This window comes from Pinus tabuliformis, chromosome 4_2 (assembly GCF_031772625.1).
Source record: "Pinus tabuliformis cultivar Carrire ecotype Pingquan chromosome 4_2, CPIR1, whole genome shotgun sequence".
Taxonomy (NCBI): Eukaryota; Viridiplantae; Streptophyta; class Pinopsida; order Pinales; family Pinaceae; genus Pinus; species Pinus tabuliformis.
The window spans coordinates 740,107,435-740,179,523 of NC_142304.1; the positions used below are offsets into that span (position 1 = coordinate 740,107,435).

General features: G+C 35.7%; 1 pseudogene; it reads left to right on the forward strand.

Moving 5' to 3' along the window:
- The first annotated feature begins 36,557 nt into the window (after positions 1-36,557).
- On the forward strand, positions 36,558-36,950 carry LOC149171723 (small ribosomal subunit protein uS8z/uS8w pseudogene; annotated as a pseudogene).
- Positions 36,951-72,089: the final 35,139 nt, after the last annotated feature.

A 72,089-nucleotide genomic window follows, 5' to 3' on the forward strand; every position in this document is an offset into this window, starting at 1 on the left:
GACTCTATGCTCCCATGATTACATCAACACCCATAATATTAGGTTTACATGTTGGACCAAAATTTTAGATCAATGTCAAAATGGCATTACATACATGACATGATCTAATCTCAATAACCCATACAATACAAAATTTTACAATGATTTGCAACATGGGTTTTCTCATGACCTTTACATTAAGAGACACTTATAGCCAAAATTAGGAACCTCAATAATGAGGTAGTGAGACCATGATAGTCATCAATAACCACCATGCACCATATAAGGCTCTGAAACATAAACATCTAATAGTAGCAACTTATAAGCATGAACATCCTCATCATCAAGAAATTATGTAAGATAAGGCAATGCAACATCAAATTCTCCAATGTCATCAATACGTGACCAAATGTGCAATGCTTCCAAGCATCATCAAGAAAATATGATAGAAGAATGAGATAGTTCAATAAATCTATATCAGCAAGTCATCCCCTTAACCTCATTTCCTCAAGGTCAACACTCTATCTCTATAATGAAGGACATTAGTCTCTTCATCCACAACACCATAGCTAGAAACCATATGTGAGAAAGAGTAGCTTCCGCATCACAAACCATTGGGTTGAATAGAATTGATCGAAAACATCAATAACCAACATAACATACATAAAAAACAAGATATGTATCTTCAGTAGTAACCATAGAAACAATCACACATCAACAGTGATATGTACTCATCATAAACATCATCATACAATAAGGGGTGCTAAATAAAGCATAATGCGGACAATGAACTATTAGAAGCATAGAAGATGCTCCCCAGGAACATGTGCCAACTTTTCGCTATCAATTTTGATCATATTATATCCATCTCATCAACCAACAAATGCACCAAACGACTATTTCAACAACAACAATAGCATTTTGCAACAACTCATGAACCAATACTATTCTTAGCAACATATGGGCATCACCAATAGTTTGTGACAAATCAACATCATAACCAGAATGAAAATAATGACTCATGGAAGAAAAATACAAGCTCCCCCTGAATCTATGCCACTTTTGTTTATCTCATAGAAACATATGTGATTGTATAGATCAAAGTTACTGTATACACACACATGTCTTTCATAAGATCTACATACATAAAGTAAAATGTAGATTCTTTATATCCATAGCTCCCCCTAAACTTGTCCTATCTATTCTTATTCACTGTTACTTCATCAGATGCAATGTCAGTAATAAACTCATCAAAAAAACATGGGGAATCATCACTACGATACATATGAATAAGTCCATCTCTGATCATATACCAGTGATCCTATGGACCTGATAATAATCACTTGTTCTCCTTGAGGTTATGTACCTCACATTCACTTTTGCAGTCATTGTTATAAGCATACCTATTAAGAACAATGGACTGCAGTAGAGACAATCTTCCTTATGTCTTTGACTAAGGTTCCTTATTCCTCCAAATCTTCTTGAAATTTCTAATCATGTGCTAAAACTTGTGGAACTTATCCCATCTTCTACTTGACCTACAATTAGCGACCTTATGCTCAAATGATTTACAAGAAAAAGGGTATCCATGAAACTATCCTTTATTCCTAGGGACTGATCTTGACTTTGAATTGGGATATTTCCTTTCATACGTGTGACTTGAATAAGTTTTCTTTTGAAGTACCTTATGTTGGTTATTTTCATTACTTTGTGAATATGAAGCCATGTAGTTGTACTGAATGTATGTCTTTATCAGAAGAGAGCGTTTTTCATTGATAGTATTTTCTAGTGATTCAAACGCCTTTACCCATTTGTTGATTTTCTCATAATCTTTCCTTAATGTTACAACTTCTAAATCTAATTTTTCACAATGATTTTCCTTTTCTTGAACTTGTTTTTATAAGACCTATGCTCTTCTATTGGTTTCTCCCAAATTCATCCTTAACGTGCTTATTTACTTGACCATACTACTTCCTTTTATTTTAGTTCTTTGTTTTCATTCTTGAGTCTATCAATTTCATTCAATGTTTCCATTAAGTCATTTTCTTTACAACTATCTGATTCACTAGTTGATTGATATTCAAGAGCCATGAGTATCTAGTAACAATTGTTAGAATCTAAATTTGAATCTTCTTGATCATCATATGTTATTTGACTATCTTCTTTAGAATAAAAACTTTTCTTCGCGGAGAACTTATTTTTGGCATTTTTCTTGTCAACATCCTTCTGTATTTGATGATTTTCTTTATATGGACATTTGGATGCATAGTCATCCACTCTTACACAAGAAAAACATTTAAAGGGAAGCTTACCTTTCAATTTACCAGTTCCCACTTGCAACTTTCTCATGAAATTTGCTTCTTCGTCATATGAAATGTAGCTTGTATCTTTGGGCTTTTCCTTTTCTTCCCATTATGTGTATCTTTGAATGTTGCTTCTCTGACACTTGATGTATCCCTGTTTCTCATCTAAAAATATGTCAAGATTCCATGGAGTTGTTTTGTACTGAGTTTCTTCAAATCCTACATATTTCATTGGCAGAGACCTTGGAATCAAACTTTGGGGTTATTGATTTTAAAATATTTTCAACAATAGTAGCATCCTTTATTTCTTCACTACTGCTTCAACAACTGTAGCATCCTTATATAACTCTTTCCTTAGCCAATACCTTGGGTAAATCCTTTGGTAATGTCATTAGTATTTGTTGATAGGATCAAATAAATGTTTATGCTCCAATTACTATGGGAAAATACAATCGTAATGACCCCTTGTATCATGATTTCCATGGTTCAGATTCTGTACGTGACTTTTACTCACAAGACATGTGTGTGTACGTGACCCTTCCTCATAGGAGATGCTTATACTCTCTCAAACTTCAATAAACTATCATTTCTCTATCCATATCATTTCTAGCATTTGTACCAATTTTCATGAGTTCCACAGTCATCAATGTTGACATCTAGTACATTTTTATCAAGTATGTTAACATTGTGATATGTTGAAAATAAGAAGAGCAGTGGCCATCAATATGGAAAAGTGTTATTTTTCCATCAATGTCGAAGGGGGAGATTGTTGGATAGTTGGAATTTCTAGGTTTCTTGGTGGCATCAAATGTGTTGGAATTGATGTCAACTAGGCTACTATTGATGGCAACTAGACTAGCATTGATGTGCATAATGTGTCAAACTCATGGGGAGTCACAGGTTTTGAAGGATTTTTTGCCCTAAGATATCAATTTAGATTCTTCTAGAAATAACATAATTGGACAACGATCGACAAGAGCTTTCCAATGGTACGTTGAAATCCAAAAAAGGCCTTCTTAATCACAATTTATTGCGAATCAAATTTAGGTGCCCCAAAAAATCAAATTGCATGGTTAATGTTGGAAAAAGGGTTGATATTAGTGATATTTTGATTTCAAGTAGAGTTGGTAGAGATTTTCTTTGGAGCCAATAAACCAAAGGTTTGGGAAGATGTCACTTGATATTAGCACAGTCACAAAAGAATTCATTGGCCAAGCATGGAGCCCATTACAACTCTTCCTGATGGAGTTTCCTGAGAAGATTCATAGGGTACACAATAGTTAAGTCCTGGAATGATGCAAGCCTAGGAGGAAGTGGTATGAAGTATAGAAATGAAGCATGTGACAAAGGATTTTCATTAGTTTAGCAAGACAATGAAGGTCCCACCCGGGACACGTAATCCTAGGACTTCTTCCACAGATGGTTCCAAAATTGCGCACAAATGGAGTGCCTGAGATGAGGCAATCCCAAAAGGATGTCAGAGGTGGCAAAGGCTTTTAATTGGCAGAAATTTTGCAGGAGGTGGTCCCCAGAGCCATATCATCCTAGAGGTCCTTCCATGGTAAACCCAAGGTTCACACAAAGGTGAGCACTCTGGATGACACAAGACCATGATGACATAGGGTTGGGGAATGTCGTGCGAGGAGAAGCATTGCAAAAGTAAAAAATGCATGGGACCCTTAATTCTTTAATGAAGAAATTAACGTAAAAACAAGGCTCGAGAACCCTTTTCTCTGTCCTCACTAAAAAATGCACGGTAGTATTCTATTGGTACAAGATGACATCAACATGACATCGATATATGGGATACTTGGTATACATTTTCGACATTTTTAGGGTGTCAAGTGGGCCAAATGCGGGTGACATGTGTCACCACTCAGAAAGCACCGCATAGGAATGTTGACATAAGCATGATGTTATCATTGAGCCTTTACCCTGGAAGGTTGAGAAAGGGCATAAGTAAAGGAGCTATGGGCTGACTAAGCACCAAGATGTGGTGGCAGTTGTGGTAGAGCCAAGAACCAATAAGGTTGAGCCTATGAAATGTCATCTGAAAGGCTCCACCTCGAAAGGAATTAAAATGGAACAAGGGAGGTCTCGTGGGGTTGACTAGACTCTTTGACATAGTGGTAACCATGGAGACATCAGAGGACCACTAAGAATGGTGCATGAAGAAAGTGGCAGTCCCACAAGTCATGTAATAATGGAGGGAAGGCCAAAGGCTAAGGTTATGCAAAAGACTTGGTCTTATGCACATTCTGTAACATTGAATACAAGAGGTTTAATGCATTATACTTAAGCCCTTATGGCTATAGCTCAAAGGGGCCTAGCAGATGATGTAGTGATGGTTTAGCGGTGGTTTCGCATGTTAGGTTACTAAGGTCCTTCAAGCTATTTTCAATGAAAAAATGTTGTGGTATAAGGGTTGTATGTTTAGCATTGGTGAACATAAACAGGTTAGCTGCAAAGCTTAAAGTGCTTTGGGGATAAATGTAAAGTGATTGTGGGCTAGCTATAAAGGCTTAACATGAAAATGGTCCAAGAACATAAAATTGGCTAAGGGTCTGCTATGTATTGGAGGAGAAAGTTTGAACATGTCGATACTAATTTCGGCCTATACCCTATAATTGGAATCTATTCCATATATGGAGCTCTCCACATGTGCTTTATATAGGTAATGAATGGGCTAGAAAGTAAATTTGAGGGTTGGAGTCAATTGAAATTGTCAACAAGGACTAGGAATTACAGAATGAATATATGAGCTCAGTCCATGCAAAACAAGTTTCCTCTGATCTTCCTTGCATGCTATGAAAAAATAAAAGAAAAGATGGTTGGATGTAGAAGATCTGATGCCATACCAATGGAGCCATGCTTGAAGTACAATCTAACCACTACAGTCAATTAATAAGCATGGAGAGCCTTGCTAAAGCACATAGTTTGATTTGGAATAAAGTCTCAGTATGGAAAAAACATTTAGACGTCTATTCTCTAAGTTAATGTTATTGCAGTGGCCAATTAATGAGGTACAATAGACGGATGGAGAGTCATGCTAAGAGTACACCATCAGGTAGAATGAAGAGTTGATAGAGTCAACATCGTTCCTTATGCAGTAGAGCAACAAAACAACGGATTGTTGTTGTGCATAGTGGGAGAATATAGCATTGTTTGTTGTTGTGTGAGCAGAGAGTTTTGTGTGTGTATTAGTTGTTGAGAAAGGTCGAGCGTTCCTGTGCAGAAGAGATCGTTGAAAGCTAATAAGTGCTAATTATATGAGGGATGAGAGGTAATGTGTGCTACTACAGGGTGTGTAGAGTGAGAAGGAGACAAAGTACTACATGGGTTGTGCATGAGTGAATAAATCTAATGAGAACAAAGAGAAGAGTATTGAGCATATGCTATTGAGCAAAAGAGATGGCCAACAGATGCAAAATGTTAAGCTAAAGCAAGCTAAGTGGGTACCATTTATAATGAGTATTAATTTTCTTATTGAGTGTGGGTTAGAGCCTACAAAATAGGGAGTTGGAGATTTCATCTTAGTGGATATTGGAAGAGAGCTTGGGGGTTGGTGCCTCTTGCAAGTTGGTGCTTGCAGAAATCCAAAATGTTGCAAGTAGGTGCTTGTAACAAATCCAAGAAGTCATTGTTTCAATTGGTGCTTTTGGTAAGCTAGTTAGGTGTCTACAAAAGATGGGAGTTGGTTCTTCCTACTAGTGGGTGCAAGAAAACAATCTAAAGGAGTTGGTGCTTCCTCTGAGTGGTGGCTCACAAATAATGATGTAAATCGAGTAGGAGAACATATTTTACATCATAATACAAACAAGCTTTGGTGGTTTTTGGTAGTAGAATGGTTCCCACATTAAATATTTATGTCTGATGTGTATGTTGTTGATGGGGGATGTATTCATATGTTGATTTTTATTGTTGGTATATGATATGATGATTGTTGATCACATGAATGAATGCCAATCTTGAATGAAAACTATAAATCGGCGTAAGAGTTAAATATTAGTCTTAATATTGATTCAAAATATTGATGCTCTAATTCTGGGAGCGATGAGGACCTGTCCTTAGGACTTAGTGTTGAGGTACATGTCCTTAGGACTTAGTGTTGAGGTTGAATTTGCAGCAAAGGGAGTGAGTACAAAAAAACTGTCGAATCATCGGGGATTCAGGAAGGCGTAAAAGGAGTTAGGTCAACCTCAAGCCCGATTACTCGAGCTTAAATTGAAGCGAGTATACAAACGAAGGGATGAACCACCAACTAGTTCCAAACCTTGACTCACATGGGCCCACTCAAATAAGCCAAGGAAGGACAAGCGACCTGACCTTAGTCAATATAGTCTAGTCGATTGGGTTATTTCAGCAAGGGGATTGGAGCTCCCAAAATCCCAACATCGGTGGGGTCCATGTAGTTGAGCCTTGAGGCCAAATCCCTATTCACAAAAAGGTGGAGGGGGCTAACCCCTAACTAGTGATTCACCTCTGACTCTGAATTGGGCGGGACCCACAAACAAAAGGAAAATGAAAGGCATGGTTCATGGTGGTCCATAGTCAGGCTTAATATTCTTTGGCACACAATGAAAGAGGCTTTTTCCAAATGTAAAGGACCTCCTTACACTATTTAAAAGAAAGGCGCCCCACTACAGGATAAAAGGAATTAGAGCATAGGTTTAAAAGCACAAAACAGGGGGACCTCAAATCTAGATGAACTATTTGGTTGCAATGCCACCTCTTACTGCATCAATATGACACAATGCTCGAGTCTTTTTGCGAGAGGCTTCTATAGGTACCATACTTTGTTGGCTCTCACGACAATTGTTGAATCTAAAAAAATGTAACATATACACATGCAAACATATATAAAGAAATAGGAAAAAGAACACAAGGACCAAGCAAATTCTATGGTGGTAAATCTATAAATTTGTCCCCTTTGTTGCATTTCAATTACAAATAGTCCCACACATAACTATAGGTGACCATCCCATAATAGTCATGTGTGACTTGGTTATTATGTTCCAACTAAACTCGTAAAAGTTCATCCCCAACTTCTTTGATTTCTCTTACTCCAACAACTCCACTTTCTCTAACCCAAACTTAATTTGATAGTAGACTTTTGAAATAATTTATGATTTCACTAATAAAAAAAGAAGTCAATTATTTGATATAGCTATTCTTTATCTAATTTGAAAATATTCCTAAAATGTGCCATCCAAATAAGACGAAGCATCAACGTTAAATTTTAAAAATATTCCTCAATTCTACAATCCCAATAAAACAAAACATCAACAATAAATTTGAACTCATAAGAAGACATATATTTTGTGAAGACATATATTTTGTTCTTAGTGAACTATGCAGAAGCTTTGATATCTATTTTTGTGAGAGGCAGTATGCGCTGTAATTAGGAACAACAAATAACCGTAGCATATTTTGTGATAGAATCTCGATTGGGTGCTCATCATAGGGATCGAGGATTCACGGATGATGCTAATGCTAAATTCTAACGGCAAAGTTATAATATGACGATAACCGCCATTTCAAAATTGATTACTGGGTAATTAGTTCGATGCACGACCGGATAAAGATATGTTATAGAGCAGTAGTTTAATTTGATTGACTTTTTTAAATTATGACAATTTTGGTAATATTTTAATAAAATTTGCTAAGGATTTTTAAAAATTTAGGTTACAATTGTTTAACTTCAAAATTTTAGATGTTTTAAAAGTTTTTGATGGTATGAATCTATTTCCACCCTAAAAAATATGATTCAAATACTATTACTTTACAATTTCTTAAATATTTTTTCCCCAAAATCCAATTATTAACCATGTAAACAATTCCTCCAACTCCATAAACAATCCAACTCCATATTTCCACCCTAAAAAATATGATTCAAATACTATTACTTTACAATTTCTTAAATATTTTTTCCCCAAAATCCAATTATTAACCATGTAAACAATTCCTCCAACTCCATAAACAATCCAACTCCATAAACAACAGCTTTTCCAGAAACATCAGCCAACAGCAATAATAATACAAATTTCGCTATAATATTTCAATCTTGACAAGGTTGCTTTTATGGTATTATGACAAAGTAATCAGACTCCTAAGAAAAAGCCCCAATATTTTACAGCACATCTACGAACTGATGGGAAGTCGGAAATGATCGAAATCGGCAGCGTTTTCACAGCATATTGCGGAAATAGAATCAAGTCAAACTTTGTCAATTACCAATCCGTTCCATTATAGGTTTTGGAGTTTTTGAATGTAATATGTTGAATATTTTTTCTTATCCAATTTTGATGTCTGTTATTTAAAATTGGTTTTTGGATTTAACAATTTAAAAAATCTGTTATTTAAAATTGGTTTTTGGATTTAGCAATTTAGAAAATCTAAAGTATTTTAGTTGTAGAACATTTATAATCTCAAATTTGAGATTCAACAAATTCTTATCATTTCAAGCGAGAAAAATATACAAATATATTGGGATTCAATAAATTCTTATCAATTCAAGAGAGAAAAATATACAAATATATTGGGATTCAACAAATTCTTATCAATTCAAGAGAGAAAAATATATAGGGAAAGACTCCAAAAACTTATAACAAATATGCGACAACATTGGAAAAACGATTTTGAGAGAGGAGTTAAAAATTTTATCCACACCAATCGTCAAAATGTATACAATATCGCCAGAATATTTTGTGAAAATATATACCATTAGACAACGCGAAACTATAGATTCAAGGAAAGCCAAGGTTTTGCCCATACCTTCGTCTTTTAATCCACAACTTTTTATTGCCAAGTTACAGACTGCTCCAAAGCTACGATAGTTCACAACAAATAGCTTGGGAATTAAGTTATATTCTTGGCTCTGAGGATGTTTTTCGTGCAAGCCCAATCAAAGATTCTCTTCAATATATACATTACAATGCTTTGCCATTATTATTCACAAGTTGGAAGGCAGGTTCCAATCGTTATGAAAATCGGCTCCACTACTTCGAAATTCTTCTTGTTGTGGTGATTCAGAATCATTTTGAATGACCGGCTGTTCATTCAACTGCCAAATATCATCCTCCCACAGAGATCCATACGAAGCATCCACGGTCTCACAATAGCCATGCGTACTGAGGTCTGAATATATAATATCGAGCGCTGACTCTGTATCGAGGTAGTTCTGCATGGTGAATCCAGTTTCATAGGGTGTAATATGTTCTGCGAAGAAACCAAGGTCTCCACAAACATTGTCGTAATAAGTAAAGTCTCCTAGAGCAGACGTCACGGAGGTCGCTTCAAAATTTCCATCTGCTGCTAATTCTCCTTGCTGATTTAAACCCATCTGATCAGTACTGGCCTTTTCATCGGTGGACTTGATTTCATAATCTGTTTGGGCTTTCAAACCATTTTCTTCTTCAAAACCCTTTATAACACCGTTGAGCCTCATCTGGCTCTCTGGCTGAATCACTGACTGGGCTGCTTCCGGACTGCTGTTATTAGCATCCCCATTATCGATCTTCGCAAGAAAATCTATGAGATCACCATCATGCACCAGCCTTCCGCTATTGCTTCTCTTCGTACCTGGCAGAATGAGTTCACCTTTCGTATACTCTTCTCTCTCTCGCTTATTCTGATAAACTTTTGAGGAGGCGGCCATCTCTGCAACGAGTGATCTGATTAAAACACGACAATGCATACAACAACAAAGCCTTGTTTATATCAGCTATCCTTGTGCCTTCGAACTTTGGGGCTCCCGAGTCAATGCACAGAGTTAGGTACTAAAATTCCCAAATATACATAACGTCATGGTATTCCTAAACTTGTCCACAATATCTAGATGGTTGGCAGTGGACGGCTCGGTAGAGATCCCGCATGATGCGCAAGATTTCCATCAAATGCAACAAATGTGTTGTTTGTTAATAGGTATAAAACGATTTGGGCCGTATATATTTAGTTGTATATATTTATTATTGGATAATCAGCTTGTCAAAATTTAAGGTAGGCATAGGCATATATAAGTTTATTGTATATATTCACTATGAGATAATTTGCTTATCAAAATCTAAGAGTAATCACAGGAATATATAGGTTCAGTTCATTAAATACCTATTAACAAATTACTTATTTTCAACACATCAAATGCAATTCAACTTGTTATTTTCAAAAACTTTATTTTAATACAATCCAAAATAAGGAAATAAGCTTAAAAATAGAGTAGCTAGACTTTCGTAATCTTTTTCTATTGAAATTAAAATATTTTTTGAAATTTTATAATAAATTTTAAAAAAATTCAAAATATTAAATTTATTTATACATCTAAAGCCACATATTAAATAAAAACAAAACTTCACAATTTCGATAAAAAAATTATCACTAGATTCCCATAAACAAAAATATAAAATAAAATTACACTATTACACCACTTATTTTAAAACTATCATTTCCTTTTGCACACTTCAAACATTGAAACGGGATTCGTGGGATCCACGTAAACCTCTCAGTTGAAGTAAGGTTTATTGGAAAATATCATATAAAACTCCTCGATATTTTTAGGGTAACCACATCTCCATCTTTCCGATCAGATGGATTATGCAAATCTCTGGATAAAGGTAGAAAATACTTTTTGTTTTGATTCAGGCTGACCACATATCCATTCTTCCTATCCGACCCAGCACAGAAGTTATTAGAAAAATTTATAAACACTTTTAGATTTTATTGAATTGAGGCTTCTGTGACCTTTGCCGACGCGTTTCGAACTAATTAGTGTGGTTCTCGTCATGCCAACTTGTCCTGACGATGAACCACACTAGTTGGTTCGAAACGTGTTGACAAAGGTCTTTCCTCATGTGATTTTCACAGAAGTTCTGCTTACAACTTCTAGATTTTGTTGAAACTAAATATATTTCTCATTTCATGGGATTTTGGCACTTACTCATTAATATTTTTTATCGTATCTGATTTGGATTTACATTGTAAAGTCTAATTGGTACTTTTTAACCAATATAGCACCAATGATTTTGTTTCTCAGATGTACATCAATATAATTTGATAATTGTGTGATGTAGATTAATTATTTTGTTTTAATTTTTATAAATGTTGTTTTTTTTTTTTTTTTTACTATAAAAGTGTGTGAAAAAAATAGTTTTTATTTTTAAACCACTTAAAAAATATAATAATTTATTTTTTTTGTAAGTTTGGTAGGATTATATTTTCATTATGTTCAATTTTTCATCTTGCTCTAACCAGAAATAGCACAAGATTGGAACCTATAACTTCCGATTGGGTAAGACTTAATTTCCAAAACTATTACCAATTAAACTACCCTAAACAAACATTATAAGTTAATTATTAACTAATATTTGATAAGAACTATTTTTTGTTATATATGTGAATGGATCTGTTATTAGAGTTGAATTTTATTTTTATAAAATATTTTTAGATTTTACAGTACTAATCTTTCTTTTCAGATTTGATGGAGATAAATTCAAACTCTTAACTAAATAAAATTAGTTTTAAAACTATTTTATATTATTTATTTTTTAAAATCAATATTCAGTGTAATTTTTTTTAATAAAATTATATATTGTTTAATAATATTTAATCTTAGTTATATATATATATATATATATTTTTTAATATTTTTTAATAACATTATATATCATTTAATAGTATTTAATCTTAATTTCATATAAAAATAAAAAATTACTTTCATTTAGCTGACATTTTATTAAAATATAATTTTTTAAAATAAAATCATATAAATAAAAAGGACATTTATATTCTTTTAATTAAAGTAACATTAAGTTTTTAATTATTAAATTTTGTTAAGCAATTAATTGTTTTTCATACCAATGAACTTAGAAAAACTAACAATAAGAAAATGGTAGTGTTTATAATCCACAAATTCGTTCTAGAGGGTAGTTTTCTCCGAAATCGAGTAAAAAAATATAAAAAAAATCAAAATATTGAAATATTTGAATGTTTTTTATGGTAAAAAGGAATTACATTATAAAAACCCTTGACACTAAAAATCCTGCAATTTAATTTTCGAATTCCATTATTTTGATTTTTTTTAAACTACCTCTAAGAAAATTTGTACAATCTTATATTATTTTGAAAAAAGAAAATTGATTAAGTAAACGTTCAAGAAATATTCCCAACCATACATGCACTGGTTATGAGAAATATAAGTACGTATTATTAGAATTCCATGGTAATTTCTTTGTCCGATATGATCGAATACAATCTGTGACGTTTGTCTTGACCCGCTCCATAGATTCCATACGTGAGTGTTTTTACTGACTCCAACTTCTCGGATACACACATTACATTCAAGATTGAGAATGTGTGGCAGCTAGCACAACTGCCACTCACCAACCCTGATACCTTATCTTGTATATAATATTGAAATTTGAAATATAAATATCAAATTTTCTTTCCAACTTTGCCACATGGTCAATGTTCACTAAGTTCAGAATAGCTAGGGCTGTTGCAACTTTCACTATTTTTGGCACGCATTTGTTTAAGAATCATTGCCAACTTTACTTGCGGCGAGCAAATCTAATATCCGTTCTTAACCTAAAAATAGGAGATTCGTATGCCTGCTGAGTGACGATAATTGATGAGAGTGACAGTTCGATAATCTCACTGTTGTCATCATCCCATCGATTGATATTTATATTCATAACGATAATAAATTAATGAATTGATAATATGGTGGTTCGATAATCTCATTGTTATTATCATCCCATCCATTCATATTTATATTCATAACAATAATAAATTAAATGAAGTGATAATATGGTGGAGTAAATAGGCTGAAATGAAATCTTCCTACTGCTATTGTAACACTGAACAATAATATCGAATATCTTATGCAACGGACATTAGAAAAAATAAACAACTGCAAAGTTTACGTTAAGTAATCCAGCGGCAGACCCAACCAAGTGAAGTAACGCAGACTTTATACTGTTGGTTAAGTATATCGCAGGCCAGAATTAACAATTTACAAGGGATATAGAGCGGTTAGGTTCACCAACAAATTCTAGAATGTATCGTGGTGCAGATGACTACGCGAACTATGTTATCTTGAATCCGAAAATTTTGTGGTATACCGAATTGTCATTAAAATCTCTGATGACTGAATTATATTTTTTCTCGTTCCTTATGGCCATTTTAAGAAGAAGGCTAGCTCATATAGATAGACGGAGAAAAAGGAGATTAAAAGTAGCGGTCGCTCAGCAACGGACTTCCGTTGTGGTTGAAAGCAAACAGACTAGCCCCTATTAAATTAGGTGGTCAACTCTCATTTATTTATAGCTGCTCAACTCTTAGTTATTTTTGAAATGAAGTTGTTTTTAGTGTGATGTTTTGGAATTTTTTTTGTGTTGGAATTTTTTCCAAAAATTTGAGGTGAAATTTTGATTTTTGTTATTTAAACTAGTTTTTTGAGTGTAAATATAGATTCAGCACTTTGAAAAACTCTTAACGCAACCAAAAAAATCTCATTAAAAACAATTCATTTAGAAATTTCCATTAAAATAAACATAAAATAAATAATAATTAAATCAAAATAATTTTAAAAATGAGATTTTTTTTTTTTTTTTTTTTTTTGCAGTATTTAAACATTGAATCACATCATATAAATATCATATTTATAATCTATTTAAATCATTAAAAAAAAAGAGAGATTCAACTTCCTCTTATTAGTCCCTGCCTGGGACTATTAGCGATCGCTCGCTCGTTGACCGAGCATTAGTTTATAGTTTGACCGATTTTTTTCAGTGTTTTTGCATTTTAACCTAAGTTTACAGGACCCAATTTCATTCAACAAAATTTTAAGCAAAGTTTTTGTTTCGGAAAACAATTGACCTCTTATTACAGCCTTCACGTTGTTCGATGCAAAAACACCTCGATGCAGGAAGGTTCGCCCAACGTTGTTTTAACCAAAGTCCTATGTTATTTTATTTTAACCAAAGTCTGGTTGTGGCAAAGTCTTTTATCATGCAAATCTTTTTCCATATCCAAACAGTTTTATCGTGCAAAGTTTTTTCTATATCCAAAACGTTTTTAGAAGGGCATACATCCAAAGTTATTGCAGCGAATGTCCTTCCACATGTCCTTTTCCACATGTCTTCCAAGGACCTTTCCACATGTCCTTTTGCATGCATGCAACATTAGTATTGTTAAATGACACCATCCTTAGTCGGTGCATACCCGAGAGAGCACGCTGATTTTCACCTTTCAAGACATTATTGCTCGAACTTTGGCTTTGACAACCAGCAAAGGAGACATTGTTGCTACAACTTGAGGCTTTGAGAGCCAGCAAAGGAGAGGTGCAACGATTGGCCTCGAGTTTCTCCATCAATTTCATGAAGTTTACTGTAAACTTATTAAATCTTGCTTCCTTATTTCCTACAGTCTGTGTAGCTTTCTCGTTTTTAGGTCTAGTTTCCCTTCTTGCATGCCGGTCTTTCTCACTGGGCTTGCATTATGTGTTGCTTTCTCATTTTCAGGTCTGGCTTCCCTTTTTGCATGCAAGCCTTTCTCACTCTACTTGCAGTTGGTATTTTTAATTAACTTGAACATCAAGTGCCTCGATCTTGAGATGCTTACTCCACGCATATTTAACTGCAACCAAAGCTTTCAACTAACTGGGTAAGACCTTAAATCAGCTTCTAAGGGGAAGTTGTTATGTCTAAAATGTTGCACCTGCTGCAAAATCACTAATTTATTATTTGTAAAGAATAAATAGCAGACCACAAAGAAGCCAAACAGTCGATGGCCATTGTCACATTCTGTTTACTGAGGGGATGGTACAAGTGGCGTAATTGAGAGGCATGTTCTCTAGCCTCAACGATATTTCTTTATTTATTTTTATGTTTTTTAGTTTTCAGAAACAAGGTGGATTCTGTATTTCTGCATGTTATATTTTTATACTTTATGGGCCTAAAGGAAAAAGTTTTCAATTATTCAATGAAGGTCTAGTAAATTAACAGTCATGCTCTGTATTATTTATTTATTTTTCTAAGTTGATTTCCTACCAATTGAGTAGACCCAGTATATAATCGTTGGGTTAAAGCTTTTAATTAGCCATACCATCTATTGGTTTTCATTCCAAAGCCACAGTTATGTAGTCATTTTGGATAAACTGATAAAACAAAATGAGTGAAATACCATTTCTCATAGAATGAATGGCACCGACTCCCTCGCTATGGCAATGCTCCTTTCCAAACCATTTCTGTATCAGTAGAAAGAACTACATTTTTAATATGCATGATTAATCTCACTAAATAATCATATTGAGAATAAACAGACATAGGTAAAGTAATTCTATAGGGAGTATAAGAAAAATAATTTACTAATGGAGAAATTGAATTTGGTCACTGGCAGTGAAAACTGAAGAGCGTCGAGAGGTGAGTATCGAGAGAGAGATGGATTTCACCACCGAATACATTGGTAACTCTATTTCACTGTTATCACAAATGAAGAAAAGTAAATTAAGCGCGAATTTCCTTCCAAGATCCTTTCCACATGTCCTTTTCCACATGTCTTCCAAGGACCTTTCCACATGTCCTTTTGGGTGTCGATATGTCTGATCTTTTTTACGGCCATGGGACAGTCACCTTTGAGTTTCCCGACATAGATCATTCCAAACGTGCCATTTCCCAATCTTTCTTCTTCGGAGAAGCCCTTTGTGGCCTTCTCTAGCTCCTTGTATGTGAAATTTGGGATTCTGAAGGATCCACCGTTGGCCAAGAGGAGTTTCTTTCGGCTTCTCCTCCTTTCATTTTCCAGAGCCTTCTTCTTGAAGAAACAGTATAGCAGGACTATCACCAGCACCAATGTCACCCCTGCAATTAACCCTAGCTCCGTGGAACGATAAAAAAAATGAGACTTGCATGCAAGAGGCTAACAAAAATAATTAAGATCGAAGCTCTGCAATGGATATTTTCCTTAGCTTCGAGGTAATGAAGCTCAAAATCGAGAGACTCCAAGTAGTCACGTGGCATCCTCCATGTCTTGCATGGTTGTTTTGGGAACTAAATAGTAAGGCACGTGGCCTTCATGTGGGGTCCACATTACTTTTGTCACTTACAATCTCTGCATGGATTACAGGAGCCTCACTATGAATCCAAGGGCGGTTACCCCAGGCTTATTGAATGAAATATTCAAGCCAAGAAGGCAGCATTAACATAAGACATTGCATTCCCCGCAATCCCAAATGATACCAGGATCCTTGTCAACAGTGACGCTGATCTTCAAGTAGGCACTGTTGATTCAAACCCACCAACACCTCTCTGCCTCTAAAGCACGCCGCCCTCCACTTCACTCTGAAACGAGACCCCTCGTGCACGCCTGAAACACGAAACTTACTCACCCACCAACAACCCTAGTTTCACATCACCACCTAGCAGGATCAAGGGTTCGATGGAGAAAGCCAGGTTCTAGCTAGGTGTGGTCTACTTCCTGGTCTATTGGTTGTCATCTCTCATCTGCTAGTTGTCTGCCCAACACCCAAGAAATCGTGGTTAAGCTTATACTCCTAATTTTGCATGGCCAAAATGTAGTCAGAGGAAATCTCTATGGCTAAAATACAGCCTGAGCACCTCTAGAAATCAGGAAAAAAACCAAATCAATATGCAAATGGTTTCGCAGTTTGATTATGTTATGCGAATTAAAGCCGAATGCCACGTACAAATGCGAGGTCTGGGAATATGCAAATGGTTTGACAGTTTGATTCGATCATGGGAATTAGAGTCAATTTCCACTTACAAATGCGAGCTCTTAAGGATGCCACCTGGTTTCTGGTCAGAACAGCTTGTAAAAATTACATGGAAAATAGAAAATAGTGAATGGTGGTGCCAACACATGTCACAAAATCCGTGCAAATGTCATTTACATTTGCCTTTTTTTATTAAATTATCATGCATGTTGAAATATGTTTTTGATTGAGTTGTCCGTAGGAGTTAATTGGTGGGCCAATAAACTGTTGTAAATCTTTGTGTAATTGTAGTTCTTGTTCAGCGAGAAAAATTCATCCAACTCAGCGAAACCTCCATTTCCAGTGCCTTTAACTCCTACCCCATGGATTAGGATCAATGCTTGAATCAATTTCATCAGCTAGTGTTTCTCCCAAAATCATGTTTAAAGGATTGTTTGTTATTCAAACGAGATCTCGTAAACTCAGACACCAAACATCAATAATAAGATGGTTAATGGATATCTAAGGCTTCCAAATTGGACTCTGTAATTTTCATCAAATGACTATTTCTGATCCAAGAAATAAATTTTTGGGAGCTACATTTGTTATATAGCGATCGGTATGTCATTGACCGCATATTAATTATGTTGACTTGCTTTTTATATCACCCATTTAACCAAAGTTTCTTTGTGGCTGAGCATCGCAGCTAGGGATGATAACGTTTAACCAAAGTTTCCTAGCTATTTGATTGGGAAAGAAGAATGGACCTCTTATCGCAACTTAGTTTTAGATTACCTGATTAGCACATTAATTTTACCCCATTAACCTAAGTTCCATCTTTAAACTCATTAAATTTTAGAAGATCATATCCTATGCTTTAGCTCGAGCTTTAAAGTCATTACATAAATTTCCGAAGATCATATCCTATATTTTACTTTAGGGACAGCTTGTGTTTTTAGCTTCAAAGTGATTAAACTTTTGAAGATCATATCCTATGTTTTAGTTAGAGCTTTAAACTCATTATATAAATTTTTGAAGATTATTATCCTATGTTTAATTTTTAGGTCAACTATGTTTTTACATGCAACTAATATCATTTGGAAGGTATTTCATCCGCAACGCGGTGACCTGTTTATATAACAAGCAGTGTATCCATAAATCGTTTCATATAATCTAATAATGCAACCAACTCACAAGCTATTGCCCATAAAAATTTACAAAAAACTTAAGCATCTTCATGTTGGGAATTTTTCTGCTAAAATTCCAAAAACACAATCACAAAACAGAAAACAATGCTCTGTTTTGCACAGGGAAGCCACAAAACAGATGTTCGCTGGAGAACAGAGTTTCACCACACATATAAAATATTTATATTCATTAATAAAACTGCTGATACAAAAATATATTCTTCCTCTTCCTGAGGGATTACACCAAGAACATTTTTTTTTTTAAATTACTCTATCTCCTCTTGAGATTTTACACTGTGTGTAAAAATCTCTTTTACATTCACTGTTGTAAAAACAGACTTCAACTACAGAGAATTACATTCACTGCTGTGTAAAAACAAAATAAAACTCTGTCTCTCAAAGATTCAATGGTGTGTAAATTTTTCATTTACGCTGCTGCGTTCTTTCCCCTTTTTTTCATCGCACTGTTGTGCATTTCATTGCTTCCATTACACACATAGAACAACAACAAAAAAATTACATATTGTTTTTACTTTATGCCCTAAGACAAAACTCCCATGAAAATAAAAAACTATAAAATTAAAATCCTTACCAAAACTTACCAACCCACAGTAAATTACATTTACTGTTTTACTGACAAAACTGGTGGTAAAAGAAACTTTTACTTCATGTCAAATTCATTTTGTAGGCCTGTACTTCAACCATTAAAATATGCGATTTGCGATTTGATCGCAACGCGAAATCGCATTTGGCGGAAGGGAAAAAATGGAGCACACACATATTCGTGCAATCTGCGATATGCGATCGGATCTCATCGCAACATCACAATCGCCAGAAAACATAGGTCATAACAAAAAACAGTCAAGTCGAGGATGCGATTTGCGATATGTGATAAGATTGCATTGCAAAAGAAGGAAAATTATGTAGTTGAAATTATCATTTCAACACTCCCCTTTAATTTCAACTGTTGGGTTATCGGTCATACCCAAACATTTCCTCAAAAACTCAAAATTTTTCTGCCCCAATGGTTCGGTTAGAATGTTTGCAACCTGCTCTTGAGTGCTACAATGTTGTAAAACAATTTCTCCATTGTTCACCAATTCTCTGATGTAGTGAAACCTTGTATCAATGTGTTTCGTTCGTTTGTGAAACACAGAATTCTTGGACAGGGCAATAGCTGAGCTGTTGTCACAAAAAATCACCGTTGATGTTGCCTGCTCTTGGCATAGGCTCCTTAGCATCATTCTCATCCAAACCGCTTGACACGCTGCTGCTGTAGCTGCCACATACTATGCTTCTGCTGTAGACAACTCCACAATTAGATGTTTCTTGGAAGCCCATGAAATGGCTCCTGAACCCATGTGAAAAATGTAACCGGATGTGCTTTTTCGATCATCCACACTTCTAGCCCAATCGCTATCAGTGTATCCAACTAAGTCTAAACTTTCTGAAAAAGTATACAAAATGCCAAATCTTTTTGTACCTTTGACATACCTCAAAATTCTTTTTGCTGCTTGCCAATGTGCTTCTTTTGGCTTCTCCATGAATCTGGAAATTAAACTAACAACAAACATTATATTTGGCCTAGTTGCAGTCAAATACATTAGGCTTCCAACTATGCTCTTATACAAGCTAGGATCAAAATCCTTGCTGCTATCCTCTTTACTGAGTTTTAATCCCATTACAATGGGAGTGATTACTTCCTTTCTATCCTGCATGTTAAATCTGCCCAACACTTCATTTACATATTTTGCCTGCGAGATAAAAATACCATTTTCATTTTGATCTACTTCTATTCCTAAGAAGTATTTCAGCAAACCCATGTCAGTCATCTCAAATTCTTCTTTCATGACTGATTTGAAATTTTTAATGAGGTAGTCATCATTACCTGTAAAAATCACATCATCAACATACAACACTACAATTAAAATTTTACCATCCTTTTCTTTGATGTAGACAATGGGTTCTCCCTCACACTTTGCAAATTCATTTTCGAGTAGATAGGAATCTATCCTACTGTACCATGCTCTTGGCGCTTGCTTTAGCCCATAAAGAGCTTTCTTCAATCCGCATACTTTTTGCTCTTGGCCTTTCTTCTCATAGCTTGGAGGTTGTTCAATGTAAACCTCTTCCTTTAACACTCCATTTAGGAATGCTGACTCCACATCCATTTGGTAAACTTTCCATTTGTTTTGTGCTGCTATGGACAACACTGCTCTTATAGTTTCCATTCTAGCAACCAGTGCGAAAGTCTCCTCATAGTCTCTTCCATACTGCTGCTTGTATCCCTTGACAACAAGTCTTGCCTTATGCCTTTCTATCTTGCCTTCAGCATTACTCTTGGTCTTATAGACCCATTTAACTCCAATGACTTCTTTACCTTTTGGTAGCTCAACCAAATCCCATGTCTTGTTTCTTTCTATGGCATTCATCTCCTCATCCATAGCTTCTATCCATTTCTCATCTTTAATTGCATCTTCGAAATGAATAGGGTCATCAACATGACAATACAAAGCAAACAAGGAATTCATTCCTTCATCATAAATATCACTTAAATTTCTGAATTTCTTACCTCTTTCATTTGGTGTGCAAGTGCTTGAAGACGCACTTGAATTTCCTTCTTGTGGTGTGCTTGGAGAAGCACTCTCATTTCTCCTCAAGGGTGTCCCTTGCTGTCCTTGTGTTGGCACTGCTGTTTGGGGATGTATTTCAGCCATCTCCTCATCATCTTCATCATGAGACAAACAGTTTTTAACATTCACTGTTTTCTCTATGCTTCCATCCCAAGCTTCCTCCTCAATGAACTGAACATCTCTGCTCACAAGAAACTTCTTGGTAGATGGGATATACAACCTGTAAGCTTTGGATTAGTCACTGTATCCAATGAAGATACATTTCTCCCCTTTGCTGTCCAACTTCCTCCTTAGCTGATCTGGAATGTGTGCATAAGCCACACATCCAAAAACTTTCATGTGGGTGACTCCTTGCTTTCTTCCACTCCATGCTTCTTTCGGAACTTTGTTCATCACTGCTTTTGTTGGGCATCTATTCAAAATATATACTGCATAGTTTACATCTTCAGCCCAATATTCATTTGGCAAATGCTTTTCCTTCAACATGCTCCTCGCCATATCCATGATGGTCCTATTCTTCCTTTCAGCTACTCCATTTTGCTGTGGGGTGTACCTTGCTGTAAATTGCCTATGGATTCCATTTTCTCTACAAAATCATAGGAATTCCTTGGGGATATACTCACCTCCTCTATCAGTTCTCAAAACTTTGATACGCAACCCACTTTGATTTTCCACAAGTGCTTTGAAATTTCGAAATTTTTCAAACACTTCACTTTTGTTCTTTAGGAAATAAACCCAAGTTTTTCTAGTAAAATCATCAATGAATGTAAGAAAGTATTGGTTTCCTGCTAGTGATGGAGTTTGCATCGGTCCACATAAGTCTGAGTGGACAATTTCTAAGGGTGCTTTTGCCCTGACGCTTTTCCCTAATGGAAAACTTTCTCTATGTTGCTTCCCCAAGATACAACCTTCACAAAGGCTATCCGGTTTCTCTATCAATGGTAATCCTCTTACTATTCCTTTTCTACTCAGCAAGTTAAGACCTCCAAAGTTGAGATGTCCAAATCTCAAGTGCCACAACCAATTTTCATCCTTTGGTACGCTTTGGAAAGCCTCTTGGGTCACTGCTGCAATTTCTTTATGTTTCAAATCTGCCCTTATTCTGAGAGGGAACATCCTATTCCTCGTCATCTTCACTTCAGCAATACATCTTTTGCTGGGTGCTCTATCCATGATGGTGCATACATCATTCACAAAGAAGACATTGTAACCCTTTTGAACAAGCTGTCCAATACTCAAGAGGTTACACTTCATTCCTGGAACATAATAGACATCTGCTATGGTTTTCCTTTCACCTTTCTTTGTAAATATTTTTACTTCTCCTTTACCCATAACAGAAATTTTACTATCAGTCCCAAGTGTGACTTGTGACTGCACACTTTGATCTAAGGCAGAAAACAAAGCTATGTTTCCTGTCATATGGTTGCTACAACCGGAATCTAGAAACCATATATCTTCACTGTTTGTTTCAGCCATATTACAAGCTAACAGCACATTATCTTGGCTGATATTTTCTCTAGTGATATTTGCACTAGATCTATTATTCATATCATGCTACTTCTTCCTACATTCATTTGCATAATGCCCATATTTTTTACAATAATAACATTGGACATTGGATTTTTCATACCTTTGTCCTTGAGCATGATGTTGTCCACTTTGTTGGTTGTTGCCTTGGCCTTGGTTCTGATTTGGATTGTTGCCTCTTCCTTGAGCATTTGCTGGACTGTTCCTTCCACCTCTATTTTGGCTTCTGCCTCTTCCTCTCTTGTTTCCTCTTCCTTGACCTCTTCCTCTTCCAAAGGACATCTGGGTCTTGAAGGCTTACTCTAAAGATGATTTTTCATTTCTACTCAACCTCTGCTCATGTGTTATCAGTGATGCATGAATTTCATCAACTAAAAAGTTTGAAAGATCCTTTGTCTCTTCCATGGTGGTGACAATCACATCGAACTTTGAGGGTAAGATCCTCAACAGTTTCTCCACAATCCTCCTTTCTTCAAGAATTTCTCCATGAGTCCTTATTTGTATGACCAGACCAATCACATGTGTGAAGAATGAGTCAATATTGTATGACTCCTTCATGCACAGGTTCTCAAAATCTCTCCTCAGCAACTGTAGTTTTGCTGTCTTCACTTTCTCCATGCCTTGATAAGTTGTCTTGAGGGTTTGACATGCTTCTTTGGATGTCTTAGCTGCTGTTATCCTTGGAAACACACTCAGGTCCACTGCTTGATACAAAAATACAAGGGCCTTTGAATCCTTCTTCTTGTAGCTCCTCAACAGATCTTTCTCTGCTTGAGTTAAATTATTAAACTCATTTTCATCTGCTAGTTCTTTAAAACCATCTTCAACTATTTCCCATAAGTCTTGTGAGGCAAACAGGGCTCTCATGGTTATTGCCCAATAGTCATAGTTTTTCCCATTAAACTGTGGGAGCTGAGTATTAAAAATACCCATGCTAGTGCTGGTACTGGTGCTGGCCATTCTTGCACTCTAAACTATGCTTCAAATACCTGACTGTGTATTTAAAATAACTCATTGTTTCTTCAGCAACAACACAAAAAAATCTTTGAGAAATACCTGAATCCTTTCTTGACTGAGTCTTCACTCTGTTGGAGAAGCTGCTGCAACAAAAGGAACCTTCCTTCAGCTTCTTTGACACCTTCAAAGAGCCTGGACCAGCTCTGATACCACTGTTGGGAATTTTTTTGCTAAAATTCCAAAAACACAATCACAGAACATAAAACAATGCTCTGTTTTGCACAGGGAAGCCACAAAACAAATGTTTGCTAGAGAACAGAGTTTCATCACACATATAAAATATTTCTATTCATTAATAAAACTGCTGATACAAAAGTATATTCTTCCTCTTCCTGAGGGATTACACCAAGAACATTTTTTTTTTAAATTACTCTGTCTCCTCCTGAGATTTTACACTACTGTGTAAAAATATCTTTTACATTCACTGCTGTAAAAATAGACTTCAACTACAGAGAATTACATTCACTGTTGTGTAAAAACAAAATAAAACTCTGTCTCTCAAAAATTCAATGGTGTGTAAATTTTTCATTTATGCTGCTACGTTCTTTCCCCTTTTTTCATCGCACTGCTGTGCATTTCATTGTTTCCATTACACACATAGAACAACAACAAAAAAATTACATATTGTTTTACTTATGCCCTAAGACAAAACTCCCGTGAAAATAAAAAACTATAAAATTAAAATCCTTACCAAAACTTACCAACCCACAATAAATTGCATTTACTGTTTTACTGACAAAACTAGCGGTAAAAGAAACTTTTACTTGAAGTCAAATTCATTTTGCAGGCCTGTACTTCAACCATTAAAATATGCGATTTGCGATTTGATCGCAACGCGAAATCGCATTTGGCGGAAGGGAAAAAATGGAGCACACACATATTGGTGCGATCTGCGATATGCGATCGGATTGCATCGCAACATCGCAATCACCAGAAAACATAGGTCGTAACAAAAAACAATCAGGTTGAGGATGCGATTTGTGATATGCGATAAGATCGCATCGCAAAAGAAGGAAAATTCTGCAGTTGAAATTATCATTTCAACACTTCAAATCATGGCATAATTCTCAAGTCTACAACCACTGCGGCATCAAAGTCAGCGCTTTGACACGTCAGAGAGCGTGCACCCAGACTAATTTCACAAATGAACTTAAAACGTCTGTGGGCTTCCAGATATGGCTCTGTTGAAGCCAGACCTTGTAGCCATCAATTCCTCCTCTTCTTGGTGATGCATTTGGTCAAACCATGCAGTAATTATAGGCCTCAGAGATGTCCTCAGAGAGTGCTCCAGAACGCATCTCTGGTACTTGCACTTGAAACCCCAGTACTTGCACCTGCCATGCAGTAATTATAGGCTTCAGAGATGTCCTCAGAGAGTGCTGCAGAACACATCTCTGGCACTTGCACTTGAAACCCCAATACTTGCACCTGCCTTGGCCCTGTAAGAAGGGAAGGAAGCATGAATAAACATGGTGCTTCCTACAAACCGCTTGCAAGAGTTCGGGAGGCAAGAATGGTTAAGTGAGGTAGCAGTGCGCTGATTTTCACCTTTCAAGACATTGTTGCTCGAACTTTGGCTTTGACAGCCAGCAAAGGAGACATTGTTGCTGCAACTTGAGGCTTTGAGAGCTAGCAAAGGAGAGCTGTAACAATTGGCCTCGAGTTTCTCAACCAATTTCATGAAGTTTACTGTAAACTTATTTAATCTCGCTTCCTTATTTCCTACAGTCTGTGTAGCTTTCTCGTTTTTAGGTCTAGTTTCCCTTCTTGCATGCCGGTCTTTCTCACTGGGCTTGCATTCCGTGTTGCTTTCTCGTTTTCAGGTCTAGCTTCCCTTTTTGCAATCAAGCCTTTCTCACTCTACTTGCAGTTGTTATTTTTAATTAACTTGAACATCAAGAGAGTTGTGTTTTTATAAACTCTAGGAGATGATTTTCATGTTCAAGAGGCCTTTAGCAATCTAGCTCCATCAGCGTATACTTGATTATTCTCAAGCGTTTGTATTGTTGTTGTGGTAGACCACGGCAGGGACTACCGCCACGGCAGTGGCTCCCTTGTTATTATTGGCTTTATCCGTACAAGAGTTTAACTTTTATACAGTATTTGAAAACACAATAATTACCAATTAAATTATCTTTATAATTACTGTGTTTACTTATAATTTATTTTTATAATTTTCTTTTTATTTTTACTACAAAACTTATATGATATAATGATTTTTTTTTTTAAATAATATTTTATGGAAAATAATAACATAATGAATCATTTTAAGTAATATGTTAAGAAAGATACTACAGTTTTATGGTGTAGATTACATTAAATAAAAAATATTAATTTTCATTATAACATGTAAAATTAAATGGTTCAAAGTTTGTTTCAATCCTAATATATATAATATATGTATTTCTCATTTAACTAAATATGAATTTTTCTTTCAATCCTAATATATATAACATATGTATTTGTCATTTAACTAATTATGAAATTTTCCCATCATAAAAAAAACTTGCAAACAAATTTAAGGCTAACAACATCAATAAAGCAACATCAATAAAGCCCCATTTAATTGCTAACATTTCATATCCAAATGTATTGAAAAATCCATTTATAATTATTATCATTATTAATTGCAAATTTTTCATATCCAAATATATTGAAAATTCCATGTAAAATTATTACCATTGGTTAAAAAAATTGTTGTTGAAAGGATTAAGTCCATGTTGGTTTGCTAAATACTTTAAAATTAGGTAGATAACAATATTGTGAAGGCTTCAAATAACAATGACATTCATATAATATTACAATCATTTGCTTATTTCAATTTATTTGAGTGGACAAATGTGACTCGAGCTTCACGTTCACTTACAATGTTTATTGGTTATTATCATTATTTACAATTATGGATATACCATTTTTTAATTAAATTGAACAAAATGTAATTCTGTAACTTATAATTGATTTAATTATGTTAGCGAATTCTAATTGTAATGCAAAAAAGATCGAACATGCTTAAGTAGGTCCCACAAGTTAGGTATGTATCCTTATTCCTCGATGTGTATCAATTATATATCCATTTCTTCAATCTATAACTTAGACTTGTGTTACATAGAATTAAAAAGGTTGTATCCTTATTCCTCGATGTGTACCAATTATGTATCCATCTCCTCAATCTATAACTTAGCCTTGTGTTACATAGAATTAAAAGAGTATTAGAACTGTAACTTTTTGTACTGAACAAAAATAACCAATACCTCCAACACCTAATGGAAATTTCAAAACTATACCAAAACACTTTTAATACACTTTTAACACTGGTGGTTGAATAATGTTGTCATTTATGTTGATGTAAGGGGAGATTTAAAGGCAAACGCTTGATCTAAGGTGGGTGTACTACCTAATATGTGAAAAGAAAAAAATGGCGAAGCCTTCAAGAAACCTTAAATTTTACTAAAATGAAAAAGTATTACAAAACCAAAGCATTTCAACTTCCAGTCATAATTAATAGAACTAGAATATCTATGTCAATCGATGATCTATCTATCAAACTCGATTTTACAAGGCATAGTACTACAAAATTAGAGATATCTTAGTATACTAGAGTCCCTAGTCAATCCTTGGTCGTGGAACTGCTAAGGTACATAGCAACATAGGGCTAAGAACCCCTCAGCATATCACCATACTGACATTATAAAAAAGGAATTGCTAAGGTGTAGCAATATATGGCTAAGCACCCCTCAACATATCACCATATCGAAATTATAAAAAAAAATGCAAGGTTGAAAAAGTTTTGATATTCAGGGATATTAAGCTCATAGTCACACTGATGGTCACATGGTGCTAAGTATTTCACTTAAGGGCCTAAGCCCTACCTATCTATGTATAGACAAATGATCAAGTTCGCATGATCTTTTACATATCTATTATATGTAGCTCCTGGTGACATTTTTGGTCGCATACGTGCTAAGTTGTAGCACCCAAAAGATAAGAGCTCTTGGCATATCTACATATCTCTATTATAGCAAAAAGCAAAGATTTTGAGAATTTTCGATATCTCGATATAAGCTGCTCTCGGTCATATCATCTTACCTTACGGATCTTAGATATAGCTCTATTGTCTTATATCCCTCGATATATCAGCAATAAGAGGATTTGTGGTGGACATACAATGAAATTCATAGATATCTTGATGTCCTAGCACCCTATCTTATCAAATAATGGAGAATTTCTCGATGATTAATAGAAGTATTTCCCATTGACTGTACTTTGAAGGTTCATACTGTGCATAATTTTTCGATCTGAAAGGATTTTGGGATTTTTTTGATATCAAAGGGACAAAATTCCAGGATTATTATATATATCCCACCATATCAACGCATGTGGTTATATTGAAATTTTTAGCCTTTGATATACTGATATCTATCAATTAATGGATCCGAGTAACAAAAATAACACTAGAATCTAACAGAAAAAGGAGTCATCTAAAAGGTCTAAAATTTGAAGGCTGTAAGAATTTTTACTTTAAATGAATCTTGGGGATTCCACTAAGTTTCTGATATGAAAGAAACTAAACATTCCATTTTTCCATATGTTTTATTTCGAAGGCATATGAGAACTATCAAATAAATAAGTTATATTAAAGGGCGATGTGAGGCATGGTAAGCACTTGCATAGTATATATATAAGTGTATATAAATATAATCTTATAGATGAATTGTGATGGGAATATAAGCATTGAAGCATGTGACAAAGTTGTATGAGTAGAGATAAAAGATTGGATTAAAGTAAGCCCCAAAATCCAAAGATATGTAATGCTAGTAAAGCATGTACTTGAAAGGTTGGGATAAAGGAAACAAAAGGAAAAATTGATGGTGATGTAAAGGATGTATAACTAATGTACGTGGTGGAGAAGTTCATATAAGAAGGAAGTACTTAGTTCAATGCAATTAATAATAAATGTTGATGAATGAGAGTAACGAGGTGACTAAAAACATTTAGAAGAATAGAGTGGACCAAAGAGGAGTATAGTGGATCTGAGAAAAATAGAGTGAGTCAAAGAAAAATATAGTAGAATAGAGAATAATATATTGTAGATCATAATTTACAAGGGATTTGTGTCTTGTATAGGTTGGTGCCTAGAAAGAACAATCAATTGAAAGATGTTTTGTGGTTTTTCCCTAAAGGGTTTCCATGGATATCCTTTGTATTTTGTTCTTCTTATGATGTTGATTTTTTTACTATGCTTCAATGTTTTAAATAAGTAAGAAATGAATAATACTAATTACCCCTCACTTTTAGTATAATTTTGAATCTATTAGTTAGTATTAGGGTAGGTTACTTCAAAAGTAGTCTAACCACTATAAAGTAGATCTCAGAGAGAAAAATAACCAATCATGATGGTTTTTTCCCAAACAAACCTCCGCTTTTAATGGAACAAATTATTCCTTCTACAAGATAAGGATGAAGACATATTTTATTTCTCTTGGTATTAACATTTTGATATTTTTTTTCTGGATAGTTATAGAATTTTCGTAACTCTTCTAGTTGATTAGGATGGAAGCATGGTTTTCTTAAGTAATGCAAAAGTAATGAATGTCATTTTTTATGGGCTTGTAGAATTAAAGTTTATCAAGGTGATGCAATGTGGATGTTTTAAGGATATTTGGGACAATATTCAAAGAAACTATGAAAGAGATGAAAAGGTAAAAGGTAAAGAAGGAGATGATTAAAATTCATAGAACACAATTTGTGAGTTTATGGATGAATGAAGAAGAAATTATTCCAAGCATCTTCCTTCATATAGATGCCATTATAAATAGTGCCTTAGGAATTTATTAAAATATTGGTGAATCAATAATTTTTTAGAAAGTGGTAATGTCTCTTCCATTGAAATTTAATACAAAGATGCTAGCCATTTAGTAAATAAAATATTTGGGGAATATGAAGATGGATGAACGCAAGGAATCCTTACTTCTCATGAAATGAGAATAGAAAAAGAGAAATCAGGATTAAAGGAAGGAGCCTTCAAATAATCAAAGAAAACAATAGGAAATAAGGACCATGATCATTCAATCCATGAGTCAAATGCATAAAAAGTTCAACTTGTGAGAAAGCTAGAAAGAGGATCTGGCAGATATAAATGTAGGCTAGCATTCAAAAGTTTTAATTGTGATAGAATAGGTCAATTTCCTACTAGATGTCCATGTTAAAATCACATGGAATGTAAACAACTAATGTGGAATATAAGCAATAGATTGCATATATTATTGATATGATATATATTTATAGTACGTGGTGTGACCCTTGGATTCATACTCCAGGTAGTGTCTTGGAATCCAGTGGTTGTTCACATTCCACAACAACCATAGAGGATTAGGTGTCCAACATTCCCCCCTTAATTCAAAGGAGTATGTATGAGTCCAAGAAGAGAGTTGTAATACAACATGTGCAAAAATGCAAGGCAACCCTAGGTTGAATGTGACCTTTGAAATGTTGGTATAAGGGGGGTGGTTTAAGGATGACCACCAACACTGGAATGCTTAGCGCAGTTCCCAAAAATCTTCCAAATATAGCATGAATTTGAGGTCTTCTGCTAGATGAAGTACTCATGATGGTTTAAGGTTGATCAACATCTGAAGGCATGCTCAGGGGCATCTTTGTGTCTGGATACAACTCTGAATCTGGCATGGAAGGTTGTGGCTCACACTTGGCTTTGAAGCTTGTGGATGACCATCACTTCCCTCGTTGTCAAATACAAGGTGAGATGATGGAGAAAACTCAACTGCAAAATTGTTCAATATTCTAGAACAAGTTCAGACATATGACTGAAATATCTTCTTGGTTGTTGAAATCCATTGCCAAGAAGCGATCCATCTAATATGAATCTTTGTTCTTGTAGGAGGCTTTTTTTTTTAAGCATCTATTTGAAGAGTGAGTGGTTTTATGACAGTGCTCACATGGATGAAAATCAAAACAATGATCTTTCATATGGCTAACTCGGTCACAATGTTGGCATATAAAATTATGTTGTGGCTGCTGTGAATGAGGAGCAAGATCTGAAACAAGTGAAGATGGACTACCATGGAGAAACCAAGCACCTTGAAATTGGATGGGCTTTGAGTAATCTGGAATATGAAAGGAAAAATCCTTTTCATATCCAAGACCAATTCTATGCTTGTTAAGGACAAGTCTTCCCAAGGTCTGATGACCAACTTGGGAAGTGAAGGCTGAATTGCTGCATCTGCATGTAACTCTGTTGCTTCATTAGGCACTGGATCTAAATCAACTGTAACATTATGTCCTTATTGTTTATGGGATTCTCTTTCAATCTTCTGAACATAAAAATGTTCATAATGATGAATCCATTGCTATAATTCTTCCTACTACAGTTTAGATTCAAGCTACAAAAAAACAATGTTTTGTTTTGCATTTTGTAAACAAGTTCAAATATCAGAAATACTATCCATGTTGATGTTTACCATCTCATCTATAATAGAGACTATCAGGGCATTTAACAACTCTAATGTATCATCAATTCGATCCATTTCAAAACAATTGAATTAGAGGAATGGTGTTGGCTTTGACTACAAATGCACCATATAATTTTGAACTATTCACACTATCTCATGAACTAATGCAAATTTACGTTCTCCAATTATACAATACAATTGAGGAGGCATATATTCTATGCTCAATGTGTATACATCACCATAACTTGTATGAACTCAGTTGTCAAGACTCACAAGTTGGCTTCAATGTACATTCAATACTCAACACACATAAATTATTCAGTCCTTAGTATTCATAGCTTGGATTCATAACTAATTTTTCATGAATAGGAATATAAACTACTCAATCTACAACACATACATTCCCATGCATTAAGAGCTAGCACTCTCTCTCTCTCTCTTAAAGCATAAACTTCAACCTTTAAAGAATGGAATAACGCAGAATGGTTTTCAAAACACCACACCAGATTTACAATGACCAACGCACATATATGTCATCACCATAATACAAAACATGACCTTCATATTTTTATCATATCTCCATTCATTGCACGGTCTTCAAGAAAGGAGATCCGACACTAAATTCAACATACATTTCACACATTATGTGATTTATATGTAAGAACAATGACATCAACGCATAGGGAGGAGACAAAATGACCATACCCTTGCAGCAATTAGACCCACAGCCATCAAGACTTCGATTTGCAGGAGTCCAGTTCTCCAACCAACGTATGCAGAGACTATAGAACTCAAGGAGCTTCAAGGCTTCAATGTAGAGACAACACATAATTCAATGGTGGTTCAATGCATTCTATTTTGTATTTCACCACATGAACAATTCACCAACGTAGCATAGGATTAACGCTCCAAAATTTGCTAAGATTTTGTGATTGATGAGACTATCAAGACCATGACACATTTCGTCGATGTGGTCTTCAATGGTGGATTTGACCGTTGGAAAACAAAAATTCCTACCTCAATACTAAGTAAACTTTTGAAAGTGGTGGGGCTTTGAGTGTTTCTGGGAATTTTTAATGAGCTTCCCTTGAACAACCTTTAAAAGGTCTTCGTAGTAGCTATCTGGCACAGTGGACCGTTTGTTTGTAGCACATGAAACCGATAGCTGGACCTTTGGCCTTAATGCAAGCAGAATCCCCTTCCCGATCAGCCTGTTCAAGGTAATGATATTAGAGAGTGCAGAAAGTGAGAGCGAAGACACACCAATCCCTCTTCCAGCATTGCCAATGGTATGGAAGCATGGGGTCACAAAGCATAGATGATGGTATGGAAGCATGGGTTTCCTCTGCATGGAGTATGGAGTCTACGAGAGGATCTGCATTTGCAGTATTGTAGAGAATTTGAACACACAACAATGATTTAGATCACAACATAGAGAATTGCACAAAGATGCTTCCAACTAGAATATCAATTATAATGTAATGGGAATAGACTAAAGAGGTAGAGAATCATTGATTAGAATGGTGTGTAAAGTAACGAAATGCTCTGCTAGCCAAGTGCCTAAGCAAAGAAGATAAATGTTATGTCTATAATTGACAGGTTCAAAAGAGAAATTAATGGCAGGTAGGTTTTGCATAGCTGATAGGATCTTAAAATACCTAGGCCTCTATTTTCAGATTTTTGGAATGTGCGCTACAGTCAGAATCACAAAATTGATAATTATATGAATGTAGAGAGGAGGGAATTTAGAGTTGTGAACTATTTCCAACCCATTGACAGAGAATGATTAGGTCTAAATGTCATAACTGACGGCTAAGAATAGTAGAGTGAATCGGTAGAGGCATAGGCAAGGTACAGATGGTGATAATTCAGGCTAGTGCATAGATGTCAGGATCATCAAGGCTGAGGTATCCATTTCAAAAGAGGTAGCATTTGAATGTTGTGCTATATGTTACAAAGGAGAATTATTGCACAAAAGTAAACGAGACATAATTCCAGAGATGTTACAAAGGCAGAGATCTAAGACCTGCGACCTTGCATATGAGGGAAAAGTGCTAGTTTTTTTTTCTATATGAGGACAATGGGTAGAGGTACATGACTGGCATGTATGGAAAGGCCATAAAAAAATCCTCACATAAACAAGTGGTTCATACTTGAGCAGGGAAGGAGATCGCCCACTTTGATACCATGTTAAACTCACATGGAATGTCGACAACTAATGTGGAAGATAAGCATTATATTTCATATATTATTGATATGATATATATTTATAGTACATGGTATGACCCTTGCATTCATACTTCAAGTAGTCTCTTGGACTAGGGTGGTTATTCATATTTCACACCAACCCACTGAGGATTATGTGTCCAACAATCCATATGCTATATTGGAGGATAGTGATGATAAAAAATAACATAAAAATATAATCAAATATTTGAAACTTAAAAAGGGAATCTCTCTCAACAAGAATGTTTTCTACTCTTTAGAAGATTTTATCTCATTAAAAGAGAGTGATTGACATAAATTTGATAAGGGCAAAGAATAATTACTACTCGTGGCTATGGAGGGTTAGAATCTTGATTAAGAAAATAAAGACAACAAGACAAATAAATTATATTCGAAGGAAGAAGATGTTGAAAAAGAAGTAAATCATGAGGCATAACTTATCTATGCATTGGATGAATAATTAGAGGAAAAAATAAAAGCATAAGGAATTATTGCAGAAATATGAAAATAATGATCATAATTTTGAAGACGCGGCGATCATCCTCCTAATGATAGAACTAGGATAGTCCAAGAGAATAAAATAAATAATGATAAGGAAAATAAATGAAATGGGAATAAATTGCGAGAATCTAGAAGCAAAGCTTGTTTCCTTGAGAAGGGAGCTACATAAATAAAATGCTCAGCTGAATTAGAGTTTAAAGTTTGTAGAGGGGAATGAAATATCAGATAATACTATAAGTTTCCATAGGTATTTTCCTATTAAAATAGGCCTTGGTTATGAATAAAATTATGAGATATTCAAGGGAGGATCAAGCTCAAAGAAATCATAAAAGTAGTGCAAATAAAGACTTAAAATTTATGTCATTGTGGTCAGAAGATATGTCAACAATGAAAGAAACACCATGAATGAAGTTAAGACCAACAAATACATAACCCTATCAACAATACAAGTAGCACTAAAAATGGTGTAAAGAATCAACAAAGATCTAATTTTTCTTGCAACAATGGTTAAATGGGTTCAAAATAACCATTTATATAAGAAGGCCTCTCATATCCATGAATCAAAATTTATTTTATTGCTATTGATTTTGTTTTAGTAACTTCGATCATAAGGAAATAAAATGTAGAATAAATAGAAGAAGAGGATCTTATAAGAATTTGATGAATGGCTATGTAAAAAATGAACCTAGAAGTCCATTTGAAGGTGGAGTTAGAAGATACAACTCATTTTATCCCCTATTGGATCATATTCAATGTTACAAGTGAAATAATTTTAGAGAAAAAGAATTTGATTATAAAAGTGGCTCAACAAGGCCTCCCAAGTAAAAAAAATCAAGAATAATGCATAAAGGTTTGGAAAAGTAAACAAGAAAAATGGGAGGATTGTGGATTTTCTCTATATGCTCAATACTAAGGAAGTTAATGGTGTATAGATAATGGGTGTTAAAAACATATGACATGATATAAGAGAAAAATGTCTCTCTAAAGATTAGGTTCTTTTGTCATGAGCCTATGATTTATTGGGCTTAAAAATTGAATGTGAAATACCAAAGATTGATAGTAAGCTATTAAGAATACGATGAAACAAATGAAACAATTGCAGATAACAAAAAGAACACAAACGAGATTGATAACAAAATTCACCCACTGGGGGTTATTTCTCTGAGTCTGCTTCCAATAAAGTGGTATCTTCAATTATGATGTAAAATGACTCAAATTACATCAATCTCTCAATCTTGAAAGTTGGTTCTTTACTTCTACAACTCCTTTTGAATCTATCTAAAGGTAAAAAAATCTACAAGTTATCACAAAAATACTGATATGAGTGGTACAAATTGAGATAGACTTAGCTTTCTAATGAATTTCAAGTGTGGCATGTTGGCCAAACATTTTACAATATATAGTAGTGGAAGATCTGCATCCCATGGTCAAACCCATGGGGGTTATGACCCTTTGTTACATCAACATATTAAAATTGTTATATTGTTCTAACAACCATACCATATATAACCATATGCTTAATATTAAAACATTGACACATTATTTATAAACCAATACAATCCATATATGAACCATATTAAAATTATCAACCCACATGCCTTCATTGTTGTCAACATTCTTCTTGTTTATGACATGTCGTTGTGTCATAACCCAATAGCCCCTTGTATTAAATATATGTTATATATACTAGTAATTTCCCCTAAAGGTACGAAAGTACACTAAAGGAATAGAAGATAAAGAAAATTGATACTTTCAAATAAAGTCGTTTGTTTCAGCTCATTAGCTTGCTAGATGAGAGTTCATCGTTAAACTTTTCATTCCAATTGTCAAGAGAAATCTCAGAAGAAAAGGTTCAGTTGTGCGGTGTTTTAACTAAAATATTCATAGTGAATCCAACACCATCTTAGGCTCTCATTGGTAGCCCATTAATTTCTTTAATGACCCAATAATATGATTTGAATATTGACTCCATTCCATCTCAAATGCTTGTCTCTTTCTTATCATTTGATCCTCTCAAATCAAAATTAAGAAAAACTTCTCTCTTTGTAAGTTACTCATTCTATAACATATCTAAGTGAAGTTCCATATTATATGAATGGATGCAAATGAGAAACATCCCCTCGCATTCAAGAGTTGTATTTATATGATGGAAGTGACATTCCAAATGAAAGGTTGTGGAATTTACACTATCTAATATGTTCTATACCTATGTTAGTATGCATCATTTCATAGTAGTTCTAAATTAGATCTACTCTAATTATACTATGTTTTTAATTCATGGAGTTCGATACAGGAACTTTAGTGAACGTAACCATCTAACATGACTTGTCAAACATAAAAATTTAACTATAGGAAAAAGAATCATACGATTCCTATCCAATGGTGCCCTTATCATATATTATATAGTATACATATTTCCTCCCTTCGCTCTCCTAAATTATCGTTGTTGTGTAAAGTTGAAAATGTTTCTGTGAGTTTCACCCGAGGCCAAAAATCGATTTGATACTACGGGGTAAACATTTCGCGGGGTGAGCATGAGGTATCGACTTTCTTATTAAAAAGAGGAATTTGATCGTGAAGGGAAGCCATAGAAATTGTAAATGAGATTCAGCTCCACATTTCTTCATACTGATAGCGAACCAAGATGAGTTGGACATACCTAAAATGTACTAAAAATGGGTAACAAGGGTGGTAAATGCATGTGTAACATGGGTAAATTTTGGGTTTACTAACAATGAAGTCATAGGCCATATTTTCCCAAGTAGAACGACCCAACACTAACTCTCTTCTATATAATATTTTTGGTTTCTATTTCTTCTTCACAAGAACTCATTGTCAAAGTTTAAGAGTCTCCACAAACCTTTTGTGGACAAAGCTTTTCCAAATTAATAAATACAAAATAAACACATCTTTAGCTTTGGGACCAAGCCTAAGTAGAGAAAGACAACAAGAAAGCATTTGCAAGCTCCAGCAATGGTAGCGGGAGGAGATCAATAGCGATTATATAAGTGACCATGGTGAGGGTTAGTGTTTTGAATGATGCCCTTAGTAGCATGTATAGTGCATAAAGGCATGGAAATCAACAAGTGCTAATCGTGGAAACATTAGAAGTCATCATCAAGTTCCTCCAGGCAATGCAAAAGCATGGTTATATTAAAGATTTTGAGCTAGTTAAAAATTGTAGAGCAGGGAAAATTGTTGTAGAGATTAATGGAAGTCTCAACAAATGTGAAGTTACTAGTCGTCGTTTTAATATCGGGGTGAAAGGAATTGAGTCATGGACTTCTCGCCTCCTACCATCTCGATAGTTTGGATTCATTGTTTTGACAACATATACTGGCATCATGGACCAGGATTAAGTCAGGAGAACGAATTTTGGCGGAAAACTTTTGGGATGTTTCTATTAGAGGCACCTCATATCTTTCTTCTACATGGAGATTAGAGTTGGTTCATCGGGATAGTAGTTATTTTCGAGAGTTAAGAAGTGTTGGATGGTTTTTTTACATTTGTATTCAAATCGAGAATTTGACTCTTATATTTGTATGAAAAAAAATACAAAATACATCTTTCTCTATGGCTAAATCTAAAATCGACATTACTTAAAACAATAAAAAACTGAATATTTGAATGATTTTTTCAAGATCCATTTCTCTTTATGCGAAAATATTTTTATATAATATCTATGCATGTCAATTTATAAAAAATAATGTCTCCAACTCTTTTATATTCATATATATTTCCTGTACTATTCTTAAGCGACTTGCTTCAACATAATTATCATCGGGAACGAAAGCTATCATTGAATGGAGAATTGATCGCATCTGACAAGGGATTAATATTGATCAATTTGTATGAGTATCATATCAGAAAAAGAATTGGCATCAGGAAATGAACATTTTAGATCGAACATCAAATTATTCTCGACTAGTGATACGAAGAACATTACATATTGGACATCAAATTTCTATTCCTCTTTTATATTACCAGCAAATAATTACATCTTGGACACCAAATTCTTCAAGAAGATGATTCATATTTCATTAGTATCGCTACAATTAAATATCCATCGATTGGCCAAAAAGCACACCACATTAGCTCATTTGCATTGATGGAATTAAATACAGAATGCACAAGAATAAGATTTCGCCATAGTGCCATGGATAAAGATGATGTTGCAATTTGGTTGTTTACATTCCCCTTTTCCTCTCTACCTAGAAACAGAAAAAACCTTCATGTCCACACTCCAAATATTTATCTCACATTGCTACTTCCAAAAATACTTCGAGCAACTGACCTCTTTTGCCTCAGCCACATCTCTACATGAAACCATTGACCCAAGTTTTGACCCAAGTTGCCTTGTTTAGAAGCAAGTTTTTGTTGCTGCTTAGTCATAATGGAAAATGCCTACCTAAATATATAGAACAAAGAGAAAGAGTGAGAGTGATTCATTTTTCTTGTTTCTTCCTTGCTTTAGATGCAGATAAACAATCTCGAGTAGCACTCAATATTATTTACTCGAGATTATTTCCTCAATATCAAAACCAAAGAGCCCAAACGTAATAAATTCATTATTTTTCCAATAAATTCATTATTTTTCCAAAGACATCAATAGTAGAGATAAAATCAGAGAAAATAAAATATTAAATAAACAGCTTCATCAGGAATGAAGCAAATTTTAGAAAGAGGTTGTGAAGGGGGTGTGCGGGATCTTCGTAGTAGTTTATTGGCAGTGGCCCCCAATTCAACCCCAAATTGTGTGTAGCCTATGAGTAGTAATGCTTCACCTATAAAAATATTCTCACGCATTAATGAATTGCAGGCATTATAAATAGTATATGTTTCAGTAATCAGAGAATATACAGGGGAAGGGGCACCTAATGATTTTTCTTTGATACTTTCTCTTGTGATGTAGACGGCCTGAACAAATTTCATAGCCATTGAAATACTTGCTTTTTAGCTTCTTCAGCTGAGATGAGATAGAGAGCCTTTCAAGTAAGCTTGTATAATCCCATACGTTAGAGGCTTGCAACGATTTTTGTATTTAATTAGATGACAATGAAAAAGTTTGGGGCCCAGGCTAAACCAACACAAATCTTTTCTACAAGACTGAAATTGCCTAAATGATTCCTCAATATATGGAAATAACCATTTCCCCCCTCTGATACCTAAAATACATTGTAGGAGACCGGTTTTTCAAGTAACTTAATATAACTATAAATTGCCCCAAAAAGTGCAAAGAGAGGCCGATTACAGACAAGTTTTTTTATGTATAAAGTTTTGAGAATGGAGGATCTCGGATTAGACTTTAGTTGGACTCCATTGGTTTGGGAGATGTATCATGTGTTACCATTTGTGCATATTATGGGCATAAAGTTTGTTATGATGATGGATATTATTTTCAACGAGTTGTGAGTTGGCAACAACTTTTGTGAATGCCTTGGGTAAGATTCCATCTTCTGGATAATGGAAATTCCAGTGTCCATTTAGTCTATACTAGAGTACAATGATTGTTGGCAAAGCTAAAGAAATTGTCATCAATGTATAGAGCCAACGTAACTTGTAGTCATCAGTTTTTATCCATAAAGAGCTATGATTATAGGTACCAGCCATTTGAGCGGGCAGCTGGTGTATTTGCTAAATAAGGATCATGTTATCCTCGTGGAGTTATTGGTTGTGCTTAGAAAATATAAAGTAGGATTGAGCATTGACTATCTGGCTGGATGGAATTTTTGATAAGTGTTGGCCAATTTTATCTATTGTGTAATCATCCAAAACATAGAGGCTAACCCAAGTGGATGCTTCAGTGGAAATTGTGTGGCCCTTGCATTATCTAGGTCCTATAGAAGCAAATATCATAACTTAGTTTTAGAGCATATTATGCTTCTCAGCAGAGGGATCAGTGATGCCTTTGAATCAATTATCTCATTGGAATTTGCAGCTACTAGCATTTGAATAATGTAGACCTGGGTAAATATTCTTAATTATATGAAGACGATAACACTTTGCAGTTGGAACTGTGAACAGTAGGTGATTCCTCCTCTAATCTGTGGAATTTTAAGGCATTGAGTATTAAATAGGTGGCAGATGATTGTTTTTTAGTTTTCATATTGTCGTTGTAATGTGAACATTTTGTCTTGGAAATTTTTACAGTTGCTTCTAATCATTCCAAAATTTCAATAATATTTGAATTACATGAAAGTATTTTTCTATTCGAGTAACACCATGGGTTAATTATTTCGCTGTCTCCATAGCTGAAGATACCTTGGTATTTTTTTGTTTGTTTTAATATATTTATTAATTTGTGGTGGATATGAAATGGGTATATACTATATAGTATTGGGATATTTATGGTTTTTCATGTTCTGTAAAAGAAATTGTTGCATTTGAAGTTGTTTGTGAAGTATCCGTTACAATTCCTCTATTAAATAAATTATATTATTATAGTACGTTGGTTGTCTGGCCAGTTGAATGAAGATGACATCTCCAAATAAAATTTATGCAGCTCTGTGAAGTTCTATGCCGAAATGTGCCAACTAAAAAGATTCATTATTTTATCATTAAAAAAACATAATTCATTATTTTATTATGTAAATGCCATAATTTCCGTTAAAAATGGGACAATCATCCACTGAATAACTGGGAATTATAAGCCTCTGTTCAATTCTATTTTTTGGAAGCTCTAGAAAGTGGCGGTGTTGCTGCAACTGTATGTAGAATTGATGCAATATTTTCTTATTCAAAGGTTGAAACAACCCTTTTTTCACAGAAAGTAGAGTAGATCTATGGACAGTATTGTAATTGGTGTACACTTGGCTAAAGTATATGTTGGGATGGATTTTGGAAGATGTATCTAGCACATTTTTTACTGTACTAGGGAATTTCATTAAAAATATAAATATGCACAAAAATATTCGCAGAGACCTCGACAGAATTCATTAGCTTGAGACTTTCAGGACAGTTTGATCGAACAATGTTAGGTTGAGAGACTTTGAGGACATTTTTGATAATTCAACGTTCATGTAAACCTGGAAAATAGCTTTCAAAAGAGAAAATGCTTAAGTTGCGATCAATTTTGCATTTTGGAGAAAACAATTGTATATACCTATGTTGTATTTGTAACATTTTTTTTTAGCATTAATGGTTATGTTTTGCATTAAGAGAGGGTTGTAGTTGAATTGGTCAATGGTGTAATACAAACATGGACCGCAGCCTTCACATAAAATAGCCATAGCCAGTTTCAAGCTATTATGCTCTGGTCGATTCTACATATCAAGCAGGTATATTGCCCGTGGCGAAAAAAAAATTACACTACAATGTGGATAAAATATTCGAAGAAAATAAAAAACATTGTACTGGAGGGACATCAGTGTTGGAGGACTAGAGGGACATCAGTGTTCAAACCCCCTAGGCCACTAAAATTGTTGCTTGGTTAAGAGCTTGTGTTTTTGGACCTAAAGAAATAGGTTAATGGCCTAAGAGCTTGTATTTTTGGACCTAAAGAAACAGGTTAATGGCCCAAGAAGATCACCAAGTAGACGAGGCTTAAATGATCATTTCAGAAGCAAGTATCATGAAAAGGAGAGGGGCAGAATGCCTGCAGATGGTTCTATATCATTAGAATCCAGGGTACCCAGAGGTCAAAATTTTAGGAACACTGAAACAAGGACAGATGCCATAAATTTTGCTGGGCCTAAGACTCTTGCACAAATCAAACAAGAAAAAAATCATGAGAGCAGTGAAGAACCTTCTACTGCACAATCAACAGAACATGGATCCTCACAGAATCCCTCTATGAAGAGTCCAGATAAACATAGACAAAACCTTCCTTGGGAAGGAAGGAAGATGAAATTGAGCAAGGTAATTAGTGTTTCAAGTGGGGAACAAGACTTTCAGGCTCCAAAGCCATTAAGTGATATTCTGAAGAAAAAATGGAAAGTGACTCAAGAAAATGGTGACGATGAAGGAAATATACCTACAGAAGGGCAGGGTCAGGCCATTTAGAGTTTCAGTTTGAGCAAGGGAAATGATGACTTGCCACCACCTGAAAAAGATGTTGAAGAGGGAGAATTTCTAGCTGGTGACAGGTATACATCTGAACTGCCCACTTTTACTCCTGGGGTGGATGAAACTGAGGCATCCAATGACGTGGATACTCTTGTAGAAGACAAACCATCAGCCTTTTCAAATGGAGCAAAGCCTGTTGTAGTGGATGACCAGGAAGATGTAGTAATGAATGATGTTATTCACAGCAATGAAGATGAAGATGTTGACCATGAAGAGTATGGTTTGGAATATGTAGACAATGAGGACAATGAAGAGTGGGAAAGGAATGAAGATGAGCAAGAAAATCAAGACTTTCTAGAAGATGATGATGACAAAGACTTTGCTAGGAATCTTGGTGGCATCTTCTCTTGATTTGTGACTTGTATTAGAAGATCTGTTGAAAGCTGTTTGCAAATCTGTGCATGTATTGGCAAGCACAATGGTGGTTTTCTGTTGTAGCTTTTCTTGGAATGTCAGTGTAAAATGCCAATCTCATGTGTTGCTTGACATGATGTTCTCACAGCTATTCAAGATAATTGTTTCTTTTGTTTGTACTTAATCTTGTTAATGATGATACAAATCCTATTTGTTTAATATTATAGAGGAGCTTATGCAGAAGCAAATATCACAACTTAATTTTAGAGCATATTATGCTTCTCAACAGAGGGATCAGTCATGCCTTTGAATCAATTACCTCATTGGCATTTGCAGCTACTAGCATTTGAATAATGTAGACCTGGGTAAATATTCTTAATTATATGAAGATGATAACACTTTGCAGCTGCAACTGTGAACAGTAGGTGATTCCTCCTATAATCTGTGGAATTTTAAGGCATTGAGTATTAAATAACTGGAAGATGATTGTTTTTTAGTTTTCATATTGTCATTGTAATGCGAACATTTTGTCTTGGAAATTTTTACAGTTGCTTCTGATCATTCCAAAATTTCAATAATATTTGAATTACATGAAAGTATTTTTCTATTCGAGTAACACCATGGGTTAATTATTTCGCTGTCTCCATAGCTGAAGATACCTTGGTATTTTTTTGTTTGTTTTAATATATTTATTAATTTGTGGTGGATATGAAATGGGTATATACTATATAGTATTGGGATATTTATGGTTTTTCATGTTCTGTAAAAGAAATTGTTGCATTTGAAGTTGTTTGTGAAGTATCCGTTACAATTCCTCTATTAAATAAATTATATTATTATAGTACGTTGGTTGTCTGGCCAGTTGAATGAAGATCACATCTCCAAATAAAATTTATGCAGCTCTGTGAAGTTCTATGCTGAAATGTTCCAACTAAAAAGATTCATTATTTTATCATTAAAAAAACATAATTCATTATTTTATTGTGTATATGCCATAATTTCCGTTAAAAATGGGACAAACATCCACTAAATAATTGGGAATTATAAGCCTTTGTTCAATTCTATTTTTTGGGAGCTCCAGAAAGTGGCGGCGTTGCTACAACTGTATGTATAATTGATGCAATATTTTCTTATTCAAAGGTTGAAACAACCCTTTTTTCACAGGAAGTAGAGTTGATCTATGGACAATATTGTAATTGGTGTACACTTGGCTAAAGTATATATTGGGATGGATTTTGGAAGACGCATCTAGCACATTTTTTACTATACTAGGGAATTTCATTAATAATATAAATATGCACAAAAATATTTACAGAGACCTCGACAGAATCCGTTAGCTTGAGAATTTCAGGATAGTTTGATCGAACAATGTTAGGTTGAGAGACTTTGAGGACATTTTTGATAATTCAACGTTCATGTAAACCTGGAAAATGGCTTTCAAAAGAGCAAATGCTTAAGTTGCGATCAATTTTGTATTTTAGAGAAAACAATTGTATATACCTGTGTTGTATTTGTAACATTGTTTTTTTAGCAGTAATGGTTATGTTTTGCATGAGGAGAGGGTTGTAGTTGAACTGGTCAGTGGTGTAATACAAACACGGACCGCAGCCTTCACATAAAGTAGTCATAGCCAATTTCAAGCTATTCTGCTCTGGTCGATTCTACATATCAACCAGGTATACTTTCTTTGTATAATTTTTTTTTAATCTATTTATGACACTAACTTGTGTATCTGTGTTTTCATTTCAGCCACTAGATTGCTTGTCAAGAGCATCAACACCAGCAATAGTGCCACCATCGTCCTCAGCATCGTTACTGGCATTTGGCACAACAAACAAACCGAAAGTTCCTTGCTATTTTTCCTAGCAGGGATATTGTGTAAAGGGTGATAAGTGCCCTTTTGTGCATGGTCCGTTTTCAGGAGCTAATCTAACTTCTCAAAAGACAACCAAACCAAGTCCAGCAGTTACATAGCCTCAGGAAAGTGGGAAAAAAACAGTCAATGAAACTGAAAGAAACAAAGATGGAAAACATCCATCTGATTTAAGCTTTCCCAAGGCAGTGCAATCAATTGATCCTAATACAGTGCAGTCAAGCAACCCCATGACATTGAAGTCAAACAACTTTCAGGCAGTGCAGTCAAGAAACCCTATACTAGCGAAGGAAAATAACTTCAAGGCGTCATAGTCAAGTAACCCTGTTTCATTACAGTCCAATAACTTCCAAGCAGGGCATTTGGGCAATCCTTTAACACTGCAGTCAAATAATGTCAAGGAAGCCCAGTTGCAACCAGAAGCTAGACATGTCTCTCAATCAAGATCTTAGCCTACCTATATAAAGGGAAGTCCACATGAAGTCGAACAATTTTTTCCAGAGATTGAACCTACAAGACAAAGCATACATGATGCTTCAAGAAACAGGTCTCGGATATGCCCGTCTCATCCTCCAGAAGGGAGACTACAAAATGGATTAGAATCGGAGGATTTGCTGGGTGGATCATCACCAGGATTTGATGTACTTGTGGATGATGGACCTAACCAGCTAATCCACCGAGAGGATGCTGATTACTATAAACATGATATGGAATCTGGAAGAGATGCAATCAATGGTCGATAAATAAATATGCACAACAAACGAGAGCTTGCCTGAACTGACTACTATGATGTTGAATTTCAATATGACCATGGAGCTTATGAACCATATAAAAACAGGGGATATGAACATGGTGGCCGAAAGCAGTTTAATGCTTTTGATGATAGGACTCTGGAGAGACTGATTGTGTGAGAAAGGAGGTCCTTGTCTAGTGAAGATGATCCTGAATGGAACAATATGGAGGATCTCAACCACCGGATTTCAAGACATAGGAGGGCTGGTGAGGCTAAAGTAGTGGATAGCCCCTCAAAGAGACAGCATGTGGATAGTCGACATGGTGAATTTCACCGTGGCTCTAGGCAACAAGATGATGACCGTAGAAAACAAGATATATACAGGGACCAGTTAAGGCAAGGTATGAATCACAATAGTAGGTGATTGCAGGGTAGGATTCAAGTAGAGGCTAGTGGCTTCAAAAGATAGACATCTGACAATATAGAAGCTGATCAAGAAGGCAAGTTAGAGAGGGCTTGGTCCAGAAGCTCACCAAGAAGACGGGGCTTAAATGATCATTTTAGAAGCAAGTATCGTGAAAATGAGAGGGGCAAAATGCCTGTAGGTGGTTCTATATCATCAGAATCCAGGGTACCTAGAGGTAAAACTTTTAGGAACACTGAAACAAGGAAAAATGCCATAAATTTTGTTGGGCCTAAGACTCTTGCACAAATCAAACAAGAAAAGAATGGTGAGAGTAGTGAAGAACCTTCTACTGCACAATCAACAAAGCATGGATCCTCACAGAATCCCTCTATGAAGAGTCCAGACAAACACAAAAGAATGAACCGCTAAATTGTTCTACCATGATCAATTCAGAGCTTGAAATACAGAAATTTAAAAAGGCTTTTTGTAGATCCGAAAAATGTGGGTAAAGGGTTAGTTAATGCTAACCTGGTGGTTAACAGATAGGTCGAATTCCGCCCTCAGAACTTGAAATGCCCTGCAAATAGCAGTGGAAAGCTCTGATAAAACCTTTGAACCAAAAATTAGTGAGCGAGAACCTGAGATTGGGTGAATGAAACGGAGCGTAAATTGTCAAAATGACAAACTTAACGAAGAATAAACTAAGCAGCTCGCAAGGGTAGAAGGAATACCTAGTTGGTTCATGGGGGAACAGACTCTAGATTTTTCTCTACCGCCAAAGAAGAGTTGCGTGCTGCAGCCCTAGCTCGCATACCTCCAGAGGAAACATCCCCGAACAATAACTCTGAAGATAGAGATGCCATTGGGTTGGGAGACAAAAATACAATGTGAGGATCAACGATCAATCTTCATTCAATTGTCTAACACCACAAATACACGTCAACAATAGGACACGACATCGGCAGGGGCAATTCATTTCAAAGAGAAACGCCTTACGGCGTAATTAATCAATGGTTGAATAAAAGGTTGATATTTTGCGTCTACTAGCAAAGGAAGTCCTTCTACATCTTTGAAATCATGAATGGTAATAGGTGCATTAATTGCTCCATTGAGGGAATCTCCATGAACGTGAGGAGTTGTACAACAACCAATGAAGAATATTGCAGGGGTTTAAAGAGGAATTATGGTTTCATGGTCGATTAGATATAAAATGGAGATCAAACTGAGAGAACCCGCTTACCATCCACTATCACGCAAATGAGGATAAGCAAAATACCCTTTCCACGTGTAATTTTTTTACTCAATGAAGGATGACAAAAATGGAGTGTGGGGATTGGTTAGGGTGAATAATGTCTTCCCAGCCCAACCCTACAAAGAAAATACCTTTAGTGTAAACATATAAGATACCAACATAAACCATAGTACATAAGCACACACCAAATATACCTCGTATATAGTCCATGTTTTATCATTTTTTTGACGATGGTTATGTAATCTATTAATGTGATGTCGTTAGCAACCCACCAATCTTGGTGGTCTCCACCAGCTACTCTCTTTTTTAGGAAATAAAACATAATATGACTTTAAATATAATACAACAACCAAATATTGTAATGATTTTCCTTTTGGCCTATTGGTAGAGTGTTGCAATATTTCGCAGGAGGTTATGGTTTCAAAACTTGTTGATGATGGTATATTTAACGACTTTTGTTCTTTGGCACAGGGCCATGTGGTACACTTTTATAGGGCCACATGACCCCCATTCATTGGACCATGCCACTGCCAATTCACCCAATCTTATAATTAAATGTGTCAATTAAATCGTTGCTACGTGTTGTTTGTAGTCTTGCCATGTGTCATGGAAAATTTGACTTTTTCTTAACTAGATGTCACAAAACTTCAAACTATGATAACTTCCTCATATGCAGTTGGTTTCATGTGATTTGAATTGCATTGGAATTATCTTGTCAACATCTTTGAATTGACACTACTTTAATTAAACTTTCAAGACTTTGAATATTAGGCCATTCTAGATTCTCCTAGATCAATCGTCTCGATTAGGAAGATTTTGGACCACCAAAAGGTAAACTAATAAGTAAATAGGTGAGGCCATTTCTCCCTCACTTTCGTGATCTCAATCCACCATGCCTTTCTTGGATTGATTACATTAAGACCCACTCGAATATATTCCACATCTCCACAATGTGTAGTCCTTGACTTCCTGTCTAGAATGACATCTTCCTGCAACTTATCTAGATACTCATGAGAAAACTTATCAATGGAATGAACTTGAACACTCTCATCCTCATATATGATCATCGATGGTTCATACAATTTCAAATTCCTCACATTCACAACTAAATAAATATGCATATATGGTGGTAGGTGTAACTGCAAAATATTACTAGAAATTTTCTCTAAAATAGTAAATGGGCCATACAAGATTGGCATGAGTTTGTTACCTTCCCCTATTAACCTATCCATGTTAATTTGCAACCAAAATTTATCACTAACTTGGAAATGATAATCCATCTCGTGTTTAAAAATCCTAGCCTTATATTGGGCTTGAATCTTCGCCGATTGTTCATGCACTGCTTGATGTACCATTGAGATCATCTCTATGAATTTTCAGGCCTTGTCTTCATCTTTACGTTCATTAGGATCAAAATCCTTCCCAAAAACCAAATCCAATGGACACTTTGATAGGTAACCAAAGAAAACTTAAAATTGAGGCCTTTGAGTTAACAAAATTAATGATTGCTTCTAGGCATGTTGTGTTCATCCCAAATCTTAGGATGCTTGTTGCAGTATCCTCGGAGCAAATGTACCATAGTCATGGTAACCACCTTTCTATGTTCGTTAGTCTCTTGATGAAAAGAAGTACTCCTTTTGAGCTTGGTGTCCATCATTCTCCACATGGTTGACCAGAACTCTTCTAGAAAGTGAGGATCTCTATCTAATATAATATAAGTGGGAAATCCAAAGTGAACCCAAATGTTCACTTGATGGGCCCTGACCTATGTTCAATGTTAATTAGCCAAGCAAATCCCTACACTACTGGCCCTTTCAACATCAATCCACAAAATGCAGAATGAGGTCTCACCCGAAGCAGTATGGGGCGATGCAGGAACTAAGTTTCCACACCTTAAGATGGCAATGATGTCACTTTATACCCTAACCCTTTCTTCACATAGATTGATAAGCCCTTTAGGGCTTTTCAATATACTTACCTTAGTCATCCTCTAGACCTCCGCAAAGGTGTACGACTGTCTTTTGCGTACCCTAAACAAGTGATTCAGACACTTATGTGCCTTTGTAATTACTCTTACTGTTGTATTTACTCAGATTATCTGAAGTAGTGGATAATTTCAACATGCATTATGATTATCTTTGCATAAACTGATATTCCTACTTGGGTTCATATAGCAAAGTAAAACACATAGATTCGCACATCAGTACAACATTAAATAATAAACCCAGTATTCAACATAACATAATCGCATGCATTGATGACAGAATTAAAATAGCTCATACACATGGAATTCTAGAATAATTCTCTTTATTGATATCCAAGTCTCCTTTACAGACTCTAACTACCATGCGTATATAGCTGCAGCGGTTTGCACACTTAGCTATGAACTTCTACTATAGGCCTCTATGCACACAACTACAGAGCATCTTTCCTATGCTAATACTCTTTGCTCTTAGCTCTCACAGACCCATTACATCCATGACTCTTCAAAAAATATCTGAATTGAACTAAAAAAATGTCTTAGACTCTTCTAAGACTTCCCTTTTTATACAATCCCATGGTCCACGGACTGAGGGTGGATCTTGTAGAGCCGACACAAGTTACATAAACTAATGGAGGAAACCCTTGATGACTATTTACATATTCATGCTCTGCGACCACAAAATGCGGAGACTTTGCATTCTTTATACAAAACTTCAACCTTTAACCCCAAAGCTTGGGATTTTAACCCCAAAATTGACCCTAGGGGACTCGTTCCCAATGGACCCCCAACACAAATATGGTGAGTCATCCCCAAGTCACTTTGCTGGCACGAAGATCTTGTTGTGAAGAAATCCTAGCTCCACCTGTACTATTACAACCTTGGTCGTACACTGCATCAACGCCTGCTCGACTAGCTGCTCTGTTGTTGGTCCTGTGCTATCTGCCTATATTTTTTGTTGTGTTTCCTACCGGCTAGCCAATTTTCCTTCAATGGTGGCCATGAGCACATATGCTTCATTTAGCTAAGGCCCCAGCCTAGACTTGAATACTACCTCCTTGTGTTGTGCTGTGTCCACTTTTTCCTTTTGTGCCTTTGCTTCTTACAGCTTCGCCAACCTTTGGGTGATGGCGATGATGTGCACTATCGCTTTGACCTCGTCATATCTTTGTTGTAGTTCACGCACCTTTTTTTCTAGCCTCTGTATGTTGGGATCTTCCTATAGGCTGGTATCTACTTCGAGCGATTGCTCGAAGAGTGCGGTGCAATCCTTCATTACGGCATCTACTACTGCAACTGCATCTTTGACAGATGCCTCGCACTGCTCTCTGAATTCTGGTGGAGTCAAAGTCTAGGCCCTAAACTTGAGCTCTGCGATTTTAAGGTTTAGCTCAAACTGAACCTTAGCCAACTCTGTCCTTGTGTCGTGCACATCTGCAGCGAGCTTTCGAATTCTTGCGTCGACTGGTGCTCTTGGATATTCAGCTCTGAAATAGTTTGGCATGCCTTAGCTACTACGACTGTGGTGTGCTCATTCTTCTCTGTGATCTTCTTAAGGATATCAATCACGAACATCTTCTCAACAAACATTTGAGCATTATTGACATGTTGCTCACTGATCACATTCAAAATGCGTTGCTCTCTGGCCTGAAGTTCCGTGATCACACTGTCTTGTAGGGTGTGAAGGTCTTCACTTGGCACCATGGCCAATTTCAACCCAACCTTCTTGAGAGTGATAATGGTGGCCTTGTCAGCTTCCACTTCTATAGTCAATGCTCCGTCTAGCAACATGACAGCTCGAGGATCCAAGGAGTAGACCACTCCACTACTTCTGAGGTCCCAGGTGCCAAGCTAGTTGAGGTCGCGCTGTGTTGTCCAACACTGGTCTACACTTGATTGGCCTGGATCTACAACTCGTGCATACCAATCTGAATGGTGACCAAGGATTTCTTCTGTTGCTACTTGAACTGCTACAACAGTTCATGGCTGTGTCCCTCACTGTCTCCCCGATATCATTCAAATCAACTTTAGTCAAAGTGATCGGGTTAAGTGATGATTTGATGGCCTTGGACTTCTTCTGCAACCCTACTTTTTCCTGCTCCCTACTGAGCCTAACTTGGAATGGAGTAGTCTCCAGGTTTGCACCTCCCTATCATGATTATTGTTCTTCTTCCTCCATCTGTGGTGAAGGAGACTTCTGACTTCTATCAGAGTCACACTCTTCCTCTTCTTCTTCCTCCTCTACCTACTTCTTAGTAATGTGTTCTGCATTAGCTTTGTCTTCGGCCTCCTTTTTCCTTATGTCGTCCAACTGCTACATCTTTAGTCTGGCCTCTTCCTTCTTCTGCTTCATGGCAGACTCACTAGACCCAGCTGACAAGTCTAAGGCCATGGACCACTTTGATGGCCATCTCCCTATGACCAATGCAATTGCATCGTCCATTGCCAGGTATGGAAGATGATACCATTTTTTCCCAAGGTCCTTCTGCACCCGGATGGACACACAATGGAAGTTTGCTTTGAACTCCACATATCCTGCTAACTGCTCAAAGATAGTTGGGGACAACCTTGACTTGCGGGTTATCGCATTGTAGATGCTTACCTCCATTACCACCCAAAATATTTAAGCATCCTTGACCCTCGCGGCATCCTTGGTGGCCTAGAGTGAAGTGAACTTCAATGCTTTTGGTAGATCTGACACGACTAGAGGAAGCTAGCTCTCCTTTAGTAATTCCCATGCAACCAGTACAATTGAGAGTAAGAGTCAGGCATAATGGAAGGTCTTACTCCCATCTTGTGATTTTATGTAGTTCACGAGGAACTCACTGCAGAGGTAAGGCACCAATTAAATTTTACACCCTCCGCGCACTGGGCCGCTAATGACACAATAGGTGCTAACACTTCATATGCGCGACACTTCCTCATTATTTTCCAAGCCAAGATCTAGGTGGCGACCATAACTGCAGGGTCAGTTATGTTGGAAATTAAGTATTCATGTGGTTTCTTAGAAAGCTTGAATTTGTCCTTCATTCTCATGGTGAGGTCGCGCTCGCCTGCCTTTCCTCCAAATGCCATGGTCGGATTCAACCCTGAATGTGGTAGCAATGTTACCCTATGGATCAACATATCTGCGATGGGTATTGGTTCTCCTAACCATAGGCACCAATTGTGCATTAAGAATAGCAACTATTGGATCACCATCAAGGTTATGGGCACACGGTGGTAGTGCGGCACCCATAGAAGGTTTAACATTCTTACCTTTTCCACCCCTTAAATCCACTATTGCGACTCTAGCGCATGAAACTGAAATATTTATAAAGCACACAGGTCTTTAAAGGTATCAGTCGCTAAGTGGGGAAATTTCTCTATCTCCACCAAGTCCCAGTCCTCTAGCCTAAGAGTGGGAAAGAACACCAAGCGCGGCCCTTCAAACGTGATCTGATCTGGCAGCAGCGGGGTATTTAGCAGAAATTTCCCCAACTCTAGGTCCTTTAGGACATTCACCTTACCTTGCCATGGAGGGATGTACTTGAGTAGCTTTCAGATAGGGTTTACACCCTCAATGTCGATGTCCTCTATAGCCATATCCATATCTTTAGCACCCTCCTCAGATTCTATGTCTACTGCCTTGCATTTCTCCTGCGCGGTGGAATTCTCCTTCTTCTGGTGTTTCCTTGGCGACTCACGCACCAGATGTTTTATTTTCTACTTATCCTTCTTTGTCATGGGACCCTCTTTAGGTGGCGTAGGCCTCGACCTGGGTGACCTCTGAGATTTTTTCACTTCTGCAAGCACTTCTCCACTCATAATCTTAGGGGAAGCTCCCTTAGATGGCATAGATCATCTAGCACTTGTGGCTTCCACGGGCACCAACATGAGTCTGGTAAGAAGCTCTTGGGTTGCTTTAGGAAACTTGTCAAATACTGAACTAGCCACCCCTTGAAAGCTCGAAAAATTGAGGTTCAAACAAGGTGGATAACCACCCAGTCCGGACCTTATAATGACTCCTTTTCGGTTTGGAATAGTGGCTCTGACTGGGGATGATGGGACCAGTTTCCCAATCTATTTATGATGTTTGTGCTAATGGGATGATGTTTTTCTTTTTTGGTTTTATGGGGTGAATACTTACTCTAAACTTAATCTATCTTCTAACTATCATATGCAATCTATTATAATCAAAGAAAACATCTAACTTTAAAACTATCCCAGAGTAACATTTATATATGCAATCTAAAATGATTTCTGAAAGTAATTGATAATGAAGATCATTCAATCTTGATAAGAAAATAATTCATTCAATAATGATCCTTTCATATAAAAAGTTAGCCGAAACGATATGAGAAATACATTGCATAAAGAATCATTCATATGTTCAACATAAAGAATAAATTATCATCATACAAAAGTGCAATAATGATAACTAAGAATTTAAGCTTTCATACATAAATAACTGAAAATGATTTATTGCCTGATAAATAAATAAAAAGCATTAAGAGATAGAAGTACCATTTGTAAAATGTCCTACTCATGTGCTCTAGCAGTGTAGATCTACCTTCAAATCACTTAACATCAATTAAGAGTGCAATTTCAGTAGCAAATGCTAAACTCAAGTAGAAAAATAAATCTCGTTCCTTTAATTTTACCAAAACCTCCTCAGTGGGGGGCAGAAGTGCACATTCTGAAGAATGTTTTTGATAAAATTTCTGGACCCCTCTCTAAATGCATGAGAGGGGTTTAAATACTAATCTATGAAACTTAAAAATAGAAATTACAAAAATAGATGAGGAGGTTTAAACAACCTGCCTCATTTTAGCGAATATAAACAAAAACAAAAATAAAATATAACTAATCCTACATTTGGTCCTTAAGATCGCAAATATCTAGCATTGGTTTTAGAAGCATCAGTTGGCCGACATCAGCTTTTAGTTGTCCTATGAAGATGACATTAGTGAGTGCTGGCACTATTTTCTCGGTGGCAGTCATTAAGCATTTCAGAGTCATCCATTGGCTGTGTGGTTTTACTAGGTATTGCCAGTATGCTTCCCATTTTAACTTGTTTTCTTGTCTAATTGCCTCTACCCTTTCTTCCGCTGCCTGTTTCCATACTGCTTGAAGTTGTTGTGCTTTTGGAAGAAAGCCAAGGGTGGTTTCTACCACTAAATTAACATTGTGTAGATTTTCATTTACAGATTCAATGACACTGCTTGCTGCTATTACCGCATCCTCCATTGCCTGTTCTGCTTCTCTAATCCTAGAATCCCATTTCGCAAATAAAATTTCTTTGTGTGATTCATCTATGTTAGGCATATCTGCTCTTTTCCCATCCTCATATTTCTACCAGTTTAAGAAGTCCGAAACCTTCTTAAAAATTAAATCATATTCAAGTCGTAATTCTACAACTTGATTTGTTATGTTATCTCTTATTTCGCATTGAGAATTCCATTGCAAATTCTTCTAGCATAATAATTCTCTTTGGTGTAAAATCTGGGAATTGAGCCTAAGTGCCTCTGTGACAAATTGTTCAATTTTTGGATCATCTTTATGTAGTTGTGTTATGTTCTGCAATTGTACTTCTCTATTAGCTAGACTACTCTAACGTGCCAACTGCATCTGCTGACATTCTTGCTTAAAACACATATTTCATTAAAATTGGAAATTTTTTATTACAAGGACATCATTATAATTGACCATTTTGGTTATTTTGAAATTACAGATCCACTATTTAATTCCAAAATTAATGAAATAAGTGTTTTAAGCTTAGCCAACTGCATTTCTTCTTGTTGGTTGATGCTAACTTGCTGTAACTGTTATTCTAATAACAAAATCCTATTTTCTTTTTCTTTCAGTAGTAGTTGTAGCTCTGCTACTTTATCAATGGTTGTTGAAGCATACACGCCTACGACCTGTAAGAGTCTAGTGAGATTTGCTGATGGATCTGTAGATGGGTCTTTCCAAAGAACATCCAGAGGTTCATCCTCAGGAGTGAGCATAGAATCCAACTTTCTTTTCTTTCTTTGTCTTCTAATAACGACTTTATCTTGAGGGCTGTAAAATACATCTAGAGGAGGAATTTCCTCTATTCTTAATACAATCTCAGATGTAGGAGCAATAGGAATATGCTCTGTTTCCTGAGTATTAACAACTCTTTCTATTAGTATTTCTCTGGTCGTCTCTTGTGGATTCGTTGGTGGCTCTACATTTTTTTTCTTCTGCGTTTAGTATTTTATTGAAAATTTCCCATTCTTCCTCTAAATCAATTACAGGCGGCTTTGCTTGCTCTGTAAGGGGAGTTGAAAATTTGTCTTGCTTTACAAATGGAGTCTGCTGATCAGACTTTGCTAGGGACTGGGCTGTATCTTTTATTGATTCTTCACTCTTGCTGGGTTCATTTTCTGATGTTCTTTTAGATTTATCACCAGATTTTTCTACGGATTCCTTTTCAGAACTTGTTTTGGATTTTCTTTTGAATCTCCACTTATGCTTACACTAGGCGTAGGCTCTCTTTCTGACTCAATGAGTAATTGCTCCAATGGGACCTTAGATAACCTCTCTCCACTATAGCTATCAAATGTTTGGAGACCTTCTTGGTCAAAAAACATTTATGCCATGTGGCGCACTTCTTTGAAGGTGTTTTTTTGTAGAAAAAGATCATCAAAAGGATCTTTTTCATGGGTAAATACCCTTATTTTAACCGTTGTGGTAAAATCCTTTACAATACCAAAGGGATCATATTGCCTTCCTGGGAACTTGGGCAATTGCAAAGATAACGCATTATCAACTTCTCTAAAAGCATGTCCTAAGTCATGCAATGCGAATACTCCACATGTCACAGGAAATTGGGGCCAAATGCCCTCCTTGGAGTCTTTTAGAACTTTTCTCATCCCTTCTTCACTGCATGTCTGATAAGCTATCTCTCTAGCCATCAGTTTGTCCGGGACATAAAAGGATAGAACATGGGGTGAGGAAATACTGCCAAATACTCTGATATATGTGAATAATTCTTCCCCGAACCATTTGGCTATGGCGATAATATCTACCTCAGCCTCTTGTGAAAACCCTGGGGCATCTCGGTTCTAAATTTTCTTGTTGATTGGGAGCATAATTCCATGACAAATTTTGAAAAAATGTGGAATGAAATTTGATTCCCACATGATTTTGTGATATATTTAAATGGGAAGTGGATTTTTAGTAGTCCACTTCGATCCCATAATAGGGAATTTGAAACCAAAATAGATAGCGTCCATAACATAAGCACTCATGAAAAATGGAGGGTAAACCATCGAAGCAATACTCCTTTTTCTTCTATATTCTAAAATTGCAGTGGCTAAGTTATCTGACAAGATTTGAGCCCAATTCATTATTGTAGCATTGACAGCTGCATCTACTAGGGGTAACCATTTTGACGAAAATTTGTTGATGTCTAGTTTACCAAATAGTCTACATAACATAGCGGCAGCATAACAGAAAGGGGAACTAAGAGAACCGGTGGCGTACATACCATTTTTATCTTTCTTGATTCTTTCTTCATTGTTTGACCAATTTTTTGTGCATTCTGCCAAGTCCTCATTTTCCTTGGCAAACTTCTCGACAAACTGTCTATTGTAGATAGCCTGCAGCTCTGGAAGATGGTACATGAGTCTCAAGTTGTCTGGAGTAAACGACCCTATGACTTCTTCGCTTGCTGTCTTGAATTCTCTATCTGATATGTCTGCATCATCTATAATCCACTTAACCATGTCAGTGTAAGGGAGTATCTTAGGTCTTGCAACAATGCGGTGCAAGAATGAGCATGCAAGTTCAGTTAGAGAAGCATAAGAAGAACCGCGTCCATTAACTGTAATTGTTACTTCCATAATTCTCGGTTGTTCTTCCTCTAATAGGTGATACATGGTTTCCCATGTAGATGTCCCGGCATCTTGATTACAAGTGGTGTTTGTAAACAGGGGTGTCATTTTTGTCTTCTCAGAAGCGGGTGCCTTTCCTTTCTTCACCATTTCTTTGGATGTTCTGCTCTGTGTGCTTTTCTTGAAAGTTGCAAGAAGAAAACAGAATAGGATAAAAATGCTACTGAATGCATAAATAAGCAATAGAAGGATGAAAATAAGGTGATAGAGGATCTTTAATTCTAAATCACTTTAAATGATATCAACATGCATCAAATGGCCTTTCACAACTAATCGTAATTATTTTAATAAATGTTCAATAATGAACCGTTACGCTTTGAATTAATGTTCATAACTTCACATCGAAATCCAGGAAGTACTTTTGTAGAATCGTGAGCCCTTTGTGTTGCGATAAAAGCGATTTTGCGATTTGCTTTCACAATATCGCAGATTGCTATATCGCAAAAACTTGTTTTCGTTAAGACTTACCACCATAGGAGTTAATGCGATATGCGATATGCGAGATGCCATCACATTTCACAATGTCTACATATGTTTTATCGATTAGTGTCACATGATTGAAACTCTGATGTGAGAAGATTGTAAGAGTCTTTTAAGATTTCGCATTTCGTAGATATGAGATAACTTTTATAAGAAAGGTCTGTTGTGATCGTTTTTGCGATGCGAGAATAGTCTTAAAAGTGGGTCTTTTTCAAGGTTTATTTTAATATTTAAGACTTTTTGAGTGAAAATTTATTCTTCAGCTTTTTGATCATATGGCGCTTATTTGAGGGATTCATCGTTTCTGAAGTTTTAAATGCTTAAAGTATGAAAAGGTGAATTTTTGATGATTTAGCAAGTTCTGCTTTGATATCTTATTTTATTCTAAAAACAAAAGGCATGACTATATACTAGGATTGAATTTTTTGGAAGGGTCCCCATTTATTAATGTTATTACTAACACTAATACACGGGGGTTTGTTGATAAGCACAACAATTGGCGATTCAATTGAAAGAACCAGTTATCTTTGAGGTTTTTTTTGAATTTTCTAAAACTTCCAAAATAGAGATGATTTTGAAAATGAAACTACATTCTCTGACATATAAGGTAAATAGTGTTATTTCTTAATATCAATATTTCGTTCTAACTATCTTTATTCTGATTATCTTCTTCTTAGAGTTAGTCCTTTTACTCACATCAATCATTACTTGGTTGTAAAGATAAAACAAAAGAATCTTTTTAGATCAGTTTTGGTGTACTCATTTGTCGTAGGTAGAGCCTCTACTGCCAGCAGGCATTCATAGCCTCAAAAGGGTTACCTATTACCCAGTAATGATGCAGTGTCCCACTTTGAGAAGAATCTAATTTTCAGAGATAAATCCTCTTTTCTTATTTCTCTTTTATTCCTTAAAGAACGATGTCCTGGTTTGGTAGCCAAAATTGACAGTGCCATTCACTTGATTTATAACTTAACTGAACAAGTTGGCTCTTGATGAGACCCCTTGTCTTTTGCTTGAAACGATCTCGAGCCATTACTCTGTTTTGATATTCAGTATGGCAATGTCAGTTAGTTATAATCTTTATGATCATGATAAGCCAACTCTTGATGAGACCTCTTATTCTTTAAGCTTTAAAGTGTATAATTGGATTACTCCTTGAATCTTGCAAACTTCTTGAGTGGGGGGGAGTCATTGGTTCCTTAAGAATTTTCCTGGATGACAATTGTAGAGTTTAAAAATAGCTTTTCTGCAGAGAGTCTTTGTTTTGGTTATTGATACCTTTTGTGACTAATGTAAGGAAAATTCCTTCCTAAGGTTGATTCTAACCAAAACTTTTATAATTGAAATGGAAGAAAAAGCAAAATTTTTCAAAATAATAGCATTTAACCATATGTTTCATAAATGGAGAATGATTTTCATAACCATTTGTACCTATACAAGTGAAAAAACAAAATTGAAATGAGAAACTATTCTTTTCGTGAAACCAAAAGTGAACATTCTCAACTTGTTTTACTATCAAAAGAAATCTAAACTAAAACTATAATTTACAGAAAAATAGAAGAGATCATATTCTATGGAAAATATTTCTTAGGATCTATCCATTAATAGGTAAAGGTTCCCTCTTCCCTACTAAATCCTATAACATGAAAGTTGATGGGCCAATGAGTTCGACAATCTGGAATGGTCCAAGTCACATTCGTTGGAATTTAGTATGTTTGTCTTTTTCTTCATGGGATTTATCCCATTTTAATACTAAGTCTCCAAGTTGAAAATCTTTTCTAGACACTGAGTTTGAATCAAAAGAGGCTTTCACTAACTGTTGATGATGCGCATGGGTAATTCTTGCCTTTTCTTGTTCCTCTTCAAGTTTAAGAATTTGTAACTATCTTAATTGCATGGATGAGGAAGGCATTTCTTCAATGAACTGAACTAAGGCTAGTGAAGGAATAGCTAGATTTGTTGGTAAGACTACTTCTCTCCCATAAACTAAATTAAATGGAGAAGTGCCAATGGAGGTTTTCTGAGTTATCCTGTCTGCCCAAAGAGCGTTCATTAAATACTTACGCCAATTTCTTTGATTTTGATCAATGGTCCATTTAATAACTCTAATAAGGTTTTTGTTTGTTGATTTGGCTAATCCATTTCCTTATGGATAATAATTAGCAGAATATTTTAGTTTGAAACCTCTTTTGAGAGCGAATTCTGTCATGGAACTGCTTGAGAAATAGGATGCATTATAAACATTAAGGTAGAAGGTAAGCCAAATCTGGTGATGATAAATTGATCTATAAATTCAATGATATTCTCAAAGTTGGCTGTCTTCAGTGGAACCACTTATACCCATTTTGTAAAGTAGTCAGTAGTTGTAAGGATGTATTTATGTTGCTTAGAAGAGTGAGGAATGATCTCACCTATTATATCTAATCCCCATTGTTCAAATGGTTGATCAATGTTAACATGCTGTAATGGCAACGATGGTTTCTTTTGTCTTCCAGCAGCAGTTTGGAATATTTTACATCTTCTTACGTAACTGTGTGCATCTTTGATAGAGTTGGCCAGTAGTAGCTAGCATGCAGGATTTTGTGAGCTATTACATCTCCTGCATAGTGTCCACTTGTTAGTCCGTCATGGAGTTCTTGCAATACTTTTTCTACTTCGGATTTCTCGAGGCATCTAAGGAGAACAGAATCATAATTCATTATAAACAATACATCATTAACAATTTGATATTGTTTAGATTTTAGCCTCAGGGCTCTTTTCTTTGTGTAATTCAAATATGAAGGAGCGTATCCATTTTTTAAGTAGAAAATGATATCAGCATATCTTGATTCAGAGACGTTTAGGCTTAACTCATAAATTTGTAGTTCACTATCTGGAGACTGCAACTCTGATATGTTTGATGCTCTTGCCAACAACCTGCAAAAACCTTGACCTTTTACGATATTTTCTAGTCTAATTTCAGCATCATACTCTTGCAGGGATGTGACCCAATTTGTTCTCTTTTCACCCACATCTTTCTATACCAAAAGATTTCTTACTGCTGAGAATGGTACTATTATTTTGGTGTGAGACATGAGAAGGAAAGGTCTGAACTGTTTAACTGCTTTGAAAACAACATAAGCTTGTTTCTCAACATCAAAGTATTTTAATTCAACTCCTTGTAGATTTGAACTGAAGAAAACAATTGGAGCTTTGGCTTTCTCTCTATTCACTTGTGTGAGTATGGCAGCATATGATTTCTCGGAGGCGAATGTATATAGGGTAAAGGGATTGGAAAAATTAGGCACTGCTAAAGATGGGGCATTTATAATTGCTTGTTTTATCAAGTTGAATGCTTCATGTTTTGAATGACCCCATTTGAAGAGAGAGTTTTTCTTTATCATGGCTTGGAGAGGTGACACAATTCTTAAGAAGTCAGGGACGAATATCTTAAAAAAGTTTATCTGACCAAGGAAAGACTGCATTGCTTTCTTATTATGGGGTAAACATATCTCAGAAATTTCCTTGATTCTATCTGGGTCAATATGGAATCCTGATTTGGATACTATGAATCCAAGAAGTTTTCCTTCACTTAATGCAAAAAAAATATTTTTTGGGGTTAAGTGAAGTTCCATATTTTTGACATCATTGAAAAATTTGTTTTAAGTCTCTGAGATGATTACTACATTTTTTAGAGTATACCGTTATGTCATCTAAGTAGATTACCACTGACTTGTTTACTAATCCTTTAAACACAATGTCCATGGCTCTTTGAAACATGGCACCAGCATTGATTAGCCCAAATGGCATCTTTTGATAAGCATAAGTGCCCCATTTTGTTCTAAACGTAGTTTTCAATTGATCATCTGGGTGGACTAAGATTTGATTATACCCTGAAAATCCATCTAAAAAGGACATTAACTCAGACCCCGTGACTGATTGTAATATCTGTTCCATGGGAGGCAATGGAAAATTATCCTTTTGGCAAGCCTTATTGAGGTTGTGAAAGTCTATACAAATTCGAATATCACCATTTTTCTTTCTGACTGGGACAAGCTTGGAGACCCATCTCGAGTGTTTGATAGGGAAAATAATCTTAACTCTTAATAATTTGTTTAACTCAGATTTATTATGGCTTTCCAAATTAGGATGTATCTTCATTAATTTCTGCTAAACAAGTTTTTCAACGAAGATCATAGGAATTGTATGTTGTATAATTGAAGTGTCATAGGTTTTAAGATCATTGTAATTCCAAGCGAAGACACTCTTGTATTGTTTCAACAATAAAATAAAAGCTGGTTTTTCTTCTGATGTCAAACCAAGACCTAAGTTCATGTTTTTTGGTTTCATGTCTGTCCCGAGATTGATTAATTCATATCTCAGAGCCAAACTATGGAGTTTTGAATTGGTGGATCGTTTAAATCTGTCCTTTAAGTCATATAGGTCCTCTAACTTGACTACGGATTTGTTGTTTTCTTGTTCCAGTTGTTTGTCATGTTGATCTTCATCAATTATCTGATCATCGTAAGAACCTTCTGAAGTAAGAAAATTCACAATATGAGGGTCATTGTTGAAATCTCTCCAGTTGGTAATGTTATCAGGAATAGAGGGTCCAAAAATAAATTCAATAGAGAATCTATCTGGGATGTAGTCCTCTGATGGAATAAGCTTGGAAGCTACATTAGTGAGAAGATCAACGCTAGCATTTTGGAGTCTTGGAATAGATGAAATACTAAATGTTGTAAAGTGTGAAATCAGGTCTTGTACTAAGGATTGATAGTGTTTCAAATATCTCAACAAACAATGTATAGTATTACTTATTTGTCTAATGACAATCTCAGAGTCTCCAAATACTTGTAGGTATTTGACATTAAGTCTGATTGCTTTGTATAACCCTTGAAGTAGTGCTTCATATTCAACGGTGTTGTTTGTGCAATTGAATTCAAGCCTACATGCTAACATGGTTTTCTCTCCTTTAGGACTAACTAATATGCAACCTGCTCCCACTCTATCGTTGGATTTAGAACCATCAAAAAATAATTTCCAAAACAAGCTCTTATTTATAGTTTTATCTATAAAATTGATGCATCTAGAAGTGTCAGTTTGAGAAAAAAATTCTATCTGAGATAAAACGGAATTTTCCAAAAAAGGTGAAGGGTGAGCATTGAAATTTCCTAAGAATGACTCAATAGAATAATTTCCGATTATATTGTTGCTATATGCTACAGGATCATTTTCTCCTTCTAACTCTGTTACTATATACTTTTGATGTTTCTCTCGTTCAACTTTGATCTGATTTGGTTTGCCATTGTAGGGGAGCCACATATGAGACCAGTCAGTTGCAAAGTAACTGTGAAGCTTTTCTGACCAATCCCTATTGAGGATTAGGCCATAAAATTTAGGAATGTCAGCCACCAGTATATCAATGACTTGACACACCTTTGGGTTCAATGAAAGTCTTATGGTTACTTGATTAAGTTCTCCGACTACTTCGACTTGAGACCAATCTAGCTGTACTATTCGTACTGCAGATTTCTGAGGCTGAACATTTAACTTAGCGCAAACTGTCTTAGGTAAAATATTAGATGACGCACTAGAATCAACTAGACAATTGTGCAAATTTTTATTGAAAACTTCAAAAGGAGAAATGGCAGAGTATGGGATTTGGATCTCCCGCAAAATGGAGCAATATTAGTTGGGTCAATTTTATTTGAGCTAGTTGGGGGTATTCCCATTTCGTGAGTGGCTTGCGAGATCACAGTAGTGAGAAGACGAGTAGTAGGTACAGCATTGTGTTCCTTCAAGAGTAATTTATGTTCATGTTCTAACTTGCTGAGCTCATGAAAATTAATATTTTCTCTAGTTTTCTTCATATCTTCAACAATGTTGTATTCCATTTCATCTGAGATGATAAGCATTTTAGAATAAGATGTCGAATCAGATTGAATTGGGTCTGTCTGAGTAGACTTTGTAGAGGATTTTTTACCTATGATTTTATCCTTGGGAGGTGGAATTGGGTCCCTTTTTTTGTACTAGAGTGTGGAGGGTCAAGTTGATTTCTACTTCTAGTAGCCACAGGTAATGCTTCTTAATCTTCCTCGTTTGAAAGAATTAAATCCCACATTCCTTGTAGTTCGATGATTTCTTCATCGTCGGTTTGTTCCTCATTTGAAACTTCTCCCTCTTCTCCTTCTGGTTTTGGATTAGTTGAAGGATTTCTTTAATAGGGTCTAAAAGGTTTCTTTGAAGATGTTTCTACTACTTGTTTCTTTATATCTACCATTTGATTAGACATGGTCTTCAAAACCTTTTTCAACCCTTCTAGGTCGAAAGGGTCCTTCGATTGTTTCTTCTTAGAATCATCTCTAAAAGACAATTTTTTAGACTTCCTTTCTTCTATAGCATTTTTCTTTTCTACAACTAAGATACGTTTCTCGATAGCTATTGCCTCTCTCATGTTTTCTGCTAAAGTTGGCTTGGTAGCTTTGTCTACAAAGATTGCTGAATTTGAAGGTAAAGCATAAATATACCATTCATTTTGGACTTCATTGCTAGGATTAGATGCTGCTGGTATTTTGATCAATAATTTATTGAAGTGAGAATTGAAGCCCTTATTTGGCTCCTTTCATTTGGCTTTCAAATTGGAGAGGTCATTTGTTAAGGTTGCTGTAGACCCATCATCCCCAAATTTTGTCAAAAACTGATCTTGAAACATATCCCAGTTATTTATGGACCCAGATGATAATGAAAAATACCATGATCCTACTGCTCCTTGTAAAATATAGGGGAATAATCTTACAACTGCATCCTCTTCTGTTATTCCATTCAAATTGACAGATAAGATAAAATTATTTATGTGTTCTTTGGCTAATAGGCCATTGTCAGGATTGAATTTGGGCAACCATTGCTCACGATGAGCTAGTAATTGAGATAAAGGTGCAGGCATTCTTACATCCCCTGGATTGGCCCATGGCCTTGGTGGTGGATTTCTTGCCATCATTGGATATGAGTACAAGAAGGTGTGGCAGTAGCTAAAGGTGCTTGAGTAGAGGAGGATGTTACTCCTATACCTGTATGAAGCACAATTTGGAGTTGGGGGATGGATGAGTGTTCTTGTGATGATATGGATGGGATGGTGGAAGAAAATGAGGATAGAACCTCACTCTGAAATTCTATGGGTGCTTTCCTAGCTTTCTTACGACTTGGTAGAGGAAACCTAACTGGTGGGATTCCTAGTTCTTCACTTTGCGCTCTAGTCAGTCATTGAGATGGTGTTTGATGAGAAGTGACACTACCTTAGGAAAACTCAGATTGTTCTTGAGATATTGAAATCCCCTGTAACTTATGGATTAAAGTTTGTAATTCAGGGGGATCAAAAAAAGAATAAGCTAGCTTGTTTGGGATTTCAGTAATGTGCTCTATATTTTTCTTTTCAACTTCTAGTTCTAAGATAGGAGATTTGGTATGCAAACGAAAAGTTGAGGGTGATGGTGAGGGATTTTTACTCTTAGAATGGCGTGAGGATGTAGATTTACATGCCATTCATAGTTAGGCCCTCCTTCTAGCACCAAATATGTTGAAAGCTAAAAAAATTGGGGTTCCAAAGAGGGGGATAACCACCCAGTCCGGACCTTAGAATAGCTCCTTTTCCGTTTGGAATAGTGGCTCCGACTGGGGATGATGGGACCAGTTTCCCAATCTATTTATGATGTTTGTGCTAACGGGATGATTTTTTTCTTTTTTGGTTTTATGGGGTGAATATTTACTCTAAACTTAATCTATCTTCTAAATATCATATGCAATCTATTGTAATCAAAGAAAACATCTATCTTTAAAAATATCTCGGGAGTAACATTTATATATGGAATCTAAAATGATTTCTGAAAGTAATTGATAATGAAGATCATTCAATCACGATAAAAAAAGAATTCACTCAATAATGATCATTTCGTATAAAATTTAGCCGAAACGATATGAGAAATAGATCGCATAAAGAATCATTCATTTGTTCAGCATAAAGAATAAATTATAATCATAAAAAAGTGCAATAATGATAACTAAGAATTTAAGCTTTCATACATAAATAACTGAAAATGATTTATTGCCTAATACATAAGTAAAAAGCATTAAGAGATAGAAGTACCATTTGTAAAATGTCCTACTCATGTGCTCCAACAATATAGATCTACCTTCAAATCACTTAACATCAACTAAGAGTGCAAAATTGCAATTTCAGTAGCAGATGTTAAAGTCAAGTAGAAAATAAATCTCGTTCCATTAATTCTACCAAAACCTCCTCAGTGGGGGTAGAAGTGCACGTTCTGAAGAATGTTTCTGATAAAATTTCTGGACCCCTCTCGAAATGAATCGGAGGGGTTTAAATACTAGCTATGAAACTTAAAAATAGAAATTACAAAAATAGATGAGGAGGTTTAAACGACCTTCCTCATTTTAGAAGAAATAAACAAAAACAAAAATAAAATATGACAAATCCTGCATCTGGTCCTTAAGATCACAAATATCTAGCATCGGTTTTAGAAGTGTCGGCTAGCCAACTTCAGCTTTCAATTTTCCTATGAAGACGACATTGATGAGTGCTAGCACTATTTTCTCTTTGGTAGTCATTAGGAATTTCAAAGTCATCCATTGGCTGTGTGGTTTTACTAGGTATTGCTAGTATGCTTCCCAATTTAACCTCTTTACTTGTCTAATTGCCTCTGCCCTTTCTTCCACTACCTGTTTCCATACTGCTTGAAGTCGTTGTGCTTTTGGAAGAAAGCTAGGGGTGGTTTCTGCCACTAAATTACCATTGTGTAGATTTTCATTTATAGATTAAATGAAACTGTTTGCTACTACTGCCACATCCTCCATTGCCTATTCTGCTTCTCTGATCCTAGAATCCCTTTTCGCAAATAAAATTTCTTTATTCGATTCATCTATTTTAAGGATATCTGCTCTTTCCCCATCCTCAGATTTCTGCCAGTTTAAAAAGTTTGAAACTTTCCTAAAAATTGAATCATATTCAAGTTGTAATTCTACAACTTGATTTGTTATGTTATCGCTTATTTCGTATTGAGAATTCCATTGCGACATCTTCTGGCATAATAATTTTTTTTGGTGTAAAGGCTCAGAATTGAGCCCAATTGCTTCTATGACAAATTGTTCAATTTTGGGATCATCTTTATGTATTTTTGTTATGTTCTGCAATTGTGCTTCTTTATTAGCTAGACTGCTTTGATGTGCCAACTGCATCTGCTGAAATTCTTATTGAAGCTAAGCCAACTGCATTTCTACTTGTTGGTTGATGCTGACCCGCTATAACTGTTGTTCTAATGAAAAAATCCTATCTTCTTTTTCTTTCAGTAGCAGTTGTATCTCTGCTGCTTGGTTGCTAAAGCATACGCGCCTGTGACCTACGAGAGTCTAGTGAGATTTGCTGATGGATCTGTAGATGGGTCTTTCTAAAGAACATCTAGAGGTTCATCCTCGACAGTGAGCACAAAATCCAACTTTCTTTTCTTTGTTTGTTTTCTAACGACAACTTTATGTTGAGGGCTGTAAAATACATCTAGAGGAGGAATTTCCTCTATGCTTAATACAATCTCAGATGTGGGAGAAATAGGAATATTCTCTATTTCCTGAGTATTAATAGCTCTTTCTATTACTATTTCTGCGGTCGTCTCTTGTGGATTCATTGGTGGCTCTACATTTTGTTCTTTTGTGTTGAGTATTTTATTGAAACTTTTCCATTCTTCCTCTAAATCAATTATAGGTAGCTTTGCTTGCTCTGTAAGGGGAGTTGAAAACTCGACTTGCTTTACAAACGGAGTCTACTGATCAAAATTTGCTAGGGACTGGGCTGTATCTTTTATTGATTCTTCACTCCTGCTGGGTTCATTTTTTGATGTTCTTTTAGATTTATCACCAGATTTTTCTGCGGATTCCTTTCCAGAACTTGTTTTGGATTTTTCTTTTGAATCTCCACTTATGCTTACGCTAGGCATAGACTCTCTTTCTGGCTCAATGAGTAATTGGTCCAATGGGACCTTAGATAACCTCTCTCTTTTGTAGTTATCAAAAGTTTGGAGACCTTCTTGGTCAAAAAGCATTTGTGCCATGTGCTGCACTTCTTTGAAGGTGTTTTTCTGTAGAAAAACATCATCAAAGGGATCTTTTCCATGGGTAAATACCCTTATTTTAACCATTGTGGTAAAATCCTTTACAATACCGAGGGGATCTTATTGCCTTCTTGGCAACTTGGGAAATTGCAAAGATAATGCATTATCAACTTCTCTAAAAGCATGTCCTAAGTCATGCAATGCAAATACTCCACATGTCATAGGAAATTGGGGCCAAATGCCCTTCTTGGAGTCTTTCAGAATCTTGCTCATCCCTCCTTCACTGCATGTCTAATAAGCTATCTCTCTAGCCATCAGTTTGTCTAGGACATAAAAAGGTAGAACATGGGGCGAGGAAATACTACCAAATACTCTGATATATGTGAATAATTCTTCCCCGAACCATCTGGCTATGGGGAGAATATCTACCTCGGCCTCTTGTGAAAACCTTGGGGCATCTCAGTTGTAAATTTTCTTGTGGATCGGGAGCATAACTCCGTGACAAATTTTGAAAAAATGTGGAACGAAATTTGATTCCCACATGAATTTGTGATATATTTGAATGGGAAGTGGATTTTCAGTAGTCCACTTCCATCCCATAATAGGGAATTTGAAACTAAAACAGATAGTGTCCATAACATAAGCACTCATGAAAAATGGAGGGTAAACCCTCGTAGCAATACTCATTTTTCTTCTGTATTCTAAAATTGCAGTGGATAAGTTATCTCACAAGATTTGATACCAATTCATTATTGTATCATTGATAGCTGCATCTACTAGGGATAACCATTCTAACGAAAATTTGTTGATGTCTGGTTTACCAAACAGTCGGCATAACATAGCGGCAGCATAATAGAAAGGGGAACTAAGAGAACTGGTGGCGTACATATCATTTTTATCTTTCTTGATTCTTTCTTCATTGTTTGACCATTTTTTTGTGCATTCTGCCAAGTCCTCATTTTCCTTGGTGAACTTCTCAATAAATTGTCTGTTGTAGATGGCCTGCAACTCTGGTAGATGGTACATGAGTCTCAGGTTGTCTAGAGTAAACGACCCTATGACTTCTTCCCTTGCTGTCTTGAATTCTCTGTCTGATATGTCCACATCATCTATAATCCACTTAACGATGTCAGTGTAAGGGAGTATCTTAGGTCTTGCAGCAATGCGGTGCAAGAATGAGCATGCAATTTTAGTTAGAGAAGCATCAGAAGAACCACGTCCGTCAACTGTAATTGTTACTTCCAAAATTCTTGGTTGTTCTTCCTTTAACAGTTGATACATGGTTTCCCATGTAGATGTCTCAACATCTTAATTACAAGTGGTGTCTGTAAATAGGGGTGTCATTTTTGTCTTCTCAGAAGTGTGTGCCTTTCCTTTCTTCACCATTTCTTCGGATGTTCTGCTCTGTGTGTTTTTCCTGAAAGTTGCAAGTAGAAAACATAATAGGATAAAAATGCTAGTGAATGCAGAAATAAGCAATAGAAGGATGAAAATAAGGTGACGGAGGATCTTTAATTCCAAATCACTTTAAAAGATATCAACATGCATCAAATGGCCTTTCACAACTAATCGTAATCATTTTAATAAATGTTCACTAATGAACCATTACGCTTTGAATTAATGTTCATAACTTCACATCGAAAGCCAGGAAGTACTTTCCTAGAATCGGGAGCCCTTTGAGTTGCGATAAAAGTGATTTGTGATTTTATTTCACAATATCGCAAATCGCTATATCACAAAAACTTGTTTTCGTTAAGACTTACCGCCATAGGAGTTAATGCGATATGCGATATGAGAGATGCCATCACATTTCACAATGTCTACATATGTTTTATTGATTAGCACCACATGATTGAAACTATGATGCGAGAAGATTGTAAAAGTCTTTTAAGATTTCGCATTTCACGGATATGAGATAACTTTTATAAGGAAGGTCCGTTGCGATCATTTTTGTGATGCGAGAATAGTCTTGAAAGCGGGTCTTTTTCAAGGTTTATTTTAATATTTAAGACTTTCCGAGTATAAAGTTATTCTTCAGCTTTTTGATCATATGGCGCTTATTTGAGGGATTCATCATTTATGAAGTTTTAAATGCTTAAAGTATGAAAAGGTGAATTTTTGATGATTTAGCAAGTTCCGCTTTGATATCCTATTTTATTCTAAAAATAAAAGGCATGACTATATACTAGGATTGAATATTTTGGAAGGGTCCCCATTTATTAGTGTTATTACTAACACTAATACATGGGGGGCTGTTGATAAGCACAACACCACCAAAGCCTTGAAATTCTCGAGCTTCGTGTGCGCCTAATAGCTCAACACCTCAATTCTCAGAATGCAAAGTGTTTTCCGTTGGGCGGCCATCTGTAAGTTATAGGTGAATTCGAATTTGAATCCGAATGTTCCCCCCAAAATCGGCTCATAAATGTTAGATTGGAGGCAAATTTTCAAAGATCTTGCTCTTAAATTCTGACTTAAATGCTACCCTTGCGCTCCACGTAGCCGTTTTCCAATTGTCAACTCATGAACAAATATCCATAATGATCACTTTCTGACAGCCCTGCATGGTCTCTCCTTCTATAGCATAGCTCCCTTCGCACTTCTGCCGACATTGTGATGTTCCTCCCTTCTAGGTAGTCCTCTAGTCATACAGCTCTACGACACAAGCAGTGTAGTTTATAGTCTTGCAACTCCTTTCAGCTGCCTAGAGCACTTAGACTATGCCTCCACCATATAGTTATATGGCCGAATCCCTGGTGTATGGCTTCAATCAGATTCCATTCACCTTCTTTGGAAATGGCTCTCTATTCAACTTCATCAGCTGAATTGCTCCACCATCAGTAATCTCCTTGATGACATAGGGCCCCAGCTAATGCATCTAAAATTTTCATGGAAATTTATCAAACTTGTTGTCATATAATAATACTAAATCATTTACCTTGAAGGTGCGAAGTTTGATGTGCCGATCGTGCCATGCCATTTCACGCTCCTTTTGAACTTGCTGATGGAATCTAGGCAAAAATCTATCCTCTTCGAGTTCTGTCTGTTGCACAAGTGATCCCCAAAATGATCTTTAATCGAAATTGTGATTTATTCATTGTTAGAAAGTTTTAATGCATGATTTAAAAATAACATTAAATACATCAGCATGGAAAACTGAAAAATAACATTGCAGCAAATTAGAACATCAAACCATGAGAAGGAAAGTGACGCAAGATATTGATAATGGAATTCGGTTATCTGAAAGCCTACATCTCTAGGCCGAGTCTTCAATAGGGAAGCCTTTATATCAGAAATTCAAAGCCCAAAAAATATATCAAAGTTACAACAACAAGATCCTTGACTAGTCTAGTTGTGTTTTGCTCGACCTTAGAAATCCGACGCAAATGACGGCGTTGAAAAAGACCCTCTACAACTCCCGCAATAAACCTGCAAACTTTTACCTCCAAATCTCCAAAGCTACACAACAATTCTTCTCTCCTATATAAAAGGTCACAAATCTCATCTTTTTACATGGCATAACATTACCATATATATAATATTTCGGTAACCAAAATTATCCCTGCATAACCATTTTACATTAATAACCTTATCGCTTCAAAACAATAGAACATCATTAACCTTTTTCGCTCCATATTAATCTCACCCTAACCTTATTCCAACAAACCCACCGCATACAATTTTCAACATATACCTTGGGTTTTCATGTTTCGGTGGAAACAACCCACATATAACATAGCCCAGTGGCTTGTCGTTGAACTACAATTCTCGGCGGTCACGGTGGAATTAGTGGATCCCGTGGCAAGAGTGGTGATACCATCATCAACTCCGGCAGAAAGCTGTGATGATGGAACCATGGCATATAATGTTATAACCATACCGCGGTTTTAAAATGCTCCAACATCGCGGTGGTGTTTTCATGTACACGTGGTTTAATATTAAAGTCCACCATGCTTTTCATTATAATGTAAACGTTAATAATGTTCAACATTGGTTTTGTTTTGTTTTTTAATTCCGTTCATTTATTTTCAACATATATGTTATGAAACTTTAATTACGTTAACATGGTTTGTAATATATGTTTATAACCCATGCTTATAATATATCTTTTGAAACATATTAATCCACCACCATATATTCTAGGCTAAGGTATGAATTTAATTTCATATTTAATATATGGTTATTTTGTTTTTAAAAATGACATTTTAATGTATTATCACCATATATAATTATCTTTTAATCCATTCAATCCATTATTTCACCTTGCAACCAAATTGAAGACATTACCACTATAATGAAGCTGGAGATCTTCCACTGAGCTGAGCCTGTACTTCTGCCATGTGTCGAGTAGTAAAACATTGTTTCGTCACAAACTTCCACAAGCAGTTTGTTATTGATCCAGAGTCCAAATGCACCCATTCAAGTTGTGTTGCAGTCATTTATGCAAGCTCTACGTAATGACATAGCTTCCACCTAAATCCAGTAACTTTGAATTTTAGGATTTTTTTTTTCTCTAGATCCTTGATGAATTTTGGATCATTTCCTCCCCGCTTAGACCTTTTGGATCATCAAAAGGCTTAAGTTCCATAAAACAAATCTGGGTTCCATTTTCCCACTTGGTCGGTATCTGTCCGCTCTGTTCTGAACTTGCACACTTTACTCATCCATGCAATCGTCAACAAAACACACAAACTGTAGAATATATCAAGTCCTTTTTCACCCACATCTACATTCATATTTTTTGTTAATAACCAGCCAACAACTAAACAGTAATAAACCCATTAACAACATTGAAAGTATTGACATAGTTGAAACCATACCCTGCATTCCTTTCATAGCTGAAACTCAACTTATGATGTTGCAACTCTTGTTGGTGTACAATTTTAGATTTCTTAAGTAGAGCTATCTATTTGTAATTAACTTTAATGATCTCTTGCTTAGGTTCTTTAGACTATACAATAACATCTTTATTAGCATAAGCTGCTGGTTTTAACTGTTCATTGACTATAAAAAGAGATTTATCTGCTTTTGTGTGATGAGAATGTATAATATATTAATTCCTTTTTTGAACAAGTGATATTGATTATGTTCCCTGTAAAATATTGTTTTTCTATCATATAAATACGGGCTGCCCAAGACCATCCCACATGTATCTAGTTTTATCACATCACACATCACCTTATCCTTAAATTAAGAAGTTATTGCAAACAGTAACATGCATTGCTCAGTTACTCGTAATTTATGATTTCTTCTCATCCAAATTAAAGTATACGGTTTATGATGCTTTATGGTTTTCAATCCCAATTGCTTAACCACTTTTTTTGAAATCATATTAACTTGAGATCCACTCTCTAACAATGTGTCGATCTTTGTATCTTTCATAACAACCTTTATATGAAATA